The following is a 60,948-nucleotide window of genomic DNA, read 5'->3' as shown; positions in this document are numbered from 1 at the left end:
CAGGTGTAACAGCATTCACTTGCTCTGAGGCCCCCTCCTTGACCCCCCCCCCAGTGGAGTCTGATGCGTCTGTGGGCAGTAATCTCACTCCGAGGCCCCAGATGCGGAGAGTGGACGTGAGCCCTTCCCCCTCCGTTGGAGGAGACGTTGGAAGCGGGGCTGGGGGTGGGGTGGGGTGGGGGAGGCATGTTTTAGTTACTGTAATTGCAAAGGCAATTCTTGTCCATAGTAAAAACAGCACTGAAGTAGGTAAAGTGAGAAGTGACGTCCTTGTCCAGGACCGAGGCACACTAAAAAATAATCTTATATATTTACCCACACAGTTAGCACTTCCAGGGCTCTTCATTCTTTTGTGTAGATCTGTATTTCCATCTGTTATTGTTTGCTTTCTGCATGAAAAACTCACTTTATCATTTCATGTGTCAACTTAAAAAAATGCACAACGTGAGAGTTGCGAGTTAAGTTTTTTTGGGGGCAAAATGAGGACTGCAGCCCGGGAGACAGTATCCCAGATATCTCTGAGAAACCGCTCCAAAGAGGTGGGGGGGAAGGTCAGTATAGATGTGATTTTGGTGAAGGGGAAGCACATGCAATCAAACACATTTTTTTTGCAGAAGGTTTCTGCTAGTCACAAGGAGCAGACATCACCATGAAGGGTTTTAGTGCTTTTCTAGATATGAGGAGATGCAAGAATTGGGCTCATAAAATTGGCTCCTGGAAATATCTAACTGTCTGAAGACCTGTTCTGCCACTTTTTCCCGGAGCACAGAGCCCCTCATCTCTGCTCTCCGCCCTGAGCTCCTTTCGGGGGTGTCGAAGGTCTGCAGCTGCCGCTGCAGGAGCAGCACAGGACTTAATCTTTGCAGACGTGGCTGGCAAGTGCCCATGGCAAGGGCTGATTTGTTGTTGACACATGTGCGGGTCTGCTGCTGCTTCTAGCTTTTGTATGTCTGAAAAAAATTTCATCTCCTTTTAAAAAAAATTAATATACTTCATTTTTGCGAGTAGTTTTATGTTTACAGAAAATAGGGGGTAGTACAGAGACTTCCCGTATGCCCTCTCTCCCCTGCACACGGTTTCCCCTATTATTAACATCTTGCATTAATGTGGTACCTTGTTACAACTGATGTACCAATATTGATACACTATTAAAGACCATAAGTTACATTAGGGTTCACTCTTGGGGTTGTACATTCTGTGAGTTTTGACAATGCATATGTCATATAGCCACCATTACAGTATCACACAGAATAGGTTCACTGCCCTAAAAACCCTATGTGCTTTGTTTATTTATCCCCCCTTCCCCCAACCCCATCCCTGGCAACCACTAATCTTTCTACTATTTCTACAGTTTCACCCTTTCCAAAATGTCATATCATACAGTATGTACGTAATCACACAGTCTGTAGCCTTTTGAGACTGGTTTCTTTCATTTATTTAGAAATAGCATAAGGTTCCTCCCTGTCTTTTCATGCCTTGACAGCTCATTTCTTTTTAGTGCTGAATAATAACATTCCATAGTTGGGATGTACCACAGTTGTGCACAAAAATTGGCAATTATGAATAAAGCTGCTGTAAACATTCGTGTGCAGGTTTTTGTGTGTACGTAAGTTGTCAACTCCTTTGGGTAAATACCAGGGAGACTGCTGTATCTAATGAGACTGTTTAGCTTTGTAAGAAACCGCCAAAATGTTTTCCAAAGTGGCTGCACTAGTTTGCATTCCTACAAGCAATGAATGAGAGTTCCCGTTACTCCATATTCTTACCAGCATCTGGTGTTGTCAGTGTTTTGGGTTTTAGCCGTTGTAACAGGTGTGTAGTGTATCTCGTTGTTTTAATTTGCATTTCCCTGATGACATAGGATGTTGAACATCCTTTTATATGCTTATTTGCCCTCTGTATGTCTTTTTTTGCTGAGGCATCTATTCAGGTCTTTGGCCCATTTTTAAATTGGATTATTTGGCTTCTGTTGTTGTTGAGTTTTAAGAGTTCTTTATATATTTTGGATACAAGTCCTTTATAAGTTATGTGTTTTGCAAATAGTCTCTCTCAGTCTTTGGCTTATCCTTTCATTCTCTTAATAGTGTCTTTCACAGAGCAGAAGTTTTGAATTGTAATGAAATCCACCTTACTGGGACTTCCCTGGTGGCACAGTGGTTAAGACTCTGCGCTCCCAATGCAGGGGACCCGGGTCCGATCCCTGGTCCGGGAACTAGATCCCACATGCGTGCCACAACTAAGAGTTCGCATGCCACAACTAGGGAGCTGGTGAGCCGCAACTAAAGAGCCCGCCTGCCTCAACTAAGATCCAGTGCAACCAAAAAAAAAAAAAAAAAAGAAATCAACCTTACCAATTGTTTCTTTCATGAATACTGTCTTTGATGTTGTATGTAAAACATCATCGCCAAGCCAAAAGTCACCCACGTCTTCTTCTATATCATCTTCTAGAACTTTTATGTGATAATTGTGAGGTTTGTGTCTAGATCCTTTTTTGTGTATCTGTATGTCCAGTTGTTCTAGCATCATTTGTTGAAAACACTATCCTTTCTCCATTGAATTGATTTGCTCCTTTGTCAAAAAACAGTTGACTGTATTTGTGCAGGTCTTTTTATGGGCCCTCTATTCTGTTCTGTTGATCTATTTGTCTATTCTTTCATCAATACCACACTGTCTTCATTACTGTAACTTTAAATTGTCTTGAAGTCGAGTACTGTCAGTCTCCAATTTTATTCTTCTCCTTCAATATTGTGTCAGATATTCTTTTTTTTTTGCCTTTCCACATAAACTTTAAATCAGTTTGTTGATATCCACAAAATAGTTTGCTGGGATTTTGACTGGATTGCATTGAATCTACAGATCAATGTGGGATGAACTGACATTTTAACAACATTGGGTCTTCCTATCTGTGAACATGGAATATCTGTTCATTTATTTAGGTTTTCCTTGATTTCTTTAATCAGAGTATTGTAGTTTTCCTCTTATCCATCTTGTACTTTTTTGGGTTAGATTTATACCTAAGGTTTTTTTTGTTGTTGTTGTTTGTTTGTTTTGGTGCTAATGTAAATGTTGTGTTTTTAATTTCAAATTCCAGTTGTCCATTGCTGGTAAGTAGGAACGCGATAGATTTTTGTATATTAACATTGTATGCTGAAACCTTGCTATAATCATTTATTAGTTCAGGAGGTTTTTGTTTGTTTATTTTAATAGATTTTGGGGGTATATTCTATGTAGACAATCTTGTCATCTGTGAACAAAGACAGTTATTTCTTCCTTCCAAATCTGCACACCTTTTCTCTCCTTTTCATGTCTTATTGGATTAGCTAGAGCTTCTAGTACAATGTTGAAGAGAAGTGGTGAGAACATTCTTGCCTTATTCCCAGTGTTATGGGAAAGTATCTATTTTCTCATCCAGTATGATGTTTGTTGTGGGTTTTCTGTAGATGTTCTTTACTAAGCTGAGAAAGTTCCCCTCTAATTCTAGTTTGCTGAGAGTCTTTATAGTGAATGGGTATTAGATTTTGTCAGATGCTTTTTCTGCATCTAACAAAATCCGATTTCATATCCAAAATTGATATGATCATAAGATTTTTCTTCTTTAGCCTGTTGATGTGATGGATTACTTTGAAATGTTAAATGTATCCCTGGAGTAAACTGCACTTGGTCGTGGTGTGTAATTCATTCTATATATTATTGGATTCAATTTGTACATATTGGATTTTTGTGTCTATGCTCATGAGAGATATTGGTTTGTATTGGGTTGGCCAAAAAGTGCCTTCAGTTTTTAAGTAAAAATAAAAGACAAATTTTTCATTTTCACAAAGACCTTTATTGAATAATGTATTCGCTCTTTCGTTCCACTACCTTCTGCCATTTTCCAGGCAACTTCATCATTCCATCTTCCCAAAACTTTTTGTCTTTTTGAGCAAAGAACTGTTCCAGGTGCTTTTTACAGTCTTCCAGGGAATTGAAAATTTTTCCATTAAGAGATTTTGTAAAGACCTAAATAAATGGAAATCCAAAGGTGCAATATCTGGGGAATATGGCAGATGAATCAGAACTTCCCAGCCAAGCTGTAACAGTTTTGCCTGGTCATCAAAGAAACATGCGGTCTTGCATTATCTTGATGGAATATTATGCATTTTCTGTTGACTAATTGTGGACGCTTTTCGCTTTCTGTTGAGTGCTGCTTTCACTTGGCCTAATTGGGAGCAATACTTGTTGGAATTAATCGTTTGGTTTTCTGGAAGGAGCTCAGAATAGAGGACTCCCTTCTAATCCTACAATATAAACAACATCACATTCTTTGGATGAAGACCAGCCTTTGGTGTGGTTGGTGGTGGTTCATTTTGCTTGCCCCACGATTTCTTCTGTTCCACATTATTGTACAGTATCCACTTTTCATCGCCCGTCACAATTTGTTCTAAAATGGAACGTTTTTGTTGCGTTTAAGTAGAGAATTGCATGCGGAAATACGGTCAAGAAGGTTTATTTTCACTTAACTTATGCGGAGCCCAAACATCAAAGCGATTAACATAACCAAGCTGGTGCAAATGATTTTCAATGCTTGACTTGGATGTTTTGAGTATGTCAGCTATCTCCCGAGTGGTATAACATTGATTGTTCTCAATCAATGTCTCGATTTGATCTGTCCACTTCAACTGCTCTACCTGACTGTGGAGCATCATCCAGTGAGAAATCTCCAGCACGAAACTTCGCAAAGCACTTTTGACATAGTCAATTAGGCACAGCACCTTCTCCATACACTGCACAAATCTGTTTTTGCGTTTCGTTGCATTTTTTACCTTTCTTGAAATAGTAAAGCATAATATGCTGAAAATGTTGCTTTTTTTCCTTCCATCTTCAATATTAAAATGGTTACACAAAAATTCACCAATTTTGATAAGTCTTGTTTTAAATGCACGCTGATATGACAGCTGTCACAGACAATCTAACAAAATTGCTTCGAATGAAGTTAAAGACAGCTAAGTGCTACTAGAGCATCTTACAGAAAAAAACAAATGACACTTTTGGTCAACCTAATACTTTCCCTTTCTTGTAATGTCTCTGTCTAGTTTTGGTATTAGGGAAATTCTGGTCTCGTAGAATGAGTTAGGAAGTGTTCCCTAGCTTCTGTTTTGTGGAAGAGATCAGATAACTGGTATCATTTCTTCCTTAAGTTTTTGGTAGAATTCACCAGTAAACCCATCTGTGCCTGGTGCTTTCTGTTTTGGAAGGTCATTAATTATTGATTTCTTTAATAGATGTAGGACTATTCACATGATCTATATATCCTTGTATGAGTTCGGTAAGTTGCGTCTTAAAAGGAGCTGGTTCATTTTTTAGATTATCATATTTGTGAGCTAGAGTTGTTCACAATATTCTTTTTTTAAAAAAATTATTTATTTGGCTGCACTGGGTCATCATTGCTGTGTGCAGGCTTTCTCTAGTTGTGGTGAGCGCGGGCTACTCTTCACTGTGGTGTGCGGGCTTCTCATTGCAGTGGTTTCTCTTGTTGCAGAGCAAGGGCTCTTGGCGTGTGGGCTTCAGTAGGTGCAGCGCATGGGTTCAGTAGTTGTGGCGCACAGGCTTAGTTGCTCCGCAGCATGTGGGATCTTCATGGACCAGGGCTGGAACCCGTGTCCCCTGCACTGGCAGGTGGATTCTTAACCACTGCGCCACCAGGGAAGTCCCCACAATATTTTTATTTGCTTTTAATATTCATGGGATCCATAGTGATGGCCCTTATTTCATTTCTGATAATTAATAATTTGTATCTTCTATTTTTCTTGGTTAGCCTGGCTAGAGGTTTATCAATTTTATCAGTCTTTTCAGAGAACCACCTGCTGGTTTCACTAATTTCCCCTATTGATTTCTGTTTCATTGATTTCTGCTCAAATTTTTATTATTTCTTTTCTTCTGCTCACTTTGGATGTAATTTGCTCTTTGCTGTGTCAGTCCCAGCTTGTTGACGGTGATGCTCTCAGCTAGGAATGCCTGAGGCACTTTCTGGGCCTGTATTACTTGTAGTGAGCCCCGGAGACATCCCCCCCTAACCCTGCTACTGGGGCAATGTTGTGGCTGGACTGGCTCTTGTGGTTCTTATTATGATCACTGGATGCACTTTAGCAAAAACCGTGAGGGAACTCTGAGGAACAAGATTTGTTACTCACAGGTGCTGGAGGGTACATGGCACAGTTCAGGGCCACACAGCAAGGTCAGAGGGGGAGAAAGAGAGCCTGGGGCTTTGCCTTTATTAGGGTCTGAGGGTGGGGTGTCTAGGATCATGGGGTCACTCATTACTGGCAAGCCTGGAGCATAAGGGCAGGAATTAGGGTGTAGGCAGGGTCATTCAGGTGCTCAGTTTTCTAGGTCTCCCAGGGTTTTCTGAAATGGGAACACTCCATGCAAGGCGGGAGGGGAATTCCCTACCTGATTGTTTTGCTAGTTGTCGTGTCATACAGCTGGTGATATGTTTATTCACGAGCCATGTCATCTGACTTGGATGCCTCGGTAATCAAAGCTTCACGCCAGGCACTTACACTACACTCTTCTCCCCTTTGTTTTTGAATTTACTTATTTTTGGCTGCGTTGGGTCTTCGTCGCTGCACGCGGGCTTTCTCTAGTTGTGGCGAGTGGGGGCTACTCTTCCTTGCGGTGCGCAGGCTTCTACTTGTCGTGGCTTCTCTTGTTGCAGAGCATGGGCTCTAGGCGTGTGGGCTTCAGTGGTTGCAGCACGTGGGCTCAGTAGTTGTGGTGCACGGGCTTAGCTGCTCCGTGGCATGTGGGATCTTCCCAGAGCAGGGATCAAACCTGTGTCCCCTGCATTGGCAGGCGGATTCTTATCCATTGCACCACTGGGGAAGCCCCTCCCCTTTGTTTTTGAAAGCTAGAATTCTAGGGTGGCAGGGTTTTGTTCTTCCTTTTAGTATTTTAAATATGTTACTTCACTGTCTTCTTGCTTGTATTGTTTCCATCAGGAGATCTGCTGTCAGCCTTATTTTTATTCCTTTGTACATAATGTGTCTTTTTTTCTCTGGGTGTTTAAGTTTTTTCTCTTTATCACTGGTTGAGCAACTCGATTGTGTTACACCTTGGTGTAGTTTCCTTCATGTTTCTGAGCTGGAGGTACATTGAGGTTTGTAGTTTTCATCAAATTTGGAAAATTTTCAGCCTTTGTTTTTTCAAATAATTTTTTCCCTCCCAACCTGTCTTTCCTTCTTTCTGGGACACTAATTACATGTATATTAGGTCACTTGAGGTTGTCCCACAGTTGTCATTGAGGCTGTTAACTTTTTATTCTCCTTTCTCTCCATGTCTTATTTGGGACAGTTCCTATTGCTACCTCTTCAAACCTTCCTGCAGCAATGTCCAATCTGCTGCTAATAATATCTGCAGAGTTTTCAACTCAGACATTATAATTTTCATTTCTAGAAGCTATATTTGAGTCTTTTATTGTAACCTCTATGTCTCTACTTAACTGTTTTCAGTACTTGATATTCATAATAGCACCCGTGTTAGTGTCTTTGTCTACTGATACTAAGATCTGTGTCAGCTCTGGGCCAGTTTCAATTGCTTGATTTTTCTCCTCATTATGAGTTGTATTTTCCCCCTTTGTGTACCTGACAATTTTAGATTGGGTGCCAGACACTGTGAATTTTACCTTGCTGAGGGTTGGATATTTTGTGTTCTTAAAAATATTCTTGGGCTTCCCTGGTGGTGCAGTGGTCGAGAGTCTGCCTGCCGATGCAGGGGACATCCGTCCTCTAACCAATGTCCAGTGAACCAAGAGGTTTTCCAGTCTGGCTGGTGGGAGCCCGCACTACTTCCTGCCTTGTTACGGTGCGGGGCGTTGCCTCGAATCCTTCTGGGCGGTTCTTCGCCCAGACTTGGGTTGTTTACTGACATGCATGCGCTGATCAGTTCTCTGCTGAAGCTTTGGTGTGGGGGGGGGGTCCCCTGCAGATCCCCAAGTTCCTTCTCAATGTCGCCTTCTCCTCACCAGCTGTGGCCCCTAGCTGCCTTGGCTTCCCTGAATTCTCAGTTTTATCTCCTCGACTCAGGGAGTCCTTCTGGCTCTGCTTGGGTTCCCTTTCTCTGCACTGCAGCCTGGAGATTCTCACAGTGGTAAGATGGGGGCAATTGCAGGGCTCAGCGCATTGGTTCTTCATCTCTCAGGAGTCACTGAGCTTTGTTGCACAATGTTTAGTGTCCCGAGAACTATTGCATCACGTATTTTGTCCATTTCTTTGTTGTTTCACGAATGGGGGCAAGTCCAACTCCTGTCACTGCATCTTGGTCAGAGCTTCAGAGTTTCTTAGTACAGAGTTTCAGTTTGGAATTATGAAAAAATTCTGGAGATCGATAGTGGTGATGGTTGCACAACAATTAGAATGTACTTGATGCCACTGAACTGTTCACTTAAAAATGGTTAAAATGGTTAATTTCATGTTATCTATATATTACCACACACACAAAAAAAACACCTTAAAAAAAAGGGCTACCTGAACAAAGGGAAGTCCTAGTACTGTTCTTTGAAGATGACAACACAACCCCGCATGTGGCTCCAGCCTCGGGTGTGCTCCTGCCTCAGGCCTATGCATGACCACCCCTGTGCCTGGGGACCCCTCCTCCAGATACATCAACCATGAGTGGCCCACAAATCACCCAACCCAAGCCTACATCTTTCAGTGAGCTTTCCCAATACCTGTTAGAGACACCCCACAGCTCCCCATGGTGTGACCCCCACTCCCTGGGACAAGGAATAATCCCAGCTCATCCAACTACAGTATGTCTGGTGGCCTTGGCAGGGCACTGACATCTCTTTTACAGACGGACAAATTCTGCATGGGCTGGATGCTGTCAGGAAGCAGGGGTATCTAAATGAGTGATACCTGTGAGGGGCAGGGCAGAGGGAGGCTCAGCTATGCTGAGGCAGGAGCAGGCCTCACTGCTGTGGGCTGGGAGAGGGCATGCTGGTGGCACAGAGACCTGGTTTTGGCTTCTACCTGGACAGAGTTAAGATGTGGCCTTTGTCACAGTGCAGCTTTTCTGCCAGATGTCTGTGTCCAGCAGGACAACCTTGCCGTGAGCCCAGGCCAACTCCCATGGTCAGGGCTGCCCTTCTTCCTGGAGAGCATGCTAATATCTACTCCAAGGAAATAATCTCTGTAAAGTGCTTAGCATGATGCTCTACAAAGACCAGTACTGATGGTATGTTGTCTATTATTTATATTAGGAAGACCACTCCGCAGAGCAGAGGGAGGGGTGGTGAGATGCGAGGCTACAGCCTGGCCGCATAGAGAGGAGGGAAGCAAGGCCTAGGCAGGGTGGGGTGGATGGAGGGCATATCCCCTCACAGCAGGGAGAGGGTCAAGGATGGCTCCAGGGCGTCTGTAATTTGAAACAGTCACAGACTATCACAGGCAATCAGGTAGGAAGGGCTCTGAGAGCCAGTGTGACCGTCACTAGGTTGGTGGCAACCACAGGGCCACTGATTCGGGGCTGTGGACCACCAAGAGAAGCAAGCCTTCCCTGGAACGTGGAAAGTGGTGAAAACCATGCCCCCAAGTGCAGCTCAAGTCTGGGGAGGAATGTGGGGGCAGGAGGGACCCAGGCAGCAGTGCTTGCACCTGTTAAGTATAAGGGCTCCCTTATAGGACTGTGTCTAAAGAAAGGGTCCTGCTGCTCAAGACTCAGCTGGAAAGCCTATGTGAGTTTCGGGCAGATTTCACAAAGTTTACTGGGTAGGCCGGGCAGGTGGCCCACAAGGGATGTGTGGCATCAGGGCAGAAGGCCCCCCCGCGTCGGTGGGTGGCCGGGGAAGTAACACCGAGGATCTGCCAGTGGGCCAGGATGCAGGGGCAGGCCACTTCTGAGACGCAGAATGACAGGAAGGGCTGATCAGGATGCGGCGTGGGAGGCGGCGGTGAAGTCAGTGAGGGTGGGTGTGCAAGCCGGGGCTGTGTGGACCCCTCGCAGGGGTGGGCATGGTAGGGGCTCCTGCCCACTTCAGCTCTCCCTGGCCTGCAGCCATTGGACCCTCTCTTGGCACAGCTGGATCCTTCCGGTCCTGCAGATCTTCGCTGGAATGTCCCTTCCGTGTCATCCAAGCCACAGTAGCCGCCGCCGCCGCCAGTTGCTGTCCATCCCCTGTGTTTTCATTTCTTCCTCACCGGTCGGTCCCCTCCTGGAAGGTCACTTCCAAGGAGTGAGCCCTGCCTGTCGTGGTCACAGCTGAGTCCTGGCTCGCGGTGGGGCGCGGAAGAGTTAACGCTCACCTGCGGCTGCCCTTTGACTTCCGCCTCCCAGCGGAGCGCGTGGCCGGCCGGGACGTCTGGATGGGGCCCTCCGCTGCGCCGTTGCCCCTTTAAACGCTGGACCCAGGCGCACGCGCAGTAGGGCGTTCGGGCGCGCAGGCGCAGTGGGGCGGTGGATGTTTACGGCGGCGGAGGTCGGGGCTGCGTAGTGGGAGGCGGACTGGCGAGGGGCGCCAGAAGAGCTGCAGGTGCGGCCCAGCGGCCGATTCCGCGGGCCCGCCGAGCCAGGAGGTACTGAGCCGCCGCCGCCGCCGCCGCCGCCGCCCTCGGCCCGGCCTGCAGCGGGGTATGGGGGGCGGTGCGGCCCCTCGGCCCCCTCCCCCTCTCTCCCTCCTCTCCACCCCTCCCCTTCCCGTGGTCCCGGGCTCCCGGACCCTCCCCCAGGGCCGCCCTCTCTTCTCCCCGTTTTCCTGTCCTCTTCCGCTGTCCTCTCGTTCCCCACCCCCAAGCATAAACACCCCTCCGCGTCCCAGGCGTCTCCCGTCGCCCCTCCCCCCTCCCCGGGGGTCCGCCCTCCAGCGTTCCGGGGGTTCCCGAGGTCTCTCCAGGTGCGCATTGCTTACACCCCTTGGGTTGACTTAACTCTCCAGACGCGTAGCTCGTCCCTGACTTACTAAGTAGGAAACATTTGCAATTAGCACGGCAAGTGGAGAGTTACCAAGGTTTGAAACAGGTTGTACCTTTTCCGAAGGTGACAGAGTCTGTTAAGGAAGTATTGGCCCTTCAAGCCTTGGGGACTTAGCTTCAGGCAAGACCTGAAAGACGCCTTCCGTTGGGAAAGGAGAGCTCGCCGGGCTTTGGTTCGTGTGTTTTGTTTGTGTTTGCGAGGGCCTGTGTCTCCCGAGTTGATGTTTGCACATCAGAGAAGTCCTTTATTTCCCCCCTTTGCTCAATGTGCTTGTCAACGTTTTCTTCGTTCTTTTTGACCAAGGAGGGGCTGAAGTAAACAACTGCATTCTCAGTGTTGGGTAGGACGGCAGGTCCCTGTATAAACAAGTCCGAACTTGTGGCTCTGCTGGGGGGAAATAGAGCCATACGCTAGGGTGGGAGGGGCCCTTGGAGATGGTGGGTTTCGGCCCCTGAGACCAGCGCCTGGGCCCCCTCCCTGCTTGTACTTGGCGCGGGACATCCCTGGCGGGGAGAGACTCCTCGTTCTGACAACGTGTCAATGTTTTCAGTTCCAGTTTTAGAAAGCATTTTTTTGTGTGTTTAGTAGAAATTATCTCCATCCAACACGTGTTCCACTGGCCTGGCTTTTATCAGGCTCATTCACGTATAGTGTGTATATGGCAGCCTTTCGAGTACTTGGGGGAAAAAAATCCCTCTGCATTCCTTGTAAGAGTTTTGGTTTTCAAAATGAAAGAAGTCTCCATTTCTTCCATTATTCCTGCGGCAGGAGGTGTGGTTTTGGTTCCTTCTCCCCAGCTCATCTTCCAGCTGAATTACTTTGTCCATGTTGCCCTTAATAAGTAGCCTGATAAACCCAGCGTCGACTTGAATCTTGGCCCCGGGTATCAGAGCTGCATGCTCCGTTAGCCTGGCCACTGTCACAGCCTCCTCGATTGTCCACCTGAGACCTTCCGATGCCTGGTCCTGCTCCAGATGGCTGAGCGCTGTCTCCTCCCTGTGCCCTTACGGCTGGTTTTGGAAGAAGCAGCATTAGAGTAAGGCTTTCTTGTTGGGTGGTGCCCGGTTACTGCGGAGCGGTGAATTCAGGGTTGCAAAGTATAGTCGAGTGCAGCATCCGAAAAATGACTTGCCATTACTTTGAAAAATTGAATTTGAGTGGCTTGTAGGTCCAGATTTGGTTTGGCAAGGACATCTCTTAACCTGTTGCTGGTGTTTTTGGTGGCGTTAGGACTGATCACATTCGTGGTCAGTAATAAGCAGTGATTGTTTCCAGTGTGAGGGAGTGTTAGATTGCCAGGGAAAGTTAATAGTAAATATCAGATCCTACAGGTTATCACGTGCAGCCTACCAGTGGCAGCAGATAGGGTTACCACGTAGTTATTTCGTCTGTCATTTTGGGTAGAGATTACCAGTGTGTTCATTGGTAAAGAATTTTGCTCCCTTGAGGATTTTTTAAAGCTGTATTTGGTGTGGGGTAAAGAACATAGGCCCGGGGTTGAATGGCAGCCCTGTCCTTTCGCACTGGTGTGTGACCACGAGAATAACTTCTCAGTCCCAATATGCCTAATAATGTCGTAAAGCCAAAATGAGGTCGTGACGGGCAGGTGGTGCCTATAAAAAGGTTGTAGTTAGTTGCTAGTTTTACTAAAAACCTAGCCTTTGCACGTGGAATAAACTTTCAAAGTGAGGCAAAGTTGAAAATAAGGGATAAATACTTAATAGACAATGAAACATACCCAACATATACTCCATGTTTGCTTTCTGAGGATAGAACATTATACTTTGCGGGCTTCTGGGTGAAGAGGTGGCTTTCAGGTCCGTCCTGGAGGATGTGTGGGTGCCAGACATTTCCCTAAAGCAAGCAAACATGACCCAACTTTTTACTGGTGACCCCAATTTTAAGATGACTGTCCAAGACTAGGGCTATAGGCCTTAGCCTCAGAACTAAGTGGCTCACCCAGGATTAAACTTGACCTCATTAGCACTTTATCCCATCTGGCTAAGTTAACTGGCCGTGGAGTGTAACCAGGAAGGGCTCTGAAACAATTTAGAGTGGGGGTGAGAATCTAATAATTGGAAGATCCTAGTGATTTGGAAGTCTAATATTCAGCTCTAAAGTCTTTAATTTATTTTATATATTTTTATTTTTTAAATTAAATAAAATTTTTTTATTTTTGGCTGTGTTGGGTCTTCGTTGCTGCACGTGGGCTTTCTCTAGTTGCGGCGAGTGGGGGCTACTCTTCGTTGTGGTGCACGGGCTTCTCATTGCGGTGGCTTCTCTTGTTGTGGAGCGTGGGCCCTAGGGCGCGCGGGCTTCAGTAGTTGCAGCAAATGGGCTCAGTAGTTGTGGCTCGCAGGCTCGGTAGTTGCTTAGTTGCTCTGCGTCATGTGGGATCTTCCCGGCTCAGGGGTCGAACCCACGTCCCCTGCGTTGGCAGGCGGATTCTTAATCACTGCGCCACCAGGGAAGTCTTCAGCTTTAAAATCTTGACGATGAAGATGAACTGTTCCAGCCATAACATAGAAGAGCGTTTGTATTAAAAGTCCCACCTTTCACACATTTTGTGTCCTTGTGAGAAGCTGAAGATTAGTCTGTGTGGTCGGTGGCTTTCATTCCTGGGGAAATCTCTCCCACCACAACTGCCAGTTTTGTGTGTGGGGTGTGTGTGTTTGGAACTCTTAGTTGTGGCATGCGGACTCTTAGTTGTGGCATGTATGTGGGATCCAGTTCCCCGACCAGGGATCAAACCCGGGCCCCCTGCGTTGGGAGCGCAGAGTCTTACCCGCTGGACCACCGGGAAGTCAGTGCTGTTTTCTTTTTTCCCAGCAATTTGTATCAGATGTTTTGTAAACATTACCATTTTATTTGAAGTAAAAGTCCCTAGGGTAAGTATAAAATTGGAGTTGTTTAGGAAGAGTAAAACCTCTACATTTTCGCTGTGAACTAGAGGAGGGTACGCGGTGTTCTGGTAGCCGGCTCAGAGGGGAGCACGTGCTGTTGCTTTGTCTTCTTGAAGGCGGTTGGGAGGAGAGCGGAAATGTACTTTCCGTTGTTGACGAGCTGGAAAGGTTGTGTAGTAGGTATTGATACTTCGAGGAGTTGAGGGGGTTCTAGTAGCAGCTTCTCTTGCTCCTAAGCTGTAGCCTTGAGACGGGTGCTGTGTTCGTCACAGTGAGGTGTGTGTCACAGTATGTTTCGTGGGGAAGAGGGTTTTGTGGGTGTTGTTTTTGCCTGAAGTTTGTACATCAGAACGTCCAGATCGGAGCTTGAATGGACTGCTTGACTTGGTGTTTATGTGCATGTGGGATGTGGAGTTGCTGGATAAAATATAAGACAGCAGGTAAATTTGAATTTCAAATGAACAATGAATAACTTTTTATTATTTGTTGACCTGAATTAAAAAAAAATTTTTTTTTTTGCTTTTGAAGAGTTATGTACATAAAAAGGATCTACAGCACTTGAAATATTCAAAGAGGTTGATATTAGAATGATTTTCTAGTAGACATATCTGCTCTCTTTTTATGTTTACATTCAATGATTTTTCCATATGTGGATATATACCTGTTAAGATAGATACATATTCGGGATTTCCCTGGTGGTCCAGTGGTAAAGAATCTGCCTTACAATACAAGGGACGCAGGTTTGATCCCTGGTCGGGGAACTAAGATGCCACATGCAGCGGGGCAACTAAGCCCGGCACCATAACCACTGAGCTCGTGTGCCTCAACTAGAGAGCCTGAGTGCTGCAAACTACAGAGCCCACGTGCCCTGGAGCCTGCGCGCCACAACTAGAGAGAGAAAACCCACATGCCACAACTAGAGAGAAGCCCGCATGCCGCAATGAAAGAGCCCACATGCCGCAACTAAGACCCGACCAAGGAAAAAAAAAAAAAAAAAAGAGATCGGTGTATATTCAAGATGATTTTAATCCTAAATGCTTGACCTTCTAGAATGATGACTTTTAGTAAAGTTTTGAATTCATACTTTAATGATGTTTTTAAGTCGTCAGCTATGTTTTAGATATTGCATGTTCATCTGTATTCAGTCCATACTATAAATTACAAACTCATTTTTGGATGGATATAATTGAATTTCAAATTTAACTTTTTTTTTTTTTGAATCTGGCATTCTTGGGAGTGGAGGAGGGTAAGGTGGGAGGGGTGGGTGATGACTAAATATATTCCATCTGTATTACTTTCAGAATTCAGAATCTGAAATTGGTATGTGTTTAGAACTTCTATTGCTCCGCTCTAACCTTTAGTATGAATTGCCCTTTTAAAAATCGTAAAGCGGCAGCTTTCCGTAAGCGCGGTCCCGAAGATGGGAGGTGCGGTGAGTGCTGGTGAAGACAACGATGAGCTGATAGACCATCTGAAGGCGGCGCAGTACATCCGCTCCGAGCTGGTGGAGCAGGCCTTCCGAGCTGTTGACCGCGCCGACTATTACCTCGAGGAGTTTAAGGAGAACGCGTACAAGGACTTGGCGTGGAAGCACGGTAACATCCACCTCTCCGCTCCGTGCATCTACTCGGAGGTGATGGAGGCCCTGGACCTGCAGCCTGGCCTTTCCTTCCTGAACCTGGGCAGCGGCACCGGCTACCTCAGCTCCATGGTGGGGCTCATCCTCGGTGAGTCTGGCTCTGTCCCACGTAGGAGGGAGAGCCTGCCGGCAGCGTGTCCTTTTGTGGAGACCGAGTTGTAACTGCCCTCGGCCTTCCAGGCCGTCGTGGTGTGCACACAGCCCCTGGGTGGGGGGTGATTGTATTAATCGAGAAATCGCCATAAGGAACAGAAGCGTCCTTCTGAAGCTTTCCTGTCCCCCCAGCCTGCACCTCCAACATCTGATCGGCACACCCTCCTTTTGGACAACGGAGGACCTAGACATTGTATAAATCTGGACCGTATGGTCATTTCTCGATTAATACAGTCACTCAGCCTGCCCTGTCATGGTCTCTAAACTGGGAATAGTTAACTTTAAAGTCCCCTGGAAGTTAAAGTTCTTCCAAGCAGTTTTTGTTTTTGTTGTTTTAATACTAAAAAAGTTAATACTTGTAAGTTGTTTATTTTTAAATATATTCCAGGGATGGGAAGGATTTCACAAGTTATCTCATTTGAAGCCATTTAGCCTGTTTTCCCAGGTTTGCTAAATATCAAAGCTTTCGGCTTAAGTATCTTAACATCGTTACCGGGTCAGTGTAAGATTCCGAATATTGGCGATTTCAAGTAATAACGGCTTTAAAGTCATGTTTAAATCATTAGTGGTCCATCACAATATTGTTTCTTTGCGGTTGATACAGGCACTTAAGAAAATCTTAGCAGTAACAGTTGCTTTTTGTGGATATGGAATGAAACTTTTGGTTTCTTTATAAGTTCATATACTTTAGAATTTGCTGAAGTTTTGAGATTCTGATCATCTGACTTTAGGCTATAAATTGCTACCCTCAGATTATTAAATGTGAATTATTTTTTTTTTAAGCTAAATGCTTTTTGAACTTAACTTGGATTGAAACTGCTTTGCAAAGGGAGCCAGGGTTATTCATCATTCTGGAATTAGTGAATTGTAATTCCCTCTGTTGGAGCTGAAAAATTGGAGGAGCTAAGGATAAGGTGGTCAGGTTATCAAACTGGTTAGATTAGAAATGCTGTTGAAAAGAACTGAAATGCTCAGGAAAAGGTGACTTAAAGTAAACCTCAGCTGACCTGCTGCACTTGATGTTGTGTAGAAGTTACAAAGAAATGGCTTACAATTGATGTTGCTGTTTGTCTTTTCTGAGTCCCCTCTTTCTTGGGAATCTCACTAGTTATTAGGGGAGGAGAGTTCTGAAGGAAGGAAAGCTGTGTTTTCGGCTGCAGTGGACACTGCGTGGTGCTTTGATGTATTTGAAGGAGGTAACTTGAGAGTTTGCATTCACGGGTAGCCATCTTGGATCTGCAGGGAGAAAGCTGCGCGCACTGCACCGTTTTCACTGTCTGGATGCTGTGTGTCCTGGGCCTCCCTGTCTGGTTCATTCAGCCGTGACGGTGCTTTGTGCAGATCACGGCAGAGGTGAAAACCTTGCTGGCCTCCCAGTGCCTGCAGATGTGAGGCTTGAAGTGTTTCATTTGACTTAGGGGTTCTTATTCTCTGACCGCAGCCCTTCTGCCACATTCCTGTGCTCATTCTGTGGCTCCACCCCTTTGCTGAGGGCGCTCCCTTCTTGAGGTCCCAGTTGGTGGTGGGGAGGACGCAGCACTTGTCAGCTTAACCTGAAAGTGTCGTGTGATGTCGTGTGATGCTCTGCTTGGGGGGCCTTGTGGGACTAGTTTCAGTGTTGTGTCTTTGGTGCCACCATCTTGACCACCCCCTGTACTCCCTCCGCTTTTAGTTCTCTTTTTATTGGGGTGGGTCAGGGGATATGTGTTTTTAGTCTGGTGTGAAGCTTCTTGGGAATAGGAGGTGTGTCCTCAATAAGTGCCTAACAAAGGTGAGGGGCTGATGAGAACGTGATGAGAGGGGGAAAAAAGGCAAGTTTTCTTGGTCTCTGGCAAGTGACCAAGAGAGCAGTGGGGATGGAAACGGAATAATGTGGATGTGATATAAACACTGGAAATGTGACTTCTCAAGTAGGCTGTGGTTTTTCTTTTTATAACTATGTTTATTCTTTTTTTAATGATATTTTATTTATTTATTTTATTTATTTTTGGCAGCGTTGGGTTATTTATTTATTTATTTAATTTTTATTTATTCTTGCTGCGCACGGCTTTCTCTAGTTGCAGTGAGCGAGGGCTACTCTTTGTTGCGGTGTGCAGACTTCTCATTGCGGTGGCTTATCTTGTTGCAGAGTGTGGACTCTAGGTGAGTGGACTTCAGTAGGTGTGGCACGTGGGCTAAGTAGTTGTGGCTCGCGAGCTTTAGAGCACAGGCTCAGTAGTTGTGGCGCACGGGCTTAGTTGCTCTGCGGTATGTGGGATCTTCCTGGACCAGGGCTCGAACCCGTGTCCCCTGCATTGGCAGGCGGATTCTTAACGACTGAGCCACCAAGGATGCCCGTAGGCTGTGTTTTGATGAGAGAATGTTACAGCAGCAGCTCTGTACGTGACAGGTGTTGAGAAAGGAGAGCGCGTGAGTCATCCAGCAGAGGCAGGGAGGCCTGGGCCTGGGGCCAGGCTGCTGCACCAGGAAGGGGCCAGATGAACCAAGTGGCAGAGTGCAAAGCTGTGGGCGCACAGAGGGTTGCATTTACCAGGATTTCTGTTGGACTGTAGGGCTGAATGCTGCACTGTGACTTTATATGTATGTCTTTTATTTATTTTTTTATAAGATGTTTTTGATGTGGACCATTTTTAAAGTCTTTATTGAACTTGTTACAGAATTGCTTCTGTTTTATGTTTTGGTTTCTTGGCCCCGAGGCGTGTGGGATCTTAGCTCCCCAACTAGGAATCGAACCCGCACCCCCTGCATTGGAAGGCAAAGTCTTAACCACTGGACCACCAGGGAAGTCCCTGTATGTCTTTTAAATAAAGCCCTATGTGCCCTGTTCATTTTCACATGCAGATTTTTTAAAATTGAGGTATAACTTACCCGTAGCAAAGTAACAAGTGTGAAGCGTGGAACTTGGTGAGTTTTTACATCCACCTCCATGTAAGCATCACCCAGAACAAGATGCAGAGTAGAGTCTGTGCCCCAGAGGTCCTCATGGCCACCGCCCCATAGCAGGACCCCACCCCTCCAGAAGGGGGAAGATGCTCACCTCCATCACACAGATGAGCGTTACCTGTTTTGACGTTCATACAAATGTTTTTATTTTAATTTAATTCAATTTAATTTATTTTTTAATTTCTTTTTTGCATTTTTAAAAAAATTTATTTTTGGCTGCATTGCGTCTTCGCCACTGCGCGAGGGCCCTCTCCAGCTGCGGCGAGCGGGGGCCGCTCCTCGTTGCGGTGCGCGGGCCTCTCACTGCGGTGGCCTGTCCTGCTGCGGAGCACGGGCTCCAGGCGCGCGGGCCCCAGCAGTTGCGGCAGGCGAGCTCAGCACCCGTGGCTCGCGGGCTCCAGAGCGCAGGCTCAGCAGCCGTGGCACATGGGCCCAGCTGCTCCGCGGCATGTGGGAATCCTCCCGGACCAGGGCTCGAACCCGTGTCCCCTGCACTGGCAGGCGGACTCCCAACCACTGTGCCACCAGGGAAGCCCTATTTTTATTTTTTATTTAAAAAAATTTTTTGGCTGTATTGGGTCTTCGTTGCTGCACGTGGCTTTCTCTAGTTGTGGTGAGCGGGGGCTACTCTTCATTGCGGTGCGTGGGCTTCTCATTGCGGTGGCTTCTCTTGTTGCAGAGTACGGGCTCTAGGCGCATGGGCTTCAGTAGTTGTGGCACGTGGGCTCAGTAGTTGTGGCTTGCGGGCTCTAGAGCGCAGGCTCAGCAGCTGTGGCACACGGGCTTAGTTGCTCTGCGACACATGGGATCTTCCCGGACCAGGGCTCGAACCTGTGTCCCCTGTGTTGGCAGGCGGATTCTTAACCACTGCGCCACCAGGGAAGTCCGACCTTCATACAAATGGATTCTTACAACACAGAGATTTAACGAAGCTGTTTGTGTCAATAGTTCTCACCGAGATTTAACCCAGAGGCGTTTGTAGGTGGAGGAAGCGCTTTCATCAAGTGGGCTCCTAACTTTTCTCACAGCTTTATTTCCAGTTACTGATAAATTTCTTTTGATTGAAAAAGTTTCATTTTGATTTTGGAATTATAGTTTTATTTTAATGATGATTAAAACCTATTTTGTGAGAATTAAACACCACATCTGAGTGTTTGGGGAGACCTTTGATGGAAAACAGGCCTGTGTCCACTTTCATTTGCAAATACATGCTTCTTCTTTAATTCATTAGTGGCACTTTGAACTCTTGGTTACAGGCCTTGGCTTTTTTACATTTTCAAATGATTCCGTAGAAGTTTGAGGACAGGGAGATCCAGGCTTTAGGAAGCTGTGGGAAAGAGTATTGGTGATGTGGTGAGCAGAGGCCAGCCTGCATATTTAAATATTGGGCTGGGTGATTTAGGCCCAATAACGTGTATTTCTGTAATTATACATGCCAAATCAAATGTGTTGTAGTCTATGAAACAGAAATAAAGAATAGGGGTTCTCGCCCTAATTCTACATGTTTTCTTATCCTGAAACCTTTTAGGTCCTTTTGGTGTGAACCACGGGGTGGAACTCCATTCAGATGTGACAGAGTATGCGAAGCAGAAGCTGGACTTTTTCATCAGGACAAGTGACAGCTTCGACAAGTAAGATCAAATCTGTCTGTGGTTCTGGGTGTCAGTTATAACTTAAACTTTGGATTAAATGGAAAGAAATCAGTTTATTACTCTTCGTGTTCCGGGAAACATGATTAAACTGTGGCAGGAGAGTCAGGGATATGTGTGTATCTGTTCTAATTATTCTTAAAATATTTTGTGTTCTTAAGGGCCTTACGTTTTTTATTTATTTATTAATTTTTATTTTCTTTACAAATTTATTTATTTATGGCTGCGTTGGGTCTTCGTTGCTGTGCACAGGCTTTCTCTAGTTGCGGTGAGCAGGGGCTACTCTTCGTTGCGGTGTGCGGGCTTCTCACTGTGGTGGCTTCTCTTGTTGTGGAGCACGGGCTCTAGGCGCACGGCTTCAGAAGGTGTGGCATGTGGGCTCAGAAGTTGTGACACGCTGGCTCAGTAGTTGTGGCACATGGGCTTTAGGGCGCAGGCTCAGTAGTTGTGGTGCACGGGCTTAGTTGCTCCGCGGCATGTGAGATCTTCCCAGACCAGGGCTCGAACACGTGTCCCCTGCGTTGGCAGATGGATTCTTAACCACTGTGCCACCAGGGCAGTCCAAGTTTTTTAATTATGATACCTGAAGGTAATTTCTCACCAGTATAAGAGAACAAATAGAATGTTCATTTTTCCCAATTTTCGTGTTTCCAGTAGAGACAACATTTTATCACCTACTTGTTTGCAAAATGGAATTGTTGCATTTGTCTTTATTTTTTTATTTTAAATTTATTTATTTATTTTGGCTGTGCAGGCTTTCTAGTTGTGGCGTGCGGGCTTCTCTAGTTGTGGTGCATGGGCTTAGTTGCAGTATGTGGGACCTTAGTTCCCTGACCAGGGATCAAACCCGGGTCCCCTGCGTTGGGAGCACGGAATCTTAACCACTGGACCACCAGGGAAGTCCCACATTTGTCTTTAAATGGCACCATGTAGCTAGCTCTTGCATTTTAAAACAAAGCGTTACAGTTCTTATTTTAGGGATTAAAATTTTTAGAAAAACCAAATATAATTTTCCCTCTTTTTACTCGGTTAGTAGATCTTGAATAAGATAATAAAATAAGATAATAAAAATAGCCAGTAGTGATGCTTGGAGCTTGGGTGATTTAAGCTTGGATTGCGCCTATGATATTGACTTTCACAATATTTGGTTTGGAATTTCTAGGGTTCTGCTTATTACTAGCGTAATTCTTCCTGAAGTCTGGGGTCCAGCTTCTGCCTCTGATCTTGCTATGTTGCTGTGGGATTGTGCAATGAAAACATACCCGTGTTTAGTGTAGATTTACTATGTAGGCTTGTTCTGATGTGATATATTTAGTTGTGGAAAACATTGTTTGCTTCAGGTTTGACTTCTGCGAGCCCTCCTTCGTCACTGGCAATTGCCTGGAGATCTCTCCAGGCTGCTCTCAGTATGACCGGGTGTACTGCGGGGCAGGCGTGCAGAAGCAGCACGAGGGGTACATGAAGAGCCTCCTCAAAGTCGGGGGCGTCCTGGTCATGCCGCTGGAAGAGAAGGTCAGGTCCCCACGTAACCCACGGTTTTGCACACTTAGCTGCCTGCCAGCGTCGGTTCCGGGGGTCTGACGTGCACTTTCCTTCGTAACTCTTGTAACAATGCCCTCCATTTCACTGAGGAGGAGACAGGCCGCAGAGGCAGCCAAGGCGGGGCAGGTCCTGACTCAGGCGGGCATCCCAGAGCCTGCACTGCAAGGCTGACCTGCCGCCCTCTCTCTCCTCCCTCCTCGTCTTTTCTGTCCTCTCCCCCTCCTCCCCCCGCCCCCCCTTAGCTATTCTTTTATGCTTTTTCTAGTATTGGAATTACAGTACACATAAAAAAATATTAGAGTAATTCTATTTCGGTAGCTAGTCTAATTGTTAAATTCCATGGTGGCGGGTACTGTACAGAATCCCTTGCTGAGTGGGAATCTTGTCCAGGTCTACTTGGCTATGCATGTTTCTGTATGTTTTAGATACTGTGTTTCATTGGGAAAACAGATTGCCATAAATGAGCAACCTATCCGTCCCAAACAACTAGGAAAAACAGAAATGACAAATGTTAGGAGATTGTGCGTTTTGGTGAAATTTTCTTCAGTTTTAAAATATTAGCATTCAATTCATTTTGTTTGAAAAGTAATTATTTATTTTAGAAAATCCAGAAGATGTGAACATTAAGAAAAGCTATTCACAGTCCCTAATGACTGTTAGCGTGTGATTCTTGCAGCCCTCTCCTCTTAGTTTGTATCCTTTCAAAAAGGTTATTGTACACTAAGGTGTTTTACTTAACAGAGTTTGTGAATATGATTTTAAGTTACTTAATATTCCACATCATCGTTTTTTAGTGCTTATGTGGTAGCCGGCTGAACCATTGACCAGTTAATTATCTGGCTCCTATAATCAGACATTAGGTTGTATGTCGTTTTTATTGTTATTTACTGTTATGTAAAGACGGTAGTGAACGTCCTTAATAAAAAAAAAAAATACTCTTCAATATTTCAGTTTGTATCTGCAAAAGATAAGGGCTCTGTGTTTTAAAACTTCATAACAAAACCGTTATCAACCTAAAAAAGTTAATGGTAATTCCTTAATATCTTGAAACGTCCAGCTAGCGTTCAGGTTTTCCTGATTGTCTCAAAACCAGGCTGAACAGCTTACTTGAATGGGACCCCATTTAGGGCTGTGCCCTGCACTTGGTGGATTATCTCTTCGGTGTTGTTAATCTCCAAGTTTTCCTTCTTTCTTGCAATTTATTTGTTGAAGCAATCAGGCCATTTGCCTTCGAGAGGTTCCTGCTGCTGTTCAGTGGGGGCGAGATGATCTCTTTCCAGTTCCCACCCTCCAGAAACCACAGCCAGGGACTCCGTCTAGGCTGAAGCATCACAGCTGGTTGTGAGGGTCTCTAACGACTTGTACTTGAGAATCGCCCCATCTCCTTACGTTTCCCCCGCCACACGGACTTTTTCTGTAGAGTCCAAGAAGGTTGCCTCATCGGAATCCCCACATTCCTTCTCTGATTGTTTCCTCTTGTCACCCGTTAACTTCTTTCCCTGTTAGATATATTTTCTGTACTAGAAGCTTGAGTATATTTGCAAGAATATCATTAAGTTATGTGTAATTCTTGCCACATCGCATTATGGGCACATTGCAGGCCCGTATTGTCAGGGTTTTTCATTATTAGTGTCTGTGTTTTTTCAGGTTGTGTATAGGAATGATTATATTTAAATCGACACTACCAGTAGTCAGACCTTTTGAATCTTCTCGTTTTGTCTTTGGGATAGTTGACTAAGATAACTCGGACGGGTCCTTCCGCCTGGGAAACCAAAAAGATTCTGGCTGTGTCTTTTGCTCCACTCATCCAGCCCTGCCAGTCGGAGTCAGGAGAATCAAGACTTGTCCAGTTACGTGAGTATGAAGATCCTTGCTTACTGTTTAGATCTTTTCACCGTCGTTAGAATTTGAAGAGAAATAAAATTCATAAGAAACCTTTTAATGTTAAAGAACACTTTTCCACCCATTGAAGCCTTTAAAGTTTTACAAGTGATGTTTAAAAAGTCACTCAAAAAATTATAGTCTACGTTTAGCCTATTTTGGGTTATTTTAGGATGTTTGTGCTTGCTATTCAAGGATGAAAAGGAACCCCTAGAAAGAAAGAGAAGGGAAGAGAAGCGTGAGCAGAGGCACACTGGCCGTGAGCTGGACGTCGCTGGTGTGCGGGGCACGTATGCCGGGGACGTCCGGGTTAGGGTTAGGGTTAGGGTCAGGGTCAGGGTCAGGGTCAGGGTCAGGGTCAGGGTTAGGATTAGCAGCGTTTGGCTGCCCTGTGTTATTTGAAGCCACGGGATGGATGTCAAACCAAGGACTAATAGGCGTAAGCGGAGAGGAGCTCGCCAGAGTGGGGGTCGTGGGAACGTGAGGTGGGCAGGTGGGTTAGACCCGAGTTTATCATGTAGGTGGTAGAGTCCGTCCCATGTTTTAAATAGAAGATGTGGGGACTTCCCTGGTGGCGCAGTGGTTAAGAATCCACCTGCCAATGCAGAGGACACAGGTTCGAGCCCTGGCCCGGGAAGATCCCACATGCCGCGGAGCAACTAAGCCCGTGCGCCACAACTACTGAGCCTGCGCTCTAGAGCCCTCGAGCCACAACTACGGAGCCCATGTGCCACAACTACTGAAGCCCACGCACCTAGAGCCCGCGATGAGAATCCTGAGCACTGCAATGAAGAGTAGCCTCCGCTCGCCGCAACTAGAGAAAGCCCGCGCGCAGCAACGAAGACCCAACGCAGCCAAAAAATAAAAAACAACCCCCCCCCCCCGCTCAAAAAACTCTAAATAGAAGATGTGGCACCTCTGTATTCTGGATTTCCTGGTGGTCAGGGGAGGGTGAATTTGTCAAATGTGTGCTCCCTGAAAATCCCACCGGAATGGGTAGGCAGGCACTGCCCGTGGGTGGGGAGGGCACCGCCTTCCAGAGCCCCTGCAGAGTTTCAGAAGGTGAGGTCACAGGTGGGATCTATGACAAGTGTGTTGATCATGCCTGGGTAAGAATCATGAAGATGTGGAGGGTACCCCGAGATGTGGGTTTTGAGGCTTCAGAGCAAACGTGGCACAGTGAACAATGTCGATGCTATTTAGGGCTCCTGAAGGGAACTTGTGATCTTGTCTCCCGGACCAGAGGTTCTTAGACGAGTAGAGTCACGTTGATGAGGGCAGTGCACACGGAGGCCGTGAGGATGTGGTCGTGTGCTGCACAGGGGATGGGGTCAGCTCTCGGATGGACGGGTGAGTGACCAGACTGCAGGCTGAGCTGGTCAAGAGGCCGCTGGGATTTTCTGGGCAAGAGATAAAGACTGAAGCTAAGACATGGGGCTCTACAGTGGCAGGGGCTCAGGAGGCGTGTAGGGCCTGTCTGAGGGAGGAGGTGGGCCTGAGGTGGCTGGCATGTTATGGAGGCGGGTCTGCAGGAGGCCCTGACCCCAGCAGGACTGGGTTAGAACCTGGGGAGCCTTTGGCTGCCCTGTGTTATTTGAAGCCCACGGGATGGATGTCAAACCAAGGACTAATAGGATAAGCGGAGAGGAGCTCGCCGGGCTGGGTGGAAGAGGAGGAGGCCAGGGGATGAGGCGGCCCCCACCGATGGCACCTCAGGGTGAGCTGGAGAGGCCAGAGCTGGCCCTTGGGAGGTCTGAGAAGGGGGCAACAGCAAGTGGAGTGGCGGGGGAGGAGTGCTGCCACCACCTCCTGCTCGGCCGTGTCGGGGTGTCAGGGCCGCGCGAGTGCAGTGTCCTGACAAAGGGGAGGAGGGTGCTGCGAGCCGGGGGCGCCTCCAGGGCATTGGGCGCTGAGCAGGTTCTGCTCGGGCCTCTGTGATTCTGGTAAGAGATGTGGGCAACAGAGGAGCCCTCCGGATAGTTTGGGTTGTTACTTTTTGGAGAAGTTAGGTTCAGGGGGGTAAGAAGTGGTGCTGACTTTCAGTGTCATGCATTTAAACACATGGCCCCTAGTGATTCTCTTCCCCTCCGAAGAGCCCTTATATTGCCATGTGTGTATTGCCTACACATTTGCCTAAATTGAGCTTTAATTACCAGATTTTATTTTTCCTTGATGTGCTTTGGGACTTTTGTTCTTAAAAATGTTTTGGAACTGCTTTTTCTCTACTTTAATAAAAAAGGAACAAATTCTTAAATTTCTGAAATACTGTGAAAATATAAAAACAGATAAAAGAATTGTAGAGCCATGTGGTCACTGTATTTTTACTGGATGAGACAATGCATCACTGAACACGGCAAATAGGGAAATGAAGCCGGTTGTCAAAGAACCAAACGCTGTAACCCTGGTTCTTATTCTTCCATTGATTGATTAGCCAAGCAGTACTGCTTCCTTTTCTTATCTGATTTAAAGGTCAGTGCATTTGAAAATATCTTTGGAAAAATACCATATGAATGCAAATTAGAGTATAATTAACATTTGCCTACAGCACTGTCCTATTCTTGTAATGTGTTTGTAAATACGCCAGTAAATGAAAATGTGGTTAGAATTTTCTCAGGTGTCTAGACCTTGTGGTGTCACGAGGGTGAGGCTGACGGTCTCGCTGTCTGCACAGCACCCCTGGCGGTTCGCAGCCTCCAGGACCTGGCGCGCATTGCCATCCGGGGCACCATTAAGAAGGTCATCCACCAGGAAGCTGTGAACAAAAACGGGAACGGACTGAAGAACACTCCCAGGTTTAAACGGAGGAGAGTTCACCGCCGCCGAATGGAAACGATTGTCTTTTTGGACAAAGAGGTGTTTGCCAGTCAGATCTCCAACCCCTCCGATGACACCAGCTGCAGAGACCTGGAAGACGAGCGGCAAGAAGAAGAGGTGACAACCCCGCCGGACACCAAGCCTGAGCCCCCGGTGAACTTCCTGCGTGAGAAGGTCCTGAGCCTCCCTCTGCCAGATCCCCTGAAGTACTACCTGCTTTATTACAGAGAAAAGTAAGTCTGTGGTCCAGGGGAGGAGGTCAAGCCTTCCTGGAGGGCTGCCCGCAGCAGGTGCACTGGAGAAGGAAGGGGCTCCCGCTCTGCATCTCGTCTTCTCGTCTGTCCTTGACTGTCCTGTAGAGTTTTCATCCAGTCATCTGATTTCTGTAAACACAGTCTGACAAACATAAGGTGCAAGGGGGGAATGTCTCAAAAGGGCGAGAGTCTCCTGGAGGAGGGGTTGACTTCACACTCTCAGGAAATGCTGAGGTCTACACGTGGAGGTGGCCTGGAGACCGTTTCTTACACAAGGTACACGTGTCTGCATCAGAAAGGAAAACTGAAGTTGAAATTAACCTGTGTTTCTTATAAAAGGTGAGACAAAAAGCACAAGGCGCTAAGTGTATAAAATCTTTTCTGAGTGGGACATGCCTATGTGCAAGTTTGAATTTTACGGTATCAGCCTCTTAATTACTGGCATTGAGTAATTAAAGATTTATTAAAAGATTAATTTAAAAGATTTAACTAAATCTTTTAGTTATTTGGAACGTGGATACTTGATTGAAAAGCCCTCTCTTATTTTAAGTAAATTAATTACATCTTATGTGAGTTGTCAATTGTAATTTTAAAAAACAAAAATTGTGATGGGGAGAGGAATGAACGTATCAGATTGCCAGGTGTCTTTGTGGAATTGCAAAAGAATTCCAAGGAATTTTTTTCTGACACCTTTTGTTACCTTTAAAATAACCCACATTGAGTAATCCCCTCAAAGAAAGTCCTGAAGAATGAAACAAGTGTTGTGTGTAAGTAATGAGCTACATTACTTTTGCCCCAGAGACGGAGAGTACTGTTGACTTAACTTTAAATACAGTCAACGGTGTCTAAGGCTCAGTCCTCAGAGCAGGTGGGAAGTACTGGCTGCAGGAAATGGATTGGGGACGATGTAGACGGCCTGTGGGTTGGTTTTTTGTTTTTTTTTTTCAGTTGGCTGTTTTTCTGTAATCACATAACAGTACTGATTCATAGATTTTATCTTTTATAATTCTGGAGAAAAATGTTTGTTAGTTTTGTAATTTTTCCTAAGAACAAACGCGTGTTTGGTACATTGCACTCAAGTTTGACTTGTGGAATCCATCTTCTCCAGCGCTGTGTGTTGAGAGCTTCCTGTCTTATCAAGTCGTGGGTCTAGAAGAAGAGGCCGTCCTTTTAGTTAGGTGGCAGGATGTTTCCAAGTGACACTGCTTCTTCCAAAACATTGGTTCTTTTCAGACTTTTCAGTTTTAACCAAAGGCTAGTATAAAATGTTAACACTAAACCCCAAATCAGAGTGCTGATGGAGGATTAGTCATCCAGATTTTATGATTAATTTGATCTCTCAGCCTCTCAGGTGTTGCTGGATTTCAGCGTCTTTGTGGTTTTACCAGCTTCGCGGAGTCCTGGTTATTTTGTTTTGCCATTTATGCTTTTTTAAAGTAACTGAGTCATTTTATCACAGAACACTGTGTGCACACATAGCCGGGAAGGCGGGTGTATTGCCCTAAATTGGTACAGTTAAACTGTTGCAGAGAAGGGTTTCTTCATAGTTGTGTTTACCTGCCTTTAACTGAACGTCAAGCCTCATTGTCTCAGAGAGAAAAGCACGAGTCACGTTTACTTGCTAAGACTTCAGTTTGCAGATCTTGTTGACGTCATTCTAATTGATTTGTAGAGACCTCTGCAACACATGGACATTTTTGGACATGATATATGAAATATTTTATATTAGGTGGCTTGACTAAATTTTTTTCTGTAATTGTATATGGATTTCCTTTTTTTTTCAACCACATTTGCCTTTATGCTAGATTGTAAAAAGTCTTTATGAGGCATAAGACATGTTTTCCCCTATATATGTTAAACCTTTCCTAACATTTTGTATTTACATGTTGGTTTGTGACTTTTAAACCAGAATTTGGTTACAAGATATATATAGATAGATATTGAATATAATATATGTGAAATAATTTGGTATTGATCTAATAAACATAAAGGAGAATCATCAGTGAGTTTCCCTGTGTGTCAGCACCTTTCTCCAGAGTCAGTCTGAGACACTACTTTCTGTTTTCAAACAGATGAATTATATATATAGTCTGTGTTGTCTGCAAGCTCTATATTGTAAACCACATTCTAGACAGTGGCTGACTCTTACGTTTTGATTAGTCTGTATTTTTATATGTGACTTTCGTCTTGAAAGTAGTACAGCCATAGACATGTGCAAAACAAATAACAAATTTATAAATATTAAGTATATAATGTAGAAATCAGCTGTGTATTTAAAAATATTTTTGCCCATCTGGAACTTTCAGGGGATTAATGCAAGAAATATGAAACAAAGGTTTTAATGAACTGATATACAACAGATACCAGTAAAGGTACCAATAAAGGTACCAATAAAGGTACCAATAAAGGTAGTTACGACGCTTTAGCCTTCTTGGCATTGCTTCTGTTTCCTGTGTGGAATTAAAATTCTTGGCTACATTTTGTTTTCAAAAACGTTTTAAGATAAACTTTAAAAAATTAGAATCAGGGCTTCCCTGGTGGCGCAGTGGTTGAGAGTCCGCCTGCCGATGCAGGTGACACGGGTTCGTGCCCTGGTCCGGGAAGATCCCACATGCCGCGGAGCGGCTGGGCCCGTGAGCCATGGCCGCTGAGCCTGCGCGTCTGGAGCCTGTGCTCCGCAACGGGAGAGGCCACAACAGTGAGAGGCCCACGTACCGCAAAAAAAAAAAAAAAAATTAGAATCCTGTGCTTTCTTTCACCGTTTGCATTATTGCTGAAGTCTGTACCATTCTAGCACACCTAGGGGAGGCGTGATATGTGATTAAACACAGGAAGTTGGAATAGACGGAGTGGCTACATGAGAGCATAGGCGTCTGGAGAGAGTCTGGTTAGTTTTTTGGCACGATTTCCCCCTATCGTCAAAATGTTAAGTAAAAGATATTGGGTAATGGCATCATATCTTGTGGGGCAGCAGGGGGCGAGGATGAGGGTTCAGGGTTGGCGTTGGGGTCAGGCCAGGGCCAGGGTCAGGATTTAGTGTCAGGGTCAGAGGGTCGTGGTCCAGACTTAAAAGTATTGAGGTGCTATTGTAAATGAGCTTTTTTTTTCTTTTTCATTGAAAATTCCAGTTTTTCCTAAACACCGTTGCTGATTGTTTTAATCCATCTGGGCTGCTATAACAAAACACCAGTTGGGTATTTTAGTTGGCTTATAAACAATAAAAGTGTATTTCTCACAGTTCTGGAGCTGGAAGTCTGAGATCAGGGCACCAGCACGGTTGGGTGAGGGCCCGTTCTGGCGGCAGAGTATATGACAGACAGCCCGTGCTGCTTTTACTTCAACAGGCCGTTTTTCTGTAAGCACATTAAAGCACAGTTTGGGGTGGTGAGAGCAAAGCCAGGAGGCCGCTGCAGTCAGCAGCCCTGAGTGAGTGGTGGGAGGTGTGTGGCGGGCTCCGCAGGGACGCTTGTCTTCCCACTGCGAGCACAGAGCCCTTGTTTTCTGGACTTTGTCACATGGTTAATCCTAACTGTCTCTGGGAGTTATTTCAGCAGGATGTGTTTTATAGAAGCTTCCCTGCCTTAAGGCTTAGGGACTCATGGTGTTTGGAACCAGGCTTATTTGTCATGCAGCAAGCCAAATGCTTAGATGCCGAGGTTGCAAGGCAGCCAAGTGATGATATCAAATCCACCTCCCCAGAGGCAAGGGGCTTGAGATACTTATGGGATAAGGAAGCAAGGTGGTCTTAGGTGTGGGGAAAGGAGATTGGAGGTAGGGAACAGGTGAGGCATGAGTGTATCTGAGTTACCTGCTTCTTCATGCAACTTCAAGGGATTGGAGTAGGGTTCAAATTTTTATTCTGTTCTGATACGAGCCTATAGTTAAGGGTTAAAGGTGGTGTAGGATCATGGTCAGGTCAGAGGTTACGGTTAGGGAGTAGTGTATGGTTCAGAGTTAGAGGGTCAGGATTAAGGATTGAAATTCAGGCTCAGGGACTTGCCTGGTGGCGCAGTGGTTGAGGGTCCACCTGCCAATGCAGGGGACACGGGTTCGAACCCTGGGCCGGGAAGATCCCACGTGCCACGGAGCAACTAAGCCCGTGCGCCACAACTACTGAGCCTGCACTCTAGAGCCCACAAGCCACAACTGCTGAGCCCACGTGCCGCAACTACTGAAGCCTGCGTGCTCCAGGGCCCACGTGTCACAACTACTAAGCCTGCATGCTGCGACTACTGAAGTCCGCGCGCCTGGAGGCCATGCTCCGCAATGAGAGAAGCCACTGCGATGAAAGCCTGTGCACCGCAACGAAGAGCAGCCCCCGCTCGCTGCAACTAGAGAAAGCCTACGTGCAGCAATGCAGACCCAACGCAGTCATAAATAATAAAAAAATAAAAGACTTGTACATTTCATTAAAAACATTCAGGCTCAGTGCTCAGGGTGAGAAGATAGGGTCAGGGTCAGAGCTAGAGGCTTAGGGACAGTATTAGAAGGTCCATTAAGAGGATGAGGTTTTGAGGGATCAGAGTTAAAGGATTTAGGTTAGAGGTTCAGGGTTAGAGGGTTAGGCTAGCTGTAGGTTGGCTCCCCTGCACCTGGAGATATGGGACCCATGGAGTGGGGACCAGGCAGTACGACTGCAGTGGGGCTCCATTTGCTGGCACATCCTCACCAGGTGTCTCTCAGCGCCAGGAGTGTCCAGCCTTAGGGCACTAGCCAGCTCTGGGTCTACATCATGTGACTCCAGGTTGGGTCACCGCTGCTGAAAGAATTTACTAAGAATTTCTCTCTCTTTCTCTTTGTAATTTATCATTTTTATATAGTAGATTATAGCTGATTTACAATGCTGTGTCCCTTTCTGGTGTACGTCCACTTGATTCACATAAAGAGAAACATCTACATATTTTTTTCCATATTCTTAGCAGTCTTACGTATTCTCTTCCGGAGATTTCAATGTGTTGAGTTCTATGTGCTATACGCTAGGTCCTTGTCGATTACCTATATTGTCCATGAAGGGTATGTATGCTAATTTCAGCCTCCTGGTCTATCCCTCCCTCCACCCCTTTCCTAGCCACAGTTGTGTTTTCTAAATGTGTGTCGCTGTTTGTGTTTTGTAAGTTTGTTCATTTGTATCCATGTTTAGATGCCACCTATAAGTTAGGGTTAGGGTTAGGGTTGTTAGGGTTAGGGTAGGGTTAGGGTTAGGGTTAGGGTCAGGGTCAGGGTCAGGGTCCGGTGTGTATGGTGTGCTGAGTCTAGTGCTTTGAGCTTTAGAGTAAGCCTTGTTGATTGCCTATTTGGCCTATGGAACGGTATCTGTGCTCATTTTAAACTCCTGGTTTATGCCTCACCTCAACCGACCTTTGCACTCTAGCAGTCATAAGTATGTTTTCTAAATGTGTGATTCTGTGTCTCTTGACATTTAGTTCGTGTATAGCAATTTTGATATTCCACCTATAACTGATACCTGAGGATAAGTCTCTTTTTTCTGTCTGACTTATGTCACTTAGAATGATCGTACCTAAGTACACCCGAGTTGTTGCAACTGGACTTATTTCACTGATTTCATGGCTGAGTAGTATTCCATTGTACATAAGTATCACATCTTCTTTATCCATGTTTTCCTTCCAGGGAGATTATGGTTGTATCCAAGTCGAGGCTCTTGTAAACAGACCAGCACTAAACGTTGTGGTGCCTGTGTCCTGTCGAGTTTTGGTGTTCCCAAGATACACGCTCGTGAGTGGAAGGGCCGTATGCTCTGTAGCTTTGTTTCTTAGATGTTTTGGGCAATAAACTACACTTCTCCAGAGTGCCGTTGGCAATTGACCGTCCCACAATCAGCGTAAAAAGGCTCGCTTTTCTCCACGCCCTATCCTGCATTTCTGGTTTTTACACTTTGTGAGGATGGCCCTTCGGACTGATGCGAAGTTGTACCTCTTTGTAGTGTTGGTTTGCACCGCGCGCCTGCGTGGTTGGCCAAAAAGGGCGTACGCGGTTTTCCTGAATATATTCAGGAAAAACGCGTACGCCCTTTTTGGCCAACGGCATTGTTGAAGAAGTTCTGCCCCTTTCCATGTGCTTTCGAGGCGAGACCAGTGTCCCTCTTGAAATTCCGTTCCTGCAATTCTGCCTTGCTTTCAAGTCCTCTTTCGTGACTTACCTCAAGGCATTTTTCCACGTTAGGGATCGTTTACAGTCCTGCACGATTGTGAATTGCAGTGCCCCTGAGCTCCACTTTTCAACTTGTTTCTTTGGGCACTGGCCACCCTACAGCAGGATTGCTTCAAGCCTTATTCTAGTTCCGAAGGCTAGCTGAGCCTTTCGTCACTTCCTCTTCGGAAATTAGAGTGGCGTGTGCCTGTCCAAACACCTAGGTGTTGTCTCTCATTCTTCCCCACCTTCCAGTTCATCTTGCGGACAAATTCCAAAGTGTGCGAAACAGGATGTTGAAGGTGCTGACTTCCCCTAGCGGGGAGATTATTAGGAAAGAGGCTGGAGGGGGGAACCCGAGCACCAGGAGATGGGGAGATGAGGCGCCTTTTCCATCGTCAGGGTGTCCCATGCATGTTTTAGCTGTACGAAGGGTCCCCTGCACTTGGAGGTTTGGGATCCATGGAATGGGGACCAGGCAGGATTACTCGAAAGGGGCTGCATTTGCTGACTCCTCACCCAGCCTCTCAGCCCCACGAGTGTCCAGCCTTAGGGCCCATGCAGCTGTGGGTCTAGATGTGGTCGATCCAGGTTGCATCACAGCCCCTGAACGAATTTTGTAACGTTTTCTTTCTGTGTCTTTTTTTAAAATTTATTTTTATAATGGGGTGTAGCTGATTTTCCATGCTGTCTTTCTGGCTGCTGCACGTCCACTTGTTTCACTTACAGAGAGACATCCATGAATTCTTTTAAGATTCTTACCAGTCGTATATATTCTTTTCTCGTGACTAGAGTGTGCGGAGTCCAGTTCTTGAGCTATAGAGTAGGTCTTGTCGATTACCTGTTTGGTCTTTGGAACAGTATCTGTGTTAATTTCAACCCTCTGGTTTATGTCTCACCCCACCCCCACTTTTTCTCTTTATCAGCCATAAGTGTGTTTTCTGAATGTGTGACCCTGTTTCTGTTTTGTAATTTAGTTCATGTGTAACCATTTTTAGATTCCACCTATAAGTGATATCTTATGCTGTGTCTTTTTGTGTCTGAATTTTGTCACTTAGAATGATTACTAATTCCTTGTACATAAGTACCATATCTTCTTTATCCATTTTTTCCTTCCAAGGACATTTACATTGTTTCCAAGTCGAGGCTCCTGCAAAAGGGCTGCACTAACAGTTGAAGTGCCTGTGTCCTATGGATTTATGGTTATCCCGAGATATACACCCAGGCGTGGAAGTGCCGTATGCTCTGTAGCTCTATTTTTTTAAATTAATTGTTTTTGCCTGTGTTGGGTCTCTGTTATTGCACGTGGGGTTGCTCTGTTTGCAGGAAGTTGGGGCTACTCTTCGTTGAAGTGCGCGGGCTTCTCATTGCAGTGGCTTCTCTTCTTGCAGAGCACTGGCTTTAGGTGTCAGGCTTCAGTAGTTGTGGCACCCGGGCTCCATAGTTGTGGCTCGCGGGCTCTAGAGCACAGGCTCAGTAGTTGTGGTGCACGGGCTTAGTTGCTCCGCGGCGTGTGTTATCTTTCCTGACTAGGGCTCGACCCCGTGTCCTCTGCCTTGGCAGTTGGATTCTTAATGTCTGCGCCACCAGGAAGTCCTTGTGACTCTGTTTCTTAGAATTTTTAGGAAACATCATACCCTTCTCCAGCGTGGCTGTTAGCAGTTGACATTCCCACCATCAGCGCAGCAGGGTTCCGTTTTCTCCACATCCTCTCCTCCATTTCTGGTTTTTACACTTTGTGAGGTTGGCCATTCTGACTGGGGCAAAGTGACACATCTCTGTAGTGTTGATTTGTATTTCCCGCATGTTTGGTTGGCCACAAAGGTCATATGGGTTTCAGCCTGTACACCCGTTTTGGCCAACTGAATCGTAGGCAGTGTTGAGCAGCTTTCATGTGCTTTAACGGCGAGTCCAATCTACCTCTTGCAATCCGGTTCCTGCAATTCTGCCTTGTTTTCAAGTCCTTTTCAGTTACTTACCCCAAGACATTTTTCTACGATACTTGTCATTTACAACCTTGCCCCTGAGCAACTGTCTTCAACTTGTTTTTGGAACTGGCCACAAGGTGGCAGGATTGCTTCAAGCCCCATTCTGGTTACAGGGGCACCCTGAGCCTTTGGGAAATTCCTCTTCCTTATTGGAAATTAGAGTGGCATGTGCTGTCCAAACACGTAGAGCTTGTTTCTCATTCCTTCCCCCCGTTCCCTTTCATCCTCCCGACAGATTCCAAGCAGTGCACGACCGGCTGTTGAGTGTGCTGACTTCCCCAGGTGGGGAGACTCTAAGGAAAGAGCAGGGAACCCCTCCCCCAGGACATGTGGAGATCAGGTGACTTTTCCAAACTCTTCCCGCCCATCCGGGCCCTCATCCCCCATCCGGACACGGCGGGGTTTCCAGCGGTGCGGGGCTCTGGCGCCGCCCTGCAGGGAGCAGCCCTGCTACCCGCGGCTACAGCGCCGCCTGCTGGTCTCTCCGTCCTCCCACTGGGCACAGTCTTCACCTTCCCCGCTGCCTCGGATGCTCTGTCTCCTCGCTGTCCTGTGATCAGCCCCTCGTCCCCACCGCCATCACCCCCAGCTCCACAGCCCTCCTCCAGCCTCAGGGATGACCCAGGACCCCTCCTGGGCTCCCCGCCTGCCCACCCTTGGTCGGTGTCCTCAGTCCACCTGTGCAGACAGGTGAGGATCCCCTCCAGAGGTTCCCAAACGCTTCACCCCCTACATCCTCCCCGGGGTCGGCCCATGTGCTGTCGGGATGTTCCACCCTCACCAAGCCCCCAAGTACATGGCAAGGGCAGGCATCAGGCCTGCTGCATGCACTGCTGTGCGTCCGTCTCTATACACAGGCATGACACTGCCCAGGGTGCAGGAAAGGCAGCCTTACCTCGGGATGTGGGGAGAGGGGCTGCCCACAGGGTGGATGGCAGCTCTCGGCTCATCAGGCAAGGGCAGCCGGGTTCTCGCTCCTTGGACCCTTTCTCACCCAGCCGGACCGTGACCCGGCTTTGTTCCCACCCCCGTTGTCCCTCCATTGGCCTCGCTCTTGTGAGCAGAGCAGGACAGTGTGGTCTGTGGTCACAGGCTGAGACACACAGACACTGGCTGACCTGCGTGCACCCAGCTGACCCCACGGAACGGGCACTGCACCAGGGCCTGTGCGGTGTGGGTTCGCCTGCCCACAGAGAGGCCGGGCCTCTGTCCTGGCTCCAGAGGTCACCTTGAGTCTGATGGGAGTGTCCGTGCTCCGTGGGCCTCGCTCCAGGCTGGTCTGTGCTGATGGCATGATACACGGTGGGACTTCCTGAGTCCCCCTCGGGGGCTGGAGGCTAAGGTCAGGCACATGGTGGTCCCCACATTGATGTGACAGACCCCTATAAACCCTGCACTTCAGGACTCAGGTGGACTTCCCTGGGCTGCCACAGCCGAGGAGGCTGGACCCTGCTCGTCCCCCTGTCCTCGCTGATTTTAACTTGCATCCTTCACCATAATAAACCCTGAGTATAACAGCTTCAGGGAATTCTGGGAGCAAGAAAAAAGAAGCCGGGGAGGGGGGTGTCTGGGTCCCCAGCTCTGCAGTTGGGGGCAGAAGTCGGTGGGGAGGATCTTGGGGCCCTGGAATCTGAAGGGCTCCCCTACCAGGGGAGGGGTAGGAGACCCCGGGTTGTAGTTAAGCTGAGTCCAAGGCCCTCCTGCGTAGGAGGCTTCCTAGCCCCGGGGATCCTGAAGCGGCCGGCTCCCTCCTCCCCTCCGCCTGCAGGCCTGGTCCCTGCTCTTGAGAGATTCCCTAGGGTGGCGTCCTGGTGCTGGAGGTGCCCCGATGCTGTGGCCTCCTGAGTCTCCAGGGAGGATAACGGGAATGGGGGAAGACCTGTTCACAGAAAGGGAGCTTCTGCCGGAACAGAGCCTGGGTCTGCTGCCCCCGACCCCAGGTGCACTGGGGCAGGAATGTGAGAGCGAGGCTCCCTCCCCTCCCAGGACACACAGGACACATGGACGCTGGTCGCTGGACTCCCACACAGTATTAAAATCTCCCATGCAGGCCTGTTGGGTGAGAGACACTATTTGAAGACTATTAATGGGGGAGGGGGCCCAGGGGGTAAGGCTGATGTGGGGAGACTTGGAAAATCACCCAAGGATGCACTCTCCCTGCAGCGACCCCGCAGGTGAGCCCAGGTGGAGGTGGACCCATCAAGTCAGAGCCCACATCCTGGGTCTTTGGAGGACAAATAGCCAAGCACCCCCAGTCCTTGCCTTCACCTGCTGCAGTTAGGGCCTGCCCTGTCTTCTTCACGGTCAAATTCTCAGCCCTCCCAGAAGCCCTCTTGGGGGTTAATGCGACGGGGGTGTCCATGGCAGGACTGGAGGGTCTGTGGTGGGCTGGAGGCCTCGTGGCAGGCAGGCGGGCTCCCACCGATCCTGCCGGTCCACACCTGGTCATAGGCCCGCACAGAGTCCATCAGGCTGTGGATGTGGTAGAAGGTGCCAGGGACCGGTCCAGCCCATGCAGGTTTCTGACCACCGAGCAGTCTGTGTGGAGTATTCCCAGGGAGCCCTGGCTGTGGTCGCACCCTCCCGGGAAGGACACGTCAGCATGGTCCCTGGAATGACCGGGAGGTCAGCCAGAAGTGCCCCCCAGCCAACCTCACTGTTACCACAAGAAACAAGACACAACTCCATGCAGAAAGACAGAACATCACCAGCCTGATGCTGTCTTGAGGAAGGTCGGCTGGCATCTGGGAACTGGGTGCTATGGTGGGTTGAATGGGGAGGTCCCCCCAAAAGTTATGTCCACGTCATGGCTCCCAGAATCTGAGAAAAGAACCTTATTTGGAAGTAGGGTCTCTGCAGGTATAATTAGTTACGGATCTGGAGATGAGGTCATCCTGGATCCGGGTGGCCCTGAATCAGTGACAGTGTCCTTCTAAGAGACTAGAGGAGAGACACAGACACACAGGAGACACCATGTGAAGATGAAGGCAGAGACGGGAGGGATGAGGCCACAAGCCCAGGGACGCCTGGAGCCCCCAGAAGCTGGAAGAGGCGGGAAGGACCCTCCCCTGGAGCCTCCGGAGGGAGCGCGGGCCTGGGACACCTTGACCTCAGACGTCTGGTCTCCGGGACTGAGAGAGGACAGGTTTCTGTTGCTCTGAGCCTTCGTTTGTGGTCGTTTGTCACAGCTGCCCTGGGAAGCTAATGCAGCTGGTGAGCAGCTCCCTGGCCTGATCTAAACCGTCCGGCCTCCCGTTAGGGGCAGCCCCCTGCGCCTGTGCTGGGTGCACAAACCATGTGGTTCATGCTGAACCCCGGCTCCCCTTCTGGGCACCGGCATTTTGGAGGGTGAAGGCAGACAACAACACGTGACCAGCCCCCAGCCGGGTACCAAGCCTCTAATGGGCTTCCCTGGGGGGACGGGGGTGGGGGTAACTGTAATGGTTCTGCCCTTGTTGCTGGAGGAAGAGACACCCTAGAGACCCTCGAGGGAAGGAGGGGGCATGAAGGGTCACGAGGTGACCGGAGCAGGGGCCCTCCCTCCCGTGCATCCCTACTGCGTGCTGTGACCCATCTCAGCTGTGAGGACACAAGTCACAAGCATGTGCTGGGTCCTGTGAGCCTCCCAGCCGATACCTGAAGGTGAGGGTGGCCCTGCAGACCCCAGCCCTCTCCTCCACGTCTAGTAGGTGGAAGACCCACTTCTCCTTGCCATTCTAGAAGCGGTTCTGGGGCTGTCCTGGGAGGGCTTCTGGGATTATGCAGGCTGAGCCCCTGTTGCTAAGTCCCCACTATCCCACAAGAGCCTCCAGAGCAAGCTGTTTGCCCTGTTGCCTGAATGACCACCCACCAGTTTTCTGAGGAAAGAATCAGGGGTTTCTGTAGCAGCATCCGCAGGCAGCTCTGCTTCTGGGGGCCACGTTCACATCTTCTGTGTAAACACCGAGAACCTTCTCTGACACGTGCCCCCGGCTGACCCCCTCTGCATGCCGACCACAGGCCCCAGTGCGGGCGTCAGACTGCCCGCCCGTCTCAGCCTCCTGTTGTTGTCAGAGCTGCTCCGGGCCCTGCTCAAACCCGTGCACCCACCTTTCACAGGGCTGTCCTGCACCCCCACCTTCAGCAGGAGTTCCCCTAAGTATTTAAGTGAAGGGGTCCAGAGGTAAGAAAGGACGCTACAAACAAACAAACAGATGGAACCAGCTGGGACCAGGATGGCAACGAGTGTGACCTCCAACCGACCCCAGTCTCATCACATGTTGAGTTTACTACATCAGCATATTAAGTGACACACCTACCGGCGGCCATGGCTGGACATGAAGGACCAGAAACGGGTAAAAGGAGGTGGTACCCCAGCCCCTTGGAAGAAGCCCCGCCCCTTCCCCGGAAGGCCTCTTCATCCCACCACTAGCCTCCCTCCTCCTCCCTTTGCCTTTACTTTTTAAAATTAAACCACTGTCTCCAGGAGGGCGAGAAGGTGATCTGTGGACTCACTTCCCGCTTCTCCACTCTTTGGCCACTGAACAGAGCCTGTGCTGCGTTGGTCTCGGCTTTGGTTCTGTTATTTGCCTACTGGAACCCACGTGGGAAAAGGAAACCTTCCCCGCTGGGGCAGAGCGCCTCGCAGGCTGGGGCCCGAGCAGGGTCCACATGACTTCACTTGGTAACAGTCTGTAAGGGGACGGTGGTCTCTGCCCGCGGGGTGGGGAGGGAACACCTACAGCCACAGCACCGGCTCCGTGGACGGCACGGCCCCTCGTGGGCCTGGACCGTGTGCTCTCGTCCCCCCACGCCTGACACCCCCCTGACAGTCGTGACGCGGTGACACTGGCTGCTGGGCGTCCAGTCAGGGGGGACCAGAGGCAGCACCTGGTGCCAGGTGAGACGTGCCTTTTCACGGGCAGGGGACATAGGAGATATTAGGACTTTGTGTCTAGAAAACAAACCAAGCGGCTAGAAGGTGATCTGAGCTGTGGACTTGAAACCCATGTGCGCGGTGAGGGCTCCCACTCTACACTGGCTTGGGAGCTTCCGCACAGGCGAGACCACACCCGTGCTTCCCGCCCGACCCCTCCAGGCCTCCCTGCGGGCACAGCTGGGCCTGCGCCCCTCAGGCTCCCCGACCCAGAGCCTGGAGGGCTGATGCTGCCAGAGCCTGGGGACACGAGGGGTCCCTCCACCAACGCTGCTCGGCCCCTCCTGCCCAGTGACCAGGGGAGGGAAGCCCCATGGAGTCTGAGGCCCGGCACAGGCGAAGCTCATACCGCCCCCGCCGGGACCCCCAGCCCCGCCCTGCTTCCTCAGGCCCACCGCCTGCCCCTCCCGGTGCCCGCGTCCCACCGACCCACATTCCCGGTGTGGACGTCCACGTGCACAAGCTGCTCCGTGTCCTGTTCCCACATGGGACACCCCCATCCCTGCTTCTCCCTAATGAGAGCCTGGACCCCGAATGTTCTGGGCAGGAAGAGAGCCGAGGAGGCCACCGACCTGTCCCACCTGCCTCCTGGGGGCCCAGACACAGGGCTCGGGGGCTGCTGGGCCTTGCGGTCTGGATGCTCCCAGGTGTGGGATGAAGCTGCCACTGCCCGCTGGAGCTGCTTCTTCCGAGACTCAGGAAACAGGGGGACCCACCAAACGGAGCCCGTCCCCAGGCTGTGCTGCAAGCCTGCTCGGCTTTGCTCTCCCGATCCTGAAGACAGACCTGCGGGAAACAGGGCCTGCGATTCCCATACTGACGGTGTTCTGTGGAATTTCCACTAGACCCCTTCCTACCCTGTTCTGAGCAAATTACTAGTCAGTCCATGCTACCATCACCCCACGAGCAGACCAGGAAGCTGAGGCTCCGAGAAGCCAAGTAATCCAGCCGGAAGCACAGCTGTGGGACCACGGAGTGGGGTCTGCACCCGCCGCCCGCCCAGGGGGACTGCCCACTCCCCGAGCTTCCACGCCTGTTCCCTTCACCCCCCTCCCGGGACCAGCTCACAGAGCCTCCTCTTGGGGGGATTCACTTACCTTCTTCTAACAGGATCCGTCTCACTATCCTGTTCCGGGATCACCCGGAAGCTTGTCACTGAAGCACGATCAGCCTCACGTCACCAGGGCAGCTTTCCTGGATCACACGCACCACCTGCACGCCCACTCTCAGCTCAGACCCAGAAAGGCCCCCTCGGCCCCGAGCCCCATGGCTCTGCCTGGGCCCCCACCTCCTCCTGCCTGCTCCGTCCCTCTCATGTCCCCTGCAGGGTCACCAGGAGCTCCCACCTGCCCCAGGCAGGCTGTCTGCTCTGTCCTGGGGAGGCCTCCGTGGTGTCAGGTGGACGACACAAGAGGTACCCGTGGGGCCTCCCTCACGCAGCACAGTGGCCAGCACCCGCCTACTCACCCCATCACTCTGGATGGACGGGTCCAGGGGGCCCGTGGCATCTCCCGGTTCTCATCTCATCCCAGCGCTGCCCACAGGGAAGTTGCTAAGCAACTCTGTGCCGGCTGCATACACACGCCCCCCTCGCAGCACACGGGGCTCTCGTGGCCAGGCCCCTCCCGGGATATGGAGCTCACCTGGGCAGGTACCCAGCAGCCCACGGGGCTCTCGTGGTCAGGCCCCTCCCAGGATACGGAGCTCCCCTGGGCAGGTACCCCGGCAAGGCTGGGCACACAGGAACCGTGCATGTAGCCCTCATTGCAGAGCACCCCCAGCCCACCTGTCGGTCAGAGCTGACACAGAGCACCTCAGAGCAGGACCTGAACTAACAAACAGCAGCTCCGGGACACGTCTGTGGCCCTGGGCTTCACTCTGTGTGGCCTCCTTCTGCCTGGTCTTCCAGAGGCTTCCACTGCAGCCGGGGCACCAGGCCTCTGTCTCCACCCACCACCCCTCCTCTCCCTGACTCCTGGGTTCCTCTCATTAGGAGAGGGTCTTCTTGAAGTTGTCTCCCACTCATGGGCCAGATAAAATGATTAGAAAACAAGCCGGAGCCGCAGCCCCTTGTCTATCCTGACTCAGGAGCCCACACCTGTTCCTTGGACCTGGCCGGTGCAGCAAGGCCCATTTTCTGCAACTGTGAGCCCCTGAGGGGTGAGGATTGGCTGACCTGGGCAGCCTTACCGTGCCGGCCAGCCCTCCCCAGGTGTGCCCGGGTTGAAGTCAATATAAACACCGCTCCAGCGAGCAAGAGCCCCTGCAGCTGTGCCTGACGCCATATTCTGTGCCCCGTCAGCAGTGTCGGGGCTGGGCTAGTGGGTGGGAGTGAGGGGCCACGGCTTTGTGGGTGGCCCGGTGTGAGTGGGGCTCTGCTGGACTTTCTGCAGGAGTTGCCGGGCTGCCACCTGCTAAAGAGGATGTGTCACCCGTAACTGCCGCTGGAATTTCTCCCCGGGCAGAGGTGAGGAAGGAAAAAAGCAGTGGGGGCCGGGACAGGAGGGGTGCCTCAGGCAGGGAAATGGAAAGCTTCCAGAAGAGCGCCCGGGGCCAGGACAATCCTGGCTGGCCTGCAGGCACCAAGTCGGATGGCGTGCTGTCGCTGGTGTGGCTCCACGGCCCTTCCTCTAGGCTTTCAAGTCCTTGTACATATTCAGGTGTTTTACCTGGGAAAGGTGGGAACAGTTCAGCAGCAGCTGGCCTGGGGCTCAGCTCACGTTTACTCACAGACGCCTCGGCACGGTCCCCCAGCTTTGCAATGAGGATGCTTGTTGCGTGGGGGCTGCTGGCTGAATGGGAGACGATTCCCCACCACTGACCAACTTCAGAATTGTTTACAACTGGACCAAGTGCCCTGATAGGGTTTTCCTCTGTATAACTGGTGGGTTCTGTGTTTTTTTCTTTTTTGGTTCAAGGTAGATTTTATTCCTCTTTTTTGTACTTATAGATATAAGCATGGAAATAATTCATTCATAGAAATACATGTATGTGAAGGGAATAACTTTTTTCCGTTTTTTAAAAAATTTTATTTTTAATTTAATTTAATTTATTTTTTATACAGCAGGTTCTTATTGGTTATCTATTTTATACATATAAATGTATACATGTCAATCCCAATCTCCCAACTCCTCCCACCGCCACCCCACCATGGCTTTCCCCTCTTGGTGTCCATACATTTGTTCTCTACATCTGTGTCTCTATTTCTGCCCTTCAAACCAGTTCATCATGTACCATTTTTCTAGGTTCCACATATATGCATTAATATACAATATTTGTTTTCCTTTTTCTGACTTACTTCACTCTGTATGACAGTCTCTAGATCCATCGACGTCTCTACAAATGACCCAATTTCATTCCTTTTTATGGCTGAGTAATATTCCATTTTATATATGTACCACATCTCTATCCATTCGTCTGTCTCTGGGCATTTAGGTTGCTTCCATTACCTGGCTATTGTAAATAGTGCTGCAATGAACATTGTGGTGAATGTGTCTTTTTGATTTATGCTTTTGTCTGGGTATATGCCCAGTAGGGGGTTGCTGGATCATATGGTAATTCTATTTTTAGTTTTTTAAGGAAACTCCATACTGTTCTCCATAGTGACTGTATCACTTTACATTCCCACCAACAGTGGAAGAGGGTTCCTTTTCTCCGCACCCTCTCCAACATTTGTAGTTTGTAGATTTTCTGATGATGTCCATTCTAACAGGTGTGAGGTGATACCTCATTGCAGTTTTGATTTGCATTTCTCTAATAATTAGTGATGTTGAGCAGCTTTTCATGTGCTTCTTGGCCGTCTCTATGTCTTCTTGGAAGAATTGTCTATTTAGGTCTTCTGCCCATTTTTGTATTGGGTTGTTTGTTTTTTTAATATTGAGCTGCATGAGCTGTTTATATATATTGGAGATTAATCCTTTGTCCATTGATTCATTTGCAAATATTTTCTCCCATTCTGAGTGTTGTCTTTTTGTCTTGTTTGTAGTTTCCATTGCTTTGCAAAAGCTTTTACGTTTCATTAGGTCCCACTTGTTTAGTTTTCTTTTTTATGGCATTACTCTAGGAGGTGGATCAAAAAAGATCTTGCTGTGATTTATGTTAGAGTATTCTTCCTATGTTTTCCTCTAAGAGTTTTATACTGTCCGGTCTTACATTAAGGTCTCTAATCCATTTTGAATTTATTTTTGTGTATGGTGTTAGGGAGTGTTCTAATTTCATTCTTTTACATGTAGCTGTCCATTTTTCCCAGCACCACTGATTGAAGACACTGTCTTTTCTCCATTGTATTGTCTTGCCTACTTTGTCATAGATTAGTTGACCATAGGTGTGTAGGTTTATCTCTGGGCTTTCTTTCTTTTTTTTTTCCTTTTACACCTTTATTGGAGTATAATTGCTTTACAATGGAGTGTTAGTTTCTGCTATATAACAAAGTGAATCAATTATACATATACATATATCACCATATCCCCTCCCTCTTGCATCTCCATATCCCACCTCTTTAGGTGGTCACAAAGCACCAAGCTGATCTCCCTGTGCTATGTGGCTGCTTCCCAGTAGCTATCGATGTTACATTTGGTAATGTATATATGTCCATGCCACTCTCTCACTTCGTCCCAGCTTACCCTTCCCCCTCCCCGTGTCCTCAAGTCCTTTCTCTACGTCTGTGTCCTTAACCCTGTCCTGCCCTTAGGTTCTTCATAAACTTTTTTTCCTTTAGATTCCATATATCTCTGTTAGCATACGGTATTTATTTTTCTCTTTCTGACTTACTTCACTGTGTAGGACAGACTCTAGGTCCATCCACCTCACTATAAATAATTTAATTTCATTTCTTTTTATGGCTGAGTAATATTCCATTGTATATATGTGCCAGATCTTCTCTATCCATTCATCTGTCGATGGACACTTAGGTTGCTTCCATGTCCTGGCTATTGTAAGTAGAGCTGCAATGAACATTGTTGTATATAACTCTTTTTGAATTATGGTTTTCTCAGGGCAAATGCCCAGTAATTGGATTGCTGGGTCGTATGGTACTTCTATTTTTAGTTTTTTAAGGAACCTCTATACTGTTATCCCTAGTGGCTATACCAATTTACATTCCCAGCAGCAGTGCAAGAGCGTTCCCTTTTCTCCAGTAAATGCCTCTCCAGCATTTATTGTTTGTAGATTTTTTGATGATTGCCATTCTGACTGCTGGGAGGTGATACCTCAATGTAGTTTTGATTTGCATTTCTCTAATGATTAGTGATGTTCAGCATCCTTTCATGTGTTTGTTGGCAATCTGTATATCTTCTTTGGAGAAATGTCTATTTAGGTCTTCTGCCCATTTTTGGATTGGGTTGTTTGTTTTTGTGATATTGAGCTACATGAGCTGCTTGTAAATTTTAGAGATTAATCCTTTGTCATTTGCTTCATTTGCAAATATTTTCTCCCATTCTGAGGGTTGTCTTTTTGTCTTGTTTATGTTTTCCTTTGCTGTGCAAAAGCTTTGAAGTTTCATTAGGTCCCATTTGTTTATTTTTGTTTTTATTTCCACTTCTCTAGGAGGTGAGTCAAAAAGGATCTTGCTGTGATTTATGTCATAGAGTGTTCTGCCTATGTTTTTCTCTAAGAGTTTTATAGTGTCTGGTCTAACATTTATATCTCTAATCCATTTTGAGTTTATTTTTGTGTATGGTGTTATGGAGTGTTCTAATTTCATTCTTTTACGTGTAGTTGTCCAGTTTTCCCAGCACCACTTACTGAAGAGACTGTCTTTTCTCCATTGTATATCTTTGCCTCTTTTGTCATAGATGAGTTAGCCATAGGTACGTAGGTTTATCTCTGGGCTTTCTATCTTGTTCAGTTGATCTATATTTCTGTTTTTGTGCCAGTACCATATAGTCTTGATTACTGTAGCTTTGTAGTATAGTCTGAAGTCAGGAAGTCTGATTCCTCCAGCTCTTTTAATTTCCCTCAAGACTGCTTTGGCTATTCGGGGTCTTTTGTGTCTCCATACAAATTTTAAGATTTTTTTGTTCTAGTTCTGTAGAAAAAGCCACTAGTAATTTGATAGGGATTGCATTGAATCTGTAGCTTGCTTTGGGTACTATAGTCATTTTCACAATATTGATTCTCCTAATCCAAGAACATGGTTTATACCTCCATCTGTTTATATCATCTTTGATTTCTTTCAGCAGTGTCTTATAGTTTTCTGAGTATAGGTCTTTTACCTCCTTAGGTAGGTTCATTCCTACGTATTTTATTCTTTTTGTTGCAATGGTGAATGGGATTGTTTCCTTAATTTCTCTTTCTGATCTTTCATTGTTAGTGTATAGGAACGCAAGAGATTTCTGTGCATTAATTTTGTATCCTGCAACTTTACCAAATTCATTGATTAGCTCTAGTAGTTTTCTGGTGGCATCTTTAGGATTCACTATGTGTAGTATTGTGTCATTTGCAAACAGTGACAATTTTACTTCTTCTTTTCCAATTTGTATTCCTTTTATTTCTTTTTCTTCTCTGATTGCTGTGTCTAGGACTTCCAAAACTATGTTGAGTAATAGTGGTGAGAGTGGACATCCTTGTCTTGTTCCTGATCTTAGAGGAAATGCTTTTAGTTTTTCACTATTGAGAATGATGTTTGCTGTGGGTTTTTCATATACTGCCTTTATTATGTTGAGGTAGATTCCCTCTGTGCCCACTCTTTGGAGACTTTTAATCATAAATGGGTGTTGAATTTTGTCGAAAGCTTTTCCTGCATCTATTGGGATGATCATATTTTTATTCTACAATTTGTTAATATGGTGTATCACATTGATTGATTTGTGTATATTGAAGAATTCTTGCATCCCTGGGATAAACCCCACCTGATCATGGTGCATGATCCTTTTAATGTGTTGTTCAATTCTGTTTCCTAGTATTTTGTTGAGGATTTTTACGTCTATATTAATCAGTGATATTGGTCTCTAATTTTCTTTTTCTGTAGTATCTTTGTCTGGTTTTGGTATCAGGTTGATGGTGGCCTCATATAATGAGTTTGGGAGTGTTCCCTGAAAATTTCTGAAGAGTTTGAGAAGATTGGGTGTTAGCTCTTGTCTAAATGTTTGATAGAATTCACCTCTGATGCCATCTGGTTCTGGACTTTTGTTTGTTGGAAGATTTTTAATCACAGTTTCAATTTCATTACTTGTGATTGGTCTGTTCATGTTTTCTATTTCTTCCTGGTTCAGTCTTGGAAGGTTATACCTTTCTAAGAATTTGTCCATTTCTTCCAGGTTGTCCATTTTATTGGCATAGAGTTGTTTGTAGAGGTCACTTAGGATGCTTTGTATTTCTGTGGTGTCTGTTACAACTTCTCCTTTTTCATTTCTAATTTTATTGATTTGAGTCCTCTCCCTCTTTTACTTGAGTCTGGCTAAAGGTTTATCATTTTTGTTTATCTTCTCAAAGAACCAGCTTTTAGTTTTATTGATCTTTGCTATTGTTTTTATTTCATTTATTTCTGCTCTGATCTTTATGATTTCTTTCCTTCTATTAACTTTGGGTATTGTTCTTCTTTCTCTAGTTCCTTTAGGTGTAAGGTTAGATGGTTTATTTGAGATTTTTCTGGTTTCTTGAGGTAGACTTTTATTGCTATAAACTTCCCTCTTAGAACTGTTTTTTTCTGCATCCCATAGGTTTTGGATCATCGTGTTTTTGTTGTCATTTGTCTCTAGGTAGTTTTTGATTTCCTCTTTTATTTCTTCAGTGATCTCTTGGTTATTTAGAAACGTATTGTTTAGCCTCCATGTGTTTGTGTTTTTTACGTTATTTTCCCTGTAATTGATTTCTAATCTCATAGCATTGTGGTCAGAACAGCTGCTTGATATTATTTCAGTTTTCTTATATTTACTGAGGCTTTATTTGTGACCCAAGATGTGATCTATCCTGGAGAATATTCCATGTGCCATTGAGAAGAACGTGTAATCTGCTGTTTTTAGATGGAATGTCCTATAAATATCCATTAAATCTATCTGGTCTATTGTGTCATTTAAAGCTTGTGTTTCCTTATTAATTTTCTGTCTGGATGATCTCCACTGGTGTAAGTGAGGTGTTAAAGTCCCCTGCTATTATTGTGTTACTGTTGATTTCCTCTTTTATAGCTGTTAGCAGTTGCCTTATATATTGAGGTGTTCCTATGTTGGGTACATATATATTTATAATTGTTATATCTTCTTGGATTGATCCCTTGATCATTATGTAGTGTCCTTCCTTGTCTCTTGTAACATTCTTTATTTTAAAATCTATTTTATCTGATATGAGTATTGCTACTCCAGCTTTCTTTTGATTTTCATTTGCATGGAATATATTTTTCCATCCCCTCACTTTCAGTCTGTATGTGTCCCTAGGTCTGAAATGGGTCTCTAGTAGACAGCATATATATGGGTCTTGTTTTTGTATCCTTTCAGTGAGCCTGTGTCATTTGGTTGGAGCATTTAATCCATTCACGTTTAAGGTAATTATCGATATGTATGTTCCTATTATTATTTTCTTAATTGTTATGGGTTTGTCTTGGTGGGTCCTTTTCTTCTCTTGTGTTTCCCACTTAGAGAAGTTCCTTTAGCATTTGTTGTAGAGCTGGTTTCGTGGTGCTGAATTCTCTTAGCTTTTGCTTGTCTGTAAAGCTTTTGATTTCTCTGTCAAATCTGAATGAGATACTTGCTGGGAGGAGTACTCTTGGTGGTAGGTTCTTCCCTTTCATCACTTTAAATTTATCATGCCACTCCCTTCTGGCTTGTAGATTTTCTGCTGAGAAATCAGCTGTTAACCTTATGGGAGTTCCGTTGTATGTTATTTGTCATTTTTCCCTTGTTGCTTTTAATAATTTTTCTTTGTCTTTAATTTTTTCAATTTGATTACTGTGTGTCTCGGCATTTTTCTCCTTTGGTTTATCCTGCCTGGGACTCTCTGCGCTTTGTAGACTTCGGTGGCTATTTCTTTTCCCATGCTAGGGAAGTTTTCAACTATAATCTCTTCAGATATTTTCTCGAGTCCTTTCTCTCTCTGTTCTCCATCTGGCACCCCTATAATGCGAATGTTGTTGCGTTTAATGTTGTCCCAGAAGTCTCTTAGGGTGTCTTCATTTATTTTCATTCTTTTTCTTTATTCTGTTCCATGGCAGTGATTTCCACCTTTCTGTCTTCCAGGTCACTTATCCGTTCTTCTGCCACAGTTATTCTGCTACTGATTCCTTCTAGTGTATTTTTCATTTCAGTTATTGTATTGTTCATCTCTGTTTGTTTGTTCTTTAATTCTTCTAGGTGTTTGTTCCTTAATTCTTCTAGGTCTTTGTTAAGCATTTCTTGCATCTTCTCGATCTTTGCCTCCATTCTTTTTCTAAGGTCTTGGATCATCTTCAGTATCATTAATCCGAATTCTTTTACTGGAAGGTTGCCTATTCCCACCTCATTTCGTTGTTTTTCTGAGGATTTATCTTGTTCCTTGATCTGGTATGAAGTCCTCTGCCTTTTCATTTTCTCTATCTTTCTGTGAATGTGGTTTTCCTTCCACAGGCTGCAGAATTGTAGTTCTTCTGCTGTCTGCTCTCCGGTGATTGAGTCTATCTTAGAGGCTTGTGCAAGCTTCCTTATGGGAGGGACTGGTGGTAGGTAGAGCTGGGTGTTGCTCTGGTGGGCAGAGATTTAATCTGCTTGTCTGTGGATTAAATCAAAGTTTAATAAAAAGTTTAATCTGCTTGTATGCTGATGCATGGGGCTGGGTTCCCTCCCTGTTGGTTGTTTGGCCTGAGGCGACCCAGCACTGGAGCCTACCTTGCTCTTGGTGGGGCTAATGGTGGACTCTGGGAGGGTTCACGCCAAGGAATATTTCCCAGAACTTCTGCTGCCAGTGTCCTTGTCCCCATGGTGAGCCGCAGCCACACCCCGCCTCTGCAGGAGACCCTCTAAAACTAGCAACTAGGTATGATCATTCACCTACGGGGTGACTGCTCCTTCCCCTGGGTCCTGATGTGCACACTACTTTGTGTGTGCCCTCCAAGAGTGGAGTCTCTGTTGAGACTCTGAGTCTCTGAGTGCAGTTGAGACTCTGAGACTCGGAGAGGAGTCGCACAGACTCTGGGTCCTGTGAAGCTTCGATGATTTGTGGTTCTAGAAATCCTATAGGAGACGGTCCACAGCAGGTGAAGCTAATGCTGTCAGTAGAGGCAGTGAAGCCAAAGATCTGCAGTTCCGACTAGAGGTGCTGATGTACATACAGGACAAAATCATCTCATGTGAATGTAGTTCAGGCACGTTTAAGATGAATGCAGTCATGTTAATGCCTAACATCTTCCATCCTGTGCCTCTCCTCAGGGACCTCCTCCTCAGTTCATATGTATCATATGGTATCTCAGGGTTTACCGTTTAAATGCACCACGATTCTGTGCTCATTAGTGGCTCTTTCCAGGCTACATCCCACTTAAAGTTGAGGGTATTCATTTCTCCACAACACCTTCAGCATTTATTTATTTATTTTTAACATCTTTATTGGAGTATAATTGCTTTACAATGGTGTGCTAGCTTGTGCTTTACAACAAAATGAATCAGTTATACATATGTTCCCATATCACTTCCCTCTTGCATCTCCCTCCCTCCCACCCTCCCTATCCCACCCCTCCAGGCTGTCACAAAGCACCGAGCTGATCTCCCTGTGCTATGCTGCTGCTTCCCACTAGCTATCTACCTTACGTTTGGTAGTGTATATATGTCCATGCCTCTCTCTCCCTTTGTCACAGCTTACCCTTTCCCCTCCCCATATCCTCAAGCCCATTCTCTAGTAGGTCTGTGTCTTTATTCCTGTTTTACCCCTAGGTTCTTCATGACATTTTTTCCTTAAATTCCATGTATGTGTGTTAGCATACGGTATTTGTCTCTCTCTTTCTGACTTACTTCACTCTGTATGACAGACTCTAGGTCTATCCACCTCATTACAAATAGCTCAGTTTCGTTTCTTTTTATGGCTTCATCATTTATTGTTTGTAGTTTTCTTGCTGATGGATATTCTGACTGGTGTGAGCTGATACCTCTTTGTGGTTGAATTTGCATATGACTCATTATCCTTTGAATTGAGCTTTAAGGCATGTCCTTTTTATTTTTCAAACTGTGATTACAGCTTAGCTCTTCAAAGTGTTTTCTTAAAGTATGTGTTACATTTTGAAATTTATTGGCCATTACCTCCCTCAAGACATTTTGAGGGCAGGTTTCATTTACAGCCCTGCAGTACTTGTTCACATGAAGTGACCACTAGCACAGGCTTTAAAGCTGCTTTTGCAGGTAACGGCCAGAATCCGGCAGCCTTTCTTTGTTCCCCATGCTGGTACTAGGGAACAGACCTTCCGGCCAGTGGTCTTCCTTGGTTATAAATTAGAGTGGAATGTGCCCGGATAAACCCCCAAAAGCTGATGTCTCCTTACTTTTGTTTGTTTTTTTAATTTAATTTATATTTTTATTGGTGTAATCTTCCATTGTGTATACGGACCACTTCTTGCTGCATTCCTCTGTTGATGGACATTTTCGTTGCTTCCAAGTGTTGGCTATATTAAATATTGCTGGAGTGCAAGATTGCCAGCCTGTGACTTTTTGATTCTCATTTTCTTAGGTGATAGGCCCAGCAGTGGGTGTGACTGATTGACTAGTAGCTCAATGTTTACCTTTTCAAAGCACCTCCATTGTGTTTTTATTAGTGGCTCTTACCATGTCCCCCTTAGAACCGAGGGTACGAATTTCTCCACAATCCCTTCAGCATTTATAGTTTGCAGCATTTTTGCTAATGGCCAATCTGACTCTGTGACCTGATAGGTTTTTGTAATTGGGGTTTGCATGTCTTTAAAAATTCCTAAAATTCATCATTTTCCACGCCTTTTTCCTTTCTGTTAAAAATAAAGTGTGAGTACAATATATCTCTTGAAGCTGTCTTCTTGAAAGGTTGCCCTCTTTTGAATTTTTGGTCGATATTCGACCCCAGGATTTTTTTGGAGGGCAGATGTCATTACAGAACTGCAAGTTTGGTGAATATTTAGTGACCATTAGCACTGGGTTTAAAGCTGCTGTTGTGGGAAACGGCCACAAGGAGGCAGCATTTGTCCTTTCCCAAATCTGGGTGCTAGGGCAGCAGAGCCTTTCTGGAAGTCGTGGTCCTAGGTTGTAAGTTAGAATGGAATGTGCCAGGAGGAACGCCCATAAGTTTATGTCTCATTACATCTTGGTTTTAAAAATTTATTTAATCGGGGTAATGATTAGATATTGTTTGTCCAGATGTACACAATCTAGTTCATTTGTACAATATATATGTCTATTCATGTTCAGATCCTCTTCCCATGTAAAATATTACAGAGTGTTCCATAGACCTCCCTTGCTATGTGGTTGGTCTTTTTGATATATGTTTATAATATGTATTTGTATACGTATGGTAACGCTAATCTTAATTTATCCATTCTGCCCACCTTTCCTTTTAGATAAGCATACTTAATTTCTAAGTCTGTGAGTGCCTTTCTCTGTGGAAATATGTTCATTTGTGTTAGTTATTAGATAACACCTATAAGTGATAGCATAGGATATAGGTCTTTTGCTTTCTGACTTACCTCATATTCTGTGATTATCTCCAAGCTCATCTATGGCGCCTCAAATAGCAGTGTTTCATTGTTTTCCATGGCTAATATTCTATTGTGAACGTGGACCACTTCTTCTTCATCCATACATCTGTTGATGGACATTTTGGTTGCTTCACTGTCTTGGCTATTGTGAATAAGGCTGCAGTGAAGCTTTTGCAGCCCACGTCTTCTCGATTCTGGTCTTCTCAGGTGAGAGGCCCAGTGGTGTGACTGCTGCATCGAATGGTACCTCAATTTTTACTTTTAATCGTAGCTCCTTTCTGTTCTCATTATTGGCTGTTACCACTTTACATCTCACCAGCAGCTAGAGGGTACACAGTTCTCTAAATCCCCTTCAGAATTTATTGTTTGTAGACCTTTTGCTGATGGTCAGTCGACTGGTGTGTGTTGAAACCTTTTTGTTGATTAGATTTGCATGAGTCTAATAATTCCTGAGGTTGAGCTTTCACCCATTTTCCTTTTTTTAAACAAGAGAGTGAGTCAAACTTACCTCTTCATACTATCGTCTTGAAAAATTTGCCAGTTTTGAATTTTATTGTCCATTCCCTACCTCAGCACAGTTGTTTAGGGCAGGTGTCCTTTGCAGCCCTGAGTCCTTGTGAATGTTAAGAGACCATTAGCTGTGGGCTTAACGCCGCTCTTGCGGAAAACGGCCACAAGGCAGCAGAATTTCTACATTTCCAACTCTGGGTTTTTGGGCAGCAGAGCCTTCCTGGAAATCGTGTTAGTAGGCTGCAAATTAGAGTGGAATGTGCCAGAGCACATCCCCAAGAGCTTATATCTCCTTACTTCTTGTTTGTTTTATAAATTTAATTTTTATTAATTATCAGAGCAAACTTGATAAAAATATTTTGTTTCTCCTAGGTGTACAGAATCTGGTTCATTATATCAATGTGTCTGTCATTTATCTTTGCATTCTTTACCGTGTAGGTTATTACAGAGTGTTGCCTAGACCTCTCTTGGTATTCCATAGGTATTTTGTGATTATATATTTCATATGTATTAGTACATGTCTGTTAACCCCCATATCCTAATTCACACATTCCTTACACTTTTCCATTTGGTTAAACATAATTTTTTTTTCTTAATCCATGCTTTTCCTTCTCTTGGAAATAAGTTCACGAGTATCAACTTTTAGGTAACACCTAGAAGTGATGTCATAGGATATCTGTCTTTCACTTTCTTTCTTACTTCAAGTTGGGTGATTATCTCTAGGTCTTTATATGGCGGTGCAAATGGCACTGTTTCATTGTTTTCCATGGCTAATATTCCATTGTGTACATGGCCCACTTCCTCTTTGTGCATTTTTCTGTTGATGGACATTTTGGTTTCTTCCAAGCCTTGGCTATGTTAAATGTTCCTGCAGTGCAGGATTGCCAGCCTGTGTCTTTTCCATTCTGCTCTGCTCAGGTGATTGATAGGCGCATCAAAGGACCTACCAGATCACATGGTAGCTCAATTTTTACCCTTAAACGCACCTCCATTATGTTCTCACTACTGGCTGTTACCAGTTTACATCCCCTCAGCAGCTGGAGGGTACACAGTTCCCTGAAAGCCCTTCAGCGTTTACTCTTTGTAGGCTTGTTGCTGAAGAACATTCTGACGGCTGTGAGGTGAACATTTCTGTAATTGGATTTGCATGGCTTTATTCATTGCTGATGTTGCGCATTTTCCAATTCCCTTTTATTTTAAAGAGAAAAAAGAGAAAAGACAAAATGTGCGTAAAATATGCCTCTTGACATTGTCTTCTTGAAATGTTGACGTCTTTTGAATTTTCTGGTCGATTACGACCCCAGGACATTTTTTGAGGGCCGGTGTCCTTTACAGTGCTGCACACATTTTGAATATTAAGTGACCATTACCTCTTGGTTTAAAGCTGCTGTTGTGTGAAACAGCCCCAAGGCGGCAGCATTTCTCCTTTACCAAATCTGGTTACCAGGGCAACAGAGCCTTAATGGAAGTCCTGTTCTAGGTTGAAAATTAGAATGGAATGTGCCAGGAAAAATTCCTTTCAGTTTATGTCTCATTATTTCTTGTTCATATTTTTAATTTAATTTATATTTTTTATCGCAGCAAATTTGATTACAATGTTTTTTTTTGTTCTAGGTGTGCAAGATGTGGTTCTTTCACACACATACATATATCTATTCTTCTTCGGAACCTTTTCCCAGGTAGGTTATGACACAATGTTGAGTAGTCTTCTCTTGGTATTCCGTAGGTCTTTGGTGATTATATATTTCACATGTGTTTGTATATCTCTGTTAACCCCAATATCGTAATGTATCCAATCCTGACACCTTTCGATTTGGGGAACCATAAGTTTGTTCAATGAATCTGTGATTGCCTTTCTCTGTGGAAATATCTTCATTGGTATCAATTTTTAGGTAACACTTATAAGTGATATACGTTAGGTGTCTTTCGCTTTCTCACTTACTACAAGTTGCATGATTACCTCTAGACTCATCTATGGTGCTGCAAATGGCATTGTTTCATTTTTTTCCCGAGCTAATATTCCATCTCTACATGTAACAGTTCCTCTTTGTCCACTCATCTGTTGATGGACTTTTGGTTGTTTCCATGTCTTGGCTATTGTAATACTGCTGCAGTGCAGATTTGCCTGCCTGTGTCTTTCCAATTATGTCTTCTTATGTTATAGGCCCAGGAGTGGGCCTGCATATAGTAGCTCAATGTTTACCTTTTAAAGGCACCTCCACTCTGTTCCCATTAGTGGCTCTTACCAGGTTACGTCCCGCTTCAAATTAAGGGTATGCATTTCTCCACAACCTCTTCAGCATTGATCGTTTGTAGTTTCTTTCCTGATGGTTATTCTGAATGGTGTGAGCTGATACCTCTGTGTGGTTGGATTTGCATGTGTCTCATAATCCTTTGAAATTGAGCTTTCAGGCATGTCCTTTTATTTTTCAAACGGTTATTACAGCTTAGTTCTTCAAATGGTTTTCTTGAAATATGTGCCACATTTTGAAATACTTTGGCCTTTACCCCCCTCAAGACATGATGAGGGCAGGTTTCCTATACAGCCCTGCAGGACTTGTTCATATGAAGTGACAATTAGCATAGGTTTTAAAGCTGCTTTTGCAGGTAATGGCCAGAGGGTGGAGCATTTCATAATTCTATGAAATGTAACTGAACACACAATACATATTTTTTCTTTTAAATTTCCATTGTTACTTTTTTAAAGTACAATTATAATTCAAGTTCTTAGTAACAAGTGAAGTTTAAAAGACTAAAGGAAAAGATAATATTTTACCACTTGCCATCCTTTCCCATTTACTGAAACGACCAGCATAATGTGTAGATTTCTCATTTTATCCAGGTGTTCTATACATCTGGAATATCATGCTTCTCACTGTAGAAAAACAGATTTAGCTCTCACACTTTTTATAGGCTACATAACAGTCCATAGAACAGAAGTACCAACTATTTCAGACTTAGCTTTTTGAGGGATACTCAGGTTACTTTCTGTTTTATTTTGTTGTTCTTTTTTTTGGGGGGGTAAGAGTTTATTATTTATTTATTTATTTTTGTTGTGTTGGGTCTGAGTTTCCATGTGAGGGCTTTCTCTAGTTGTGGCAAGTGGGGGGCCACTCTTCATCTTGGTGCGCGGGCCTCTCACTATCACGGCCTCTCTTGTTGCGGAGCACAGGCTCCAGATGCGAGGGCTCACTGGTTGTGGCTTATGGGCCTAGTTGCTCCACGGCATGTGGGATCCTCCCAGACCAGGGCTCGAACCTGTGTCCCCTGCATTAGCAGGCAGATTCTAACCACTGCACCACCAGGGAAGCCCCCTATTTTGTTGTTCTGCTAGTTTGTTTTAACCCAAGAAAATATTTTTTTAAATACAAAAAACCAAAATTAAGCTAGGGGTAAGGATTAGGGTTTAGGGTAAGGTTTAGGGTTAGAATACAGGTTAGGATTATTGTACGGCTTAGAGTATGGTTTAGGGTTAGGGTTATGGTACAGGTTAGTGTTAGGGTACAGTTTAGGGTATGGCTATGGTTTAGTGTTAGGGTACGGGTTAAGGTATGGGTTAGTGTTAGGGTATGGTTTAGGATTAGGGTACGTTCAGGGTTATAGTTAGGTTTAGTGTATGGGTTAGTGTTAGGTACGGGTTAGGGTTAGGTTCAGTGTTAAGGAACGGGTACAGTTTAGGGTACAGGATAGGGAACAACAAAGGGTTAGGGTTAGGGTACGTGTTAGGGTACAGTTTAGTGTTAGTGTACGGGTTAGGATTAGGGTACGGTTTAGGGTAAGGTTTAGGGTTAGGGTTAGGGAACAGGTATGGTTTAGGGTACAGCTTAGGGTATGACCACGGGTTAGGAATAGGATAAGTGTTAGGGTACGGTTTAGTGTCAGTGTACAGGTTAGGATTATGGTACGGGATAGTGTAAGGGTTAGGGTTAGGGTTAGGGAATGGGTACGGATTAGGTTACAGGTTAGGGTATGACAACGGGTTAGGGTTAGGGTACGTGTTAGTGTATGGGTTAGGATTAGGGTACGGGTTAGGTTATGGGTTAGTGTTAGGGGATGGGTTAGGATTAGGGTACAGGTTATGGTATGGTTTAGGGAAAGGGTTAGGATACGGGGTAGGGTTAGGATAAAATTTATTGTATGGCTATGTGTTACTGTTAGGGTACATGTTAGCGTACGGGTTAGTGTTCGTGTACAGCTTAGGGTAAGGGTTAGGGAACGGGTACGGTCTTAGGTACAGGTTAGGGTACGGTAGCGGGATAGGGTTAGGGTACGTGTTAGGATGAGACTTCTTTGTAGTGCAGATTTGAATTTCCCGCTTGCTTGGTTGGCCAAAAAGTGCGTATGCGTTTTATCCTGAATATATTCAGGAAAAAACGCATATGCACTTTTTGGCCAACTGCATCACTGTCGAAGTTCTGCTGCTTTTCATGTGATTTAAAGGCGACTCCAACCGACCTCTCGAAATCAGTTTCCTGTAATTCTGCCTTGCTTTCGAATCCTCTTCTTTGCCTTAACTCAATATATTTTTAACCGATAGTTGTCGTTTATGACTCTGCAGGTTTGTGAACTGCAGTGCCCCTGAGCTCCATTTTTCAACTCCCTTTTCTGTGAGCTGGCCACAAAACTGCAGGATTGCTTCAGGCCCTATTCTAGTTCTGGGGTGGCAGGCTAAGCCTTTGGTTAATTCTTCTTCCCGATGGGAAATTAGAGTGAAATGTGCCCGACCAGACACCTACACCGAATCTCTCATTTGCTCCCCCTGTTTCCTTTCATTCTCCGCACAACTTGCACACTGTGAGAAATAGGAAGTTAAAGGCGCTGACTCTCCAAGTGGCGAGGTTGTTAGTAAAGAGGCTGGAATGGTGAACCCGAGCACCAGGAGAGGAAAAATGACGTGCATTTTAGAAACCTTTCCGGATCACATGGTGGACCATCCTCTGGCTTTCCCATGTATGTTTTAGCTGTAGGAAGATTCCCTTAAACCTGGAGAGTTGAGACCCATGGAATGGGTAGCACGCAGTATTACTTTAAGGGGTCTGCATTCGCTCACCCAGCTGCACCAATCCTCTCAGTCCCAAGTGTCCAGCCTTATGTCTCACGTGGCTGTGGGTGTAGATGTGGTCAATCCAGGTTGCATCACAACCCCTGAACGAATTTTGTAATAATTTCTCTCTTTTGCTGCCTTTGGTTTGTTTGTTTGTTTTGTTTGTTTTTTTGCGATACGCGGCCCTCTCACTGCTGCAGCCTCTCCCGTTGGGGAGCACAGGCTCCGGACGCGCAGGCTCAGCGGCCATGGCTCATGGGCCCAGCTGCTCTGCAGCACGTGGGATCTTCCTGGACCGGGGCACGAACCCGCGTCCCCCGCATTGGCAGGCGGACTCTCAACCACTGCGCCACGAGGGAAGCCCCTGTGTTTTGTTTTTGAAATTTATTTTTATAATGGGGTTTAGCTGATTTTCACTGCTGCGTTTATGCTGCTCTACACACCCTTGATTCCCTTACAAAGACATATGAGTACATAGGTTTTAAGATTCTTACTAGTCAGATATATTCTTCTGCGGTGAATAGGGGGTGTTGAATCCAGTTCGTTGAGCAAGGAGTAGGTGTTGTCTATTATATATTTGGCTTATGGAACCGTATCTGAGCTAATTTAAACTCTGGTTTTATGCATCACCCCAACTCACCTGTCCGCTTAAGAAGGCATAAGTTGTTTTCTAAATGTGAGACCCTGTTCTGTCTTGTAATTCAGATCATGTGTAGCCATGTTTACATTCCCTCTATAAGTGATATGTTATGACAAGTTCCTTTTTCTGTGGGACTTCTTTCACTGTTGGCTGTTGGCAATTTACATCCCGCCCATCAGCATGACATGGCTCCCTGTTCTCCATGGCGTGTCCTGCCTTTCTGGTTTTTACACTTTTTTCAGATGGCCCTTTTGACCGGTGGGAAGTGAGACTTCATTGTAGCGCGGATTTCCATTGCACGCTTGCTTGGTTGGCCAAAAAGGGCGTATGCGTTTTTTCCTGAATATATTCAGGAAAAAACGCATACGCCCTTTTTGGCCAAGTGCATCATTGCTGAAGATCTGCAGCTTTTCATATGCTTTAAATGCAATTCCAATCTACCTCCTGAAATCTGTTTCCTGCAATTGTGCCTTGCTTTCAAGTCCTCTTAGCAGCCTTACCTCAATATATTTTTGGACGATAGTTGTCCTTTATAACTCTGAAGGTTTGTGAATTGCAGTGCCCCTGAGCTCCTTTTTTCAACTCGCTTTTTGTGAGCTGGCCGCAAATCAACAGGATTGCTTCAGGCCCTATTCTGGTTCCAGCGCAGCACGCTGAGTCTTTGGTTAATTCTACATCCTGGTGGGAAATTAGAGTGAAATGTGCCCGTCCAAACACCTACAGCTAGTCTCTCATTGGTTCTCCCTATTCCCGTTCTTCCTCCGCAGAAATTGCAGAGTGTGCCGAACAGGAGGTTAAAAGCACTGACTCTCCAAGTGGGGAGATTGTTATTAAAGCGTCTGGAATGGTGAACCCGAGTACCAGAGGACGAATAATGAGATGCGTTTTAGAAACGTTGCCCGATCACACGGTGGACCATACTCTGGGTTTTTCATGCATGTTTTAGCTGTAGGAAGAATCCCTTAAACATGGAGAGTTGGGAACCATGGAATGGGTAGCGCGTAGTATTTCTTCCAAGGGTCTGCATTTGCTCACCGAACCTCACCAATCCTCTCAGCCCCAAGTGTCCAGCCTTATGTCTCACCCAGCTGTGGGTGTAGATGTGGTAAATCCAGGTTTCATCACAGGCCCTGAACGAATTATTTAAGAATTTCTCTCTCTTTCACTGTCTTTGTGTTTTGTTTTTGAAATTTATTTTTATAATGGGGTTTAGCTGATTTTCAATGCTGTGTTTATGCGTCTCTACACACACTTGATTCTTTTATGGAGACATATAAATACATAGATTTTAAGATTCTTATTAGTCAGATATATTCCTCTGCGGTGAATAGGGGGTGTTGAGTCCACTTCGTTGAGCAAGGAGTAGGTGTTGTCTATTATATGTTTGGCTTATGGAACGGTATCTGTGCTAATTTCAATCTCTGGATTTATGCAGCACCCCAACTCACCTTTCCCCTTAAGCAAACATATGTTTGTTTTCTAAATGTGAGACTCTGTTCTGTTTTGTAATTCAGTTCATGTGTAGCCAAGTTTACATTCCCTCTATAAGTGATATCTTATGATAAGTTTCTTTATCTGTGTGACTTATTTCCTTAGAATCATCGTACCTAAATCCATTCATTATACTCCTACAGGCCTGATGACATTGATTTTATTGCTGAGTGATATTCCATTGTACGTAAGTACCACAACTTCTTTATCCATTTTCCTCTTTCTGGGATATTTAAATTGTACCGTAGTCGAGGTTTTTGTAAACACAGCAGCCCTAAACTTTGGGGTGGCTGTGTCTTGTTGATTTTAATTTTCCTAAGCTATAGAGCCGTAAGTGGAAGTGCCCTAGGCTCTGTAGCTTTGTTTTTTAGATGTTTCAGGAAACACCATACACTTCTCCAGAGTGGCTGTTGGCCATTTACATTCCGCCCATCAGCATAACAAGGCTCCCTGTTCTCCATGGCCTGTCCTGCCTTTCTGGTTTTTACACTTTTTTCAGATGGCCCTTTTGACCGGTGGGAAGTGAGACTTCATTGTAGTGCAGATCTCCGTTGCAGGCTTGCTTATTTGGACAAAAAGAGTGTATGCGTTTTTTCCTGCATATATTCAGGAAAAAAACGCATACGCCCTTTTTGGCCAAGTGCATCATTGTCGAAGTTCTGCCGCTTTTCATATGCTTTAAATGCAGTTTCCATCTACCTCCTGAAATATATTTCCTGCAATTGTGCCTTGCTTTCAAGTCCTCTTAGCAGCCTTACCTCAATATATTTTTGGACGATAGCTGTCCTTTATAACTCTGCAGGTTTGTGAATTGCAGTGAACCTGAGCTTCTTTTTTCAACTTGCTTTTTTGTGAGCTGGGCGCAAAACCGCAGGGTTGCA

At 46.0% G+C, this 60,948-nt stretch overlaps 1 protein-coding gene across 9 annotated transcripts; it reads left to right on the top strand.

Moving 5' to 3' along the window:
- The first annotated feature begins 10,431 nt into the window (after positions 1-10,431).
- PCMTD2 (protein-L-isoaspartate (D-aspartate) O-methyltransferase domain containing 2) lies at positions 10,432-36,358 on the top strand. 9 transcript variants are annotated; one of them, XM_029220624.1, is made up of 6 exons: positions 10,432-10,547; positions 15,238-15,574; positions 20,111-20,213; positions 21,572-21,743; positions 23,504-23,627; positions 26,326-29,094. In XM_029220624.1, the coding sequence occupies exons 2-6, from the start codon at positions 15,268-15,270 to the stop codon at positions 26,703-26,705; spliced, it is 1,086 nt and encodes a 361-aa protein (XP_029076457.1). In that variant the 5' UTR covers positions 10,432-10,547; positions 15,238-15,267; the 3' UTR covers positions 26,706-29,094. The 9 variants fall into 9 exon arrangements, with proteins under 9 accessions (XP_029076457.1, XP_029076460.1, XP_029076466.1 ...); XM_029220627.1 differs by lacking the exon at positions 10,432-10,547 and adding an exon at positions 10,608-10,864; XM_029220633.1 differs by lacking the exon at positions 10,432-10,547 and adding an exon at positions 35,093-36,358 and having other exon boundaries at positions 10,877-15,574; positions 26,326-26,701.
- Positions 36,359-60,948: the final 24,590 nt, after the last annotated feature.

The sequence above is a fragment of the Monodon monoceros genome, unplaced genomic scaffold (assembly GCF_005190385.1).
Source record: "Monodon monoceros isolate NGI ecotype Baffin Bay Population unplaced genomic scaffold, NGI_Narwhal_1 Super_Scaffold_13, whole genome shotgun sequence".
NCBI lineage: Eukaryota > Metazoa > Chordata > Mammalia > Artiodactyla > Monodontidae > Monodon > Monodon monoceros.
This window is presented reverse-complemented; position numbering and strand designations above follow the sequence as displayed.

Excerpts from the sequence above, each read along its gene's own strand:
- PCMTD2 (XM_029220633.1), top strand. The coding sequence starts at position 15,268 with ATGGGAGGTGCGGTGAGTGCTGGTGAAGACAACGATGAGCTGATAGAC. Across the intron at positions 15,575-20,110 it reads CATGGTGGGGCTCATCCTCG|GTCCTTTTGGTGTGAACCAC; the intron begins GTGAGTCTGGCT and ends GAAACCTTTTAG. Across the intron at positions 26,702-35,092 it reads CTGCTTTATTACAGAGAAAA|ATTCCAAGCAGTGCACGACC; the intron begins GTAAGTCTGTGG and ends TCCTCCCGACAG.